Source organism: Archocentrus centrarchus, chromosome 18 (genome assembly GCF_007364275.1).
Source record: "Archocentrus centrarchus isolate MPI-CPG fArcCen1 chromosome 18, fArcCen1, whole genome shotgun sequence".
NCBI lineage: Eukaryota > Metazoa > Chordata > Actinopteri > Cichliformes > Cichlidae > Archocentrus > Archocentrus centrarchus.
Genome location: NC_044363.1, coordinates 1314047 through 1382735, shown reverse-complemented (window position 1 = coordinate 1382735; position 68689 = coordinate 1314047). Strand labels below are relative to the sequence as shown.

The window sequence follows — 68689 nt, the reverse complement described above, 5'->3', positions numbered from 1 at the left end:
ATGTAATGTCACATAGGCCAAAGGGCAAAGTGGTTTTACAAAGAGAAATACTCAACAATAGAGGCTGTCAATTTTTAGCAGTCCTCAAAACTTTTTGATTCAATAGTAAATTTGTAAAAATTCTTAAAAAAATGACAGTACAACCACATAAAAGAGATGCGATGGGTAAGCCACTATCAGTTTTTTTTCTGTAGAAAAGAAAATAGTTAATTTATTTCATTTATTTCATCATTCATATAACAAGTAAGTGCTGTGTGAATAGTCAATAAGAATAGAAAAGCCTTAAATAATTAACTAAAAACACACAAATGTTAAACATATTTGTATTGTTTTGAAGATTTTTTTTCTTGATAAAACTTTATGGATGGCACATTAAGATCCAACACTTTTGTTTGTATCACAAACAGAATGGCAAACACGACTACACATCCATCATTGTAAATTCTTAGTAAACTAGCTGTTATCAGCTTTATGAAAAGGTTTTGAAAGAAAAAATGTTACATTTTGAACCAATACCTACATTTAAGGAGCAACTGTAATGGCAAGATATGACCCATTATAAAAATGAGACTTAGATAAATATAGAATTTAGGTCATAGATACTGACATATGGACACAGGCATGATTATTATGTAGAAACAATACAGAATCTGTTTTGGTTTTGTATATTAAAAATGTGCAGGGTTTGATCATTATTTATTCAAATTTATTATTACCAACAGATCTCATATAAACTTTGCAAAGCTTGTTTCCAGCACACACACTAAAAACTCAAACTGTTTAGTATTTGGCCGAAAACTGAACCTCCAAGATAATACAGAGCTGTGAACATATGTATTCAATGCCTTTGAATGCTGAAGCATATGTATAAAATGTATTTAAAAAAGTATTACATCCACTAAAAGCACTAAAATAAGAAACACGTCCAGTTCTACAGCTTTACACTTGAGTACACACATTCAGTCTTGGTGTTGTTTCTCTGTCTTCGTGATCTGTCAGCCTTGTGGTGCCTTAAAGCTGCGTAATGGATGTTTCCTTCATTTTGTTCTACCTGATAATACAATATAAAATAAAAAATAACAATGAAGAAAAAACTTAAAAATAGGCTAACAACATTGCACCATATTAGAGTTTCAGTGCTAACACCAAAATTTACCTCTGCATTTGTTGAGGAAGGCAGTGAACATCTTGAATGTGACTCTGAAAAAGAACAAATAAAGTACTTTTACTATCATGCCGTGTTGGCTGAGTAGATACTGTCAGCTACTAACAAAAGCAGTTTCAGTACCTGTGAATTTGCTGCTGTTTCTCTTGTGGGTCACGTATAATAAGAAAGCCATTAAAAGACTCAGAAATGTGGTGAATGCCAAAGCTCCGCTCAACAAATACACTGAGACACAACAGTCCCCCTCAGCTGTGGAGAGTCAGACACCAGGAAACATTAGAGACCTTCTAGCTAGCTCCTCTGGAGGATTATAATATAAGACAACCAAGTTACTCACACTCAAAGTCCAGCTTGGTCCCGTTTCCAAACAGTATGTGTCCACATGAGGCAACAGCACAGTAGTAGGTCCCAGCATGAGACACATTCAGGCTCTTCATCGGCAAGTTGTGGACACAAGTGTGTGTTTGTGTGTTGGTTCTCCTCTCACACTGATCATTTCTGCCTCCATGGGTGTAAATGATTCTTGGGAAAGAGTCTCCTTTGTCTTTGAACCAGTGAACACTGTGTTCTCCATCACAGGTGCCAGTGTGTACTGTACAGTTCAGAGTCACAGAGCCTCCTGGCTGCATGGTCTCAGAGGCTGACTGCTGAACTGAAGCTTGGATGTTTAAACCTGAACCTTTTACTTCAATGATAGTACCCTCTCCAAACTCAAACTTGAAAGAGTAGCTGCTTGCACAATAGTAAGTAGCTGAGTCTGAAATGTGCACATTTGTGATCTTTAAGGAGATTTTTCCTTTCTCAGCTCCCACTGTGAACCGTGAATCACTCTTGAATCCATCATGAAATGTAACATTGGTGTCAAACTTGTAAAAAGTAGAGATGAGCTTTGGTTTCTGTCCCAAGTTCAGCTTATACCAGTAAAACCTCGCAGCAACATCCCCTTCATAGAAACAACGCAAAGTCACACTGTCCCCAGTGTTAACTGCTATCAAGCGTCGTTCTTGATGAACAGAGAAGGAGAATTTGAGGTCGTTCGTCTGAGCTGAAGTGAAAGGGGAAAAAAAAACACACATATTATGGACTCGTGAAAATATGGTCATACATTTCAAAAAGACTAATACTGCAGTATACAAAAAACACGCAAAAACTTACCCATTTTCCCCAAGAACAAACACATCAGACAGAGGAAAAATGGCGCAGATGTCATTGCATTCATATTGTTGTGCTCATTGAAAAGAGTATTGATTCTTTCATCTCTTTTAAGAGAGTAGACGGATTCTGATTGGCCACCCAGAAGTGACAGTATACCCTTTTTAGGAAATCTGATGACATGTCAACTGCCTACCACCTATAGAGTCAGGCTGAATGTCTGAGCAATTACACAACAGATGAATACACAAAAGACTTTGCTTTGTAGCTTTGGCTGAAATGTGTTAACTCTAAAATTCACCATCCATAGTAGTCCATAGAATCCTACTTTACAGTATTTAATGCACCAAAGTTCATCTATTTTTTTTGTAAACATTTGTGAGGTAAAACCTCATTAAATCATTAACTAATTTACTGAATATTTAAAAAGAGCAAAATTATCAAACAAAATTACAAATGGCTGGAACTGAATACAAAATGGGTGGGGCTGGACCAGTCTGTCCACCAGCCTGGGGTTAGGGGAGGAGTGGGTCAAGTCTTGCTTTTTTGCTCCAATTTAAGCATAGCTTGTAAACTGTACATAGCTGCCGCTATCTTGATGTGTGGGAAAGGAGGCTCTGATAGGGAACAATCAAACTTCTTTTTGCAGCCAGAGGAGTGATCCCCTGCTGGCAGTTAGAAAGAACACCGGTTAGCTCAATATTGGCTTCACTTTTGAGACCCAGAGGCTACGTTCATTCTACATACAGACTTTAGGTTTAGGGTTGGAGGAGGTTTGGCCAGATTAGAGCACCCTCTTATGACAGTGGCATTCATGTTGTGACTTTTTTTCTCAGAATTCTGATGTTAATCTCAGAATTCAGATTTTTTTTTCTCAGAATTCAGGCTACCCTGTTTTTTTTCAATGCCCCCCCAATTTTTTTTTTTTTTTGGTTTTTGATGCTGTAGTGGCCCTAATCCTCTTCTGTACATTCCTGGATGTCATTACTTAAAGTCTAATTTCTTGGTGCTATCCCAGGGATTATTATTTTTTTGTTTTTCTTTATTTACAGCCAGTTTCTCATCTCAGCCTGACAAATCACCTGCATGTACAAAAATGTTTTCCAGCTTCTTGCAAAACCTACGAGACGGTCTGCCACAACTTCCAATACAGTCAACCTCACCTTCAGGAAAAGGCGGCAGCCATTAAAAATTCTGCCTGGTGACGTGCAAGAAGGAAGCCGTTAAGACGTATTGAATTGTTTTGTTGTTCTGCTGTATTTGTGTTGTTACCTTAGAAATGCAGTTTTATTTTTGGAAAATATTACTTATTGTTTTTTTTAACTTTATATAAAATCTGGCTTCTTTTGAACAACCCAAAATGTATGTAAAAAGGTGATGCAGTGAAGGTGAAAATAATTAACATTGAATGTTTATAGTTTCAGCAGCTGTAACATTTTGGGACCTAAAAGATAAAAAGTGTATAATCAGTTTAAAGGTGCCTCAAGGGTTAATGACCAAAATCACTGAAGTACTTTTATCAGTGTTAAATTTTTTCAAAGTACTTGTTCATTTGTCTTTTATTCACAGGATGCCCAGGAGTTGGTACTTTGTCACATAACAATTACTTTTGATGACAAAGGGCTGATTAATTTTTTTCCCCTTTTTTTTTGCATTCAGGGTCTTATCTGCTATGTGTGCATTCAAAGTCAAGAGACTCAAACTTTCAGTGTAGTTTCCTGATTTTTCACAATATTTCATTTAGTTTCATAATGACTTAATGTGTGCTCTGTGTCAACAACTGCTGGAGGCGAGGGCGAGTGTCCTGGCAGCGGAGGAGGTTGCCTTCTGGGACGGTGTCACCACTGACCTCATGTTGGATGAGGAGGATGGCGTCTCAGAGGGCGTATCGGGCTGGATTAAGACCCCCAAGCTTCCCCAGCCAGGAGCTCAGTGACCTCTGAGCCAAACTGCAAGACAGACTAGAAACTCACCCTAAATACAACGCCGTGCTGTCAGGATTCTGGCTGGTGCAGGCAAGGCAGAGGACCCCAATGTAGGACTCGGACGAGGAGGTAACGATAACTTAATGCTTTAATCCAAAATACGAAAACATGGCATAAACATGAATGTGGCGTGAACATGAACGTGGCATAAAGAAGACCGTGGCATAAACATAGCATGAAACACACAGCAGGCACAAACAACTGACGAAAGACTGAAGTAAGACTGACGACGTGACGAGGCACTAAACAACAGAGAGACCTTAAATACACTGAGACAAAACAGAACAAAACCCCAACCAGGGCGGGAGGCGGGGGACCAGGACGGAGGGCTCGAGACGAAACAAGAGAACACCATAGTCTAAAAAACAAACCAAGAAAGGGAACATAAGACGGCAGCACAAGGCTGGAAAAAAGAGTCCAAAACATGAGTGACAAAGCACACCAAAGAGACCCAACCATTCAGGGGGCCTGGGAAACCACAAAGGCGGCAACACAGTTCAGGTGGCCGACCGCGCTTCCAGCGGCGACGAAGACGTGGACGAGCAGGAGGCCGACCGCGCTCCCACCGGCGGCGACGACAAAAAAAAAAGAGCAGGAGGCCGACCGCGCTCCCGGCGGCGACAACAAAGACGAAGAGCAGGAGGCCGACTGCACTCCCGGCGGCGACGACAAAGACGAAGAGCAGGAGGCCGACCGCGCTCCCGGCGGCGACGACAAAGACGAAGAGCAGGAGGCCGACCACGCTCCTGGCGGCAGCGGCAGCAAGGAGGACGTGGCATGGCAAGAGGGGCTGCTGCACTAGCTAAGGAGGCTAACATTAGAGGAAGTGAAGGGACCGAAGGCACTAAAGGGGCTGAAGGGACCTGAGCAGGGGGAGCCTGAGGGATTAAGGGGACCTGAGGGGCTAAAGCTAAAGGTGTAGGGACTAAAGCTGTGGGGACCGAAGCTAAACCTGAGGGGACTGAGGGACCTGGGGGGACCGAAGAAGCTGAGGAGGGACCAGAGGGGACTGACGGGAGTGAAACTAAAGGGACTGGGGCCGAGGGAGCAGAGGAGGGGCCTAAGGGGACTGAAGCTGAGACTGAGGGGACCAAAGGAGCAGGTGAGGGGACCGGAAAAACTGAGGGGACCTGAGCTGAGGAGGGAGCCAAGGGGACCTGAGGCACTAAAGCTGAAGGTGTAGGGACTAAAACTATGGGGACCGAAGCTGGAGCTGAGGGGACTGAGGGACCTGAGGGGACCGAAGACACAGAGGGGACCAAAGCGGCAGGACCATAAGGGATCAGAGCTGAGAAGGGACCAGAGGGGACTGAAGGGAGTGGGGCCGAGGGACCTGGGGGAGCTACAGGGCGGACTGAGGGAGCAGATGAAGGGCCTGGTAATACAGAGGGGACCAAGGCTAAGGAAGGGACCTGAGGGACCGAGACTAAGGGGACAGAGGGGACCAAAGGAGCTGAAGCTAAAAAGACTAACACAGAGGGGAGAAAAACTGAGGGGTCAGCTGGGGGGACCAAAGCTAAGGCAGAGGGAGCAGGAGCTGGAGCTAAAGCTGACTGAGGGCGAGGGAGAGCTACAGGAGCTGGGTGGACAGAGGGAGCAGAGGGAGCTGGGTGGACAGAGGGAGCAGAGGGAGCTGGGTGGACAGAGGGAGCAGAGGGAGCTGGGTGGACAGAGGGAGTAGGAGCTAAGGGAACTGCTAAGGCTGGCGTGGGTACAAGGGAACATGGTCGTGGCTTGGGAGCTGCTACTGCAGGCAGCTGTGACGGCTCATGAGGAGGCTCTAAAGCTGGTGGCTCTGGTTGCTGATGTGGGGCCGCAGCTGGCGTGGGGCCGCGGCTGGCATGGCGCCGCAGCTGGCTGGCGGCTGTGAAGGCTGAAGAGGAGGCTCTGAAGCTGGTGGCTCTGGATGCTGACGTGGGGCTGCTGCAGGCAGCTGACGTGGAGGCCTTGAGGCTGTTGGCTGTGGCTGCTCACGTGGAGGCCCTGAGGCGAGTGGCTGTGACTGCTGAACCAAAACTGCCCCCACCCGAGGAACATGAACGGGTGCAGAAACGGGCCTGTCCTTGGCCTCTTCCCCCCGCAGAAACAAAACGGGTGCAGGTGCAGAATGTCTCATAGGGACACTGCTCACAGTCAATTCACCGGCCAGTTCCTTGGAAATAGTGTCAGCCACAGTCTTTATGCCTTGAGTTTCACCAGAAGAAATAGGAGCATCCACTGACTGCATTAGGTCGGCAGCAAAGTCTTTGATCATAGCAGGCAAAGAGTCCAGGAGCCAGGGAAAACTACGAATTAGTCCCTTAAGACTGCGTGCAGCGGTCTCTTTATTCTTCCCACCGGGCTGAGTAAGCCATTCTTCACACAACTCACACACATACAGGGGTTTGACAATGAAACTGAAACACCTGTCATTTTAGTGTGGGAGGTTTCATGGCTAAATTGGACCAGCCTGGTGGCCAATCTTCATCAATTGCACATTGCACCAGTAAGAGCAGAGTGTGAAGGTCCAATTAGCAGAGTAAGAGCACAGGTTTGCTCAAAATATTGCAATGCACAGAACATTATGGGTGACATACCAGAGTTCAAAAGAGGACAGATTGTTCGTGTACGTCTTGCTGGCGCATCTGTGACCGAGACAGCAAGTCTTTGTGATGTATCAAGAGCCACGGTATCCAGGGTAATGTCAGCATACCAACAAGAAGGACGAACCACATCCAACAGGGATTAACTGTGGACGCAAGAGGAAGCTGTCTGAAGGGATGTTGTGGTCTAAAACCAGGTGTTTCAGTTTCATTGTTCAACCCCTGTAATCAGTAATGTCTTGCTTCATTTCCTTATCAACAAGGGTCTCAGGAGGGGCACACAAAGAGTCTTTATCTTTAGCTGGGACTGAAATAGAGAAAGTGAGACCAGCGTTTTCTGCCTGCTTGGAAAATTCATTTTCCTCTGAGGCCAGATTATTGGGAACAGTTGTTGTGAACACAGTCTTTGAATAAGGCAAAACAGCAACGGGAAAGTCCTGAGGCTGCACAGACCGAGCAGTGAAGCCAAGCTGGCCCTGTGCAGTGCTTTCTGGTGCGGCAGGCGAAGGCTGCCGTTTCCCTCGTCGATCACTGCGCTTCTTTCTCCCAGAAGCAGGCGGGGGCTGTGACTAGGTGATAGACGGCATAATCCGTGGTGGCGGCGAAGAGAAATAGCCACCCAACGTGATCGCCATCGGAACGGGCGGAGGGGTTGCAGCTGGCGGAGCGATCAGCTGCCGTGACGAGACTTGCTCTCGATGCTGAGGTGGAGCACAACGTCACTGGGACCTTTGCCAGCTAGCCAGTCCGCCTAGGGCCAGGCGAGTGCTGAAAAACTCTGACCTGCACTCCGGGGCGAGCCAAGGCTTCCACCTAATCCATTCATCCAGGTAATATTCCATTACCTCGTTGCGCTCCTGTAGTTCAAAGTCCGCGGGGTCCATTGCGTGGTCGCGTCGTACTGTCAGGATTCACCAGGCAAGGACTCGGACGAGGAGGTAACGATAACTTAATGCTTTAATCCAAAATACGAAAACATGGCATAAACATGAATGTAGCGTGAACATGACCATGGCATAGACATAGCATGAAGCACACAGCAGGCACAAACAACTGACGAAAGACTGAAGTAAGACTGACGACGCGACGAGGCACTAAACAACAGAGAGACCTTAAATACACAGAGACATAATGAAGGAAAAGAGAAACAGGTGACAACACAGGTGAACGAAATACACTAACGAGACCAGGGGAAGTAAAACTAAACAGAAAGCATAGGGAACACGAGACTGTCAAAATACAACAGGAACTGACTAAACATAACAGATGCAGACCTAACACTGAAAATTTGACAAAGGGAACATACACGACAAAACAACAAGTGAAACTAAACAGCATACTCAAACAATAATATAACTATAGACTATAAGAAACACTAAGAAACATAACCTGAAAAGTACAACAAAAGAAAGCTACACAAAAGAAACTCAAAACGCTGGGCCACCGGCCCAGGATCATCACATGTGCACCATAAGTGTTTGTATGCTGGACCATGCTCTGAGAGAAAGCCACCACCTCATGGCCCAGAAGTAGCAAAGCATTATATGTCATAATGTTTGTTTTCTTAAGCTATCAATAAATATGGTGTGTATGTGCATATTGCTTTATAAATAAAAAAAAAAATTAAATCAAACTTGTGCCTCACAATTTGTTTCTCTTAATTGAATTCCCTTTAGTTGAGGTTTGTAGCATGGTGTGAATACAACATAACATACAAGGTATTTCACAGAAATTGAAATAATTTAAAAATACCCAGGCCGGTCTTTGTAAAGGCCAATGGGGGACAGATCTACCAACTAATCACATGTGAGTGATGAATTGTGATGTCATTTTTTTCACCCAATTACTGAGAACCCAAGTTGGTCTGTTGCTGCTGCTTCGGCTTGCAGGCTGCTATTCATATGTAAAGTAGAGTCGTTAACACCACTAGCAGCGCTCGCGTCAGTATACGGGTCGAAAATCCCTCTTTTCGTGCAGTATCCATGTCATAAATCTGTTTTCTTGTTTATTGTACAGGTTTTTAGTCTTTTTTTTTTACATCAACTTGCCCATGCTTTCCTTTTTTAAAAACACACTTTAAAAAGCTGCACATTTTCTGGCTTCCTTTTCTGAAGCGGTGCAGGCTCTTACATCATCGCTTCTCTCTCCACTTCAGAGAAACCCATCTCCTTAACTAGAGAAATGGGGGTGTGGCTGTATACAAATAACGTGCAGATTGCAGGCAGTGAGTGCTCACCTGTGGATATGAATTTAGTATGATTCACTAACATATGCACCTCAGTAACACCTGAATTGGCTGGTGCACGTGTGTTATGACTCTGACTCCAATTTGGTATGTGAATTACTTTTTTGCGCAAAGTACATTTCCATTTACATATTAGTGAATCAGTTCCAATATCTGGGTAAAAATACAATGCAGTAGAAGGAAAAAAGTAACATTAATCAGAAATACAAAGTTCAAGTACATTAAAACTGTAAAGTGTTAAGGTACCACTGGTCTAATCCATGCTCTCATCCAATTGCATTGGTCATTGTAAGGTTACAACAGTAGAGTACTCTAGACCAGTGACCTTGGTTTCCTTTATATCCACCCAAAGCTCAAGCAAAAAAAAAAACCACACATCATTTTCTTTTTAATGAGTTCACCAACATTGATCACAAAACAGAAAAATGTTTTAACGATACAGGGGTACCAAAAACCAAAGCAAAAATATGTATCTATCTCTGTATTTGCTGATCACTTGGTCATATTTGTGGAGAACAGTGAAATATAAAACTAACACAGTTTTAAAATGACAGAAATCATGTTATTTCTATGTTGTATTCAAAAGCATACTGTTGCAGATTATTTTAATGAAAGGTCATATTGTACACTGTACACATTAAAAAATCCAGTAAGGTTTATATTTTCCACAATATGTGAAGTTATCTTCAAAAGAGTCATCATCTGTATCTGAAGACATTTTTTTTTTTATCTCACTGCCAGTGTAAAAATTTAACCTACTATTTGACGCTGGAGTAAACACATTCATTCTGTCTGCTCCTCTGTTTCTTTGACCTGTTGGGCAGGTTAATGTTTAAAGCAACATAGTGGAGGTTGTGTACGTCATGGTCAGCCTGGTAAAAACATATCAGAGTTGTATATCAATATATGGGCTGTGAGAAGAACATTTTGAAAAGTGCTGTGCACGGAAAATATGCTTATTTCAATTGCAATATAATCTGAACAGATGACACGTACCTCTGCAGAGGGAGCTGAAAACTTTGTTTGAGGCTCTGAATGTGAAATACAAAAACAGTAATCTTACCAAAAAGCCAAAATGAGTGAAGACAAGCTGACAAATGCAGAAACTTTTTCCTGTACCTGACTTGAAGCTGTTACATTTGCTCATCTTATAGAGTAGAAACGCCAGTAAAACAACCAGGGCGGAGGTGAAGGCCAGTGCTCCACTCAAGAAGTACATCAAGACAAGAGATTTGACCTCGTCTGTATGGAGCCAGACATCCAGAACACAGACTTCAGTATGTTTTCTGTTAATTTAGAGAATATCAGTGGCTGATTTAGCTGCTAGACTGTTACTTACCCTGAAAGTCCAGCGTGGTTCCTTCTCCAAACAGTATGTTTCCACATGCGGCAACAGCACAGTAGTAGGTCCCAGCATGGGACACATTCAGACTCCTCATTGTCAAGTTATAGAAACAGGTCTGTGTTTGTGTGTTGGGTTTCCTCTCACACTGATCATTCCTGCCTCCATGGGTGTAAATGAGTCCTGGATGAGGTTCTTCAGAGTCTTTGAACCAGTAAACACTGTGTTCTCCATCACAGGTGCCAGTGTGTACTGTACAGTTCAGAGTCACAGAGCCTCCTGGCTGCATGGTCTCAGATGCAGACTGCTCGACTAAAACTTTGATTTTCAAGTCTGAATCTTTAACACTGACTGTAATGCTCTCTGAAAATGTTGACGTATATAAATAGGAACTTATACAGAAGTAAGTTGCAGAGTCAGAAATGTGCAAATCTGAGATTATTAGGTGGTTTTGACCTGTTTCAGTATCCAGTGTGAAGCGCGGATCACTCTTGAATTCATCATAGAAAGTGGCATTTTTTTCATAGATATAGAAAGTAGAAATGAGCTTTGGTTTCTCTCCTAAAGTTTGCTTATACCAGTAAAACCGTGGCGCTCCTTCACTTTTACTGGAACAATGCAAAGTCACGCTGTCCCCACTTTTAACTGATAAAAAATGTCTGTCTTGGTGAACAGAAGAGGAGGATTTCAGGCTGCTCGTCTGAGCTGAAGTGAAATAAAAAGACAGAACAAATACAGATTATAGACCCATGAAAGCATAGAAAAATATTTAGACTGCAGTTTTAAAATCACAAACTCACCCATTTCCCCCAAGAACAAACACGTGAGATAGAAGAGAAACTTTGCAGATGTCATTGTCTTGAAATAATCGTGCTGAATGAAAAGAACCTGAAACCTTTCTTCACTCTTCTGAGAGAAGACTGTGTGTGATTGGCCAAACAGAGGTGACACAGTGTGTCTTTTTTTAGGAAACATGATCACATGTTCAGAGCCACCTATAGTGTTAGGCTTAGTGCCTGGAAATAAATGATAGAGAACACAGAACTCATCAATTTTGTATTATTTTTAACATCACTACAAAATATAAGAGCAAGACTTTACAGCTAATAGCACAGAAGCACTGCATGAATCTCAATTAGCATCTTTGCTCCATTAAGGGAATCATTTTCAGTCAAAAAAAACATGCTTTTTATCTTAGTAAATAGACCAGAGGTTTTCCCCCTCTGTCTGGTGGCATAGCATGGTTGTTGGTGTCTTAGGGTTGCCAGAGGTCAATGATCTAATGGAAAGACAACAGTAACTGAGCCTCAAACCATGAAGAAGATAAACTACAGCAACAATAGTCCACACAAGGTGCAGAAGAGTGATAACAAGTTGGACATAATAAGGTGGGGGGAAAGAAACACAGCAAACACAACGTAAGCCACAGAAAGCAACAGTTACCCAAATAAATCAAGAAAACAAGTGAATGGGAAACAAGGCTTTATTTGACATATAGGTGAACAGAAGGCCTTGGCAGTAGAACCAATTCAAGGACAAATACAGGCCGGGACGACAAGGAACACAGCAGAACTCGCTGGGAAAAACAAGACAAGGGAAGCAAAACTAAACAGTGAACATGAGACAGAAGAAACAAAACAAAATAAAACAGGAAGTAACTAAACATAGAATCACTAAGAGAAAAAAACACTAACCGAGGACACAGAAAGGATGAGAGACCAAACAGACAGGACTAAAGCAGACATGGAACCACAAGGGAAGCAGGAAAACATAGGGATTCAGGAAATACAATAGAAACTTAAACCATGAACAGAACTAAGAACCCCAAACCCCCTAGGAATATACAGTACCAGAATGGGTAAATGTGTCCAAACTTCTGACTGGTACTGTAAATAAAAGGAAACAATGAGGAAATACTGGTTGTTTCCCAGAGGTCACTACACATGGCCTTACAGCTGAGAAGTTTACAGCAACTGTGTATGCTGTCATGTCAATATGGACCAAAATCTGTAAGGAATGTTCCCAGCATACTGCTGAATCTAAGGCAGTGTTTTTCAACCTTTTTTGAGCCAAGGTACATTTTTTTCATTGAAAAAATCACGAGGCACACCACCAGCCAAAAATGTTAAAAAATCATACTCAATACGCCAATATTAACAATATAGTCATTCTTATCAAGTGTCTTGAATAGGAATCAAATAAACACAAAAAGATCTTTATCATATAATATATATCTTCTTTCAAATAAAAAGTGCACTTAACATGTCCACTTCAAAAACACAGCTTGAACATAACAAATGCCACAACAATGTGGTCTTATAGTAGAAAACCTCAGTGTTTTGCAAACTATAATTCTGTCCAAAAGCATTCTATTACCAGGAATAACACAAGAGAACAATACATGAGATAGAGGCAAGCTCACAGCTAATGACAGTTTAATATCATCATCATCCATAAGTCCCCATACAGTGTTTTAATGGATGAAGGTTATCATTGTTAACTATAACCCTATACCACCGAACATGTCATAATCGGCTCAGTGTACTTCAAAAGTGCCACCGTTCGCGGAGTTACGCAACAATTACCATAATAAAACTTTAATAATACCCTATGTTGGTTGTGAAGTGCAGTTTCTCAGCTTTCAGAAACTGTTTCAATGTTTCCGATAGGACAAACAGTCGCGTTATTACGGTAACTCAAAGTTCCTTTGATCAACCGCCTCAGGCTCTGTGCTGCCAACCAGCTGTTCGGCTAGTAGCGGCAATCGCCCGGCAGTTTAGGGTTATAAATGTGTATGTATGTATGCTGTGTGCGCGTTTCAGATGGCTCTCATGTTGCAGAACTACCGCTGCAAACTGTCGGTCTGTGCATTCAACCGGTGCTTTGCGTGCCTCCAGTTTCTTGTTGTGGGGTTTTAAAAATGATTGCGGTGAAGGAGTCGCTCTCATGCCTCCGCTAGAGACGACACTCCCTGGCCAATCAGTGGCATGCTGTCCTCCGCGTCACATTGTATCGCCTCGGACCGTTTAGAACCTCGGGTGAGTGAGTACGGAAAAAGGACCGGCAAAGTGTTCCTGATTCTAATGGAGATGCCGTCAAATCGCGGAGAGTCGTTCTGTATGGAAACGCGGCTCAATTCTCTTGTCTCTATGTACAATGCAATTCGCTACCTGCTGCTGTCTAGTCTAGTGATACGGAAACGTATTATGCTCCAGTCACTACAGCACAGACACTCGTGGCATATTACGTGAAACTGGATAATTTCCCACGGCACACCTGACGATCTCCCACGGCACACTAGTATGCCGCGGCACAGTGGTTGAAAAACACAGATCTAAGGGGTAGTCTAACCTGGGGCTAGCAAGTTGCCATGAAAAAGTATTTGCTCCCTTCCTGATTTCTTAGTTTTTCTTTATTTTTTCCACATATTTGTCATACTTACATGTTTCAGATCATCAAACAAACCTGGCCCTCTGTGAAAAAGTAATTCACCCCCTAAACCTAATAACTGATTGTGACACTCTTGACAGCAAGAACTACAGTCAAGCATTTGTACAGTCAGTGTTTGTTGTTGCCGTGGAGGCCTTTTGACTCACTCTCCTTTGCAGAATTGTTTTAATTCAAACACACTGGAGAGTTTATAAGCATGAATGGTTTGTTTAAAGTCATGCTAAACGATCTCAATTGGTTTTAAGCCCACACTCTGACTCGGCCACTCCAAAACTTTATTTATATATTAATTTTTTTGTGTTTTGGATTATTATCTTGCTGTTTAACCTGAATGTGCTTGATCCTCAGGGCACAAACTGATGGCCAGGCAAGATACAAGAGAAATGTTGCAGATGCCATCATGTTCAAACAGTTGTGCTGAATGAAAAAATGGTGACCCTTTCTTCACTGATACAGTATGTGAGAAACTTGATCACATGTCTACATTAGGTTAAGCTAGACTGACCATGTGTCAACACACTAAATATGGTGCAGAGAACATGTTTGTGTGGGTCAATGTGAGACACAGAGGATATAATTTTGATGTATTGAATGTCGTTGGGATCGGGTGCAGTGTATGCTGGGTGGTGGCCATGGGCAGAGGCCCTGGTAGACCGATCCCAGGCTATTGAGAGACACCGCTATATATAGTCGGGCTCACCTCAACGCATGGCCTGGGCTCTGGAACCAGTCTCCTGGAGAGGGGCTGGACTCTGTTCCGGTCTGGAGTTGCCCTCGGTGAGGTGGGTGTCCGTGTATCTCCCCTACCTTGCTGCCTGTACGCCGGAGTTTTAACCGGTAGATGAGAGGGTTGCTTCCCTGTGCCTCTGGGCCGGCGAACGGGTCCTGACTGTCAACTGATCACCACCTGGTGGTGAGTTGGATAAGGTGGCAGTAGAGGATGCTGGACAGACTCGGCGCACCTAAACATATTGTGAGGGGTGTGCTGGGAATGCCTGGCAGTAGCCCCAGTCCGTAAGAGCTTCAACTCCCACCTCCAATAGAACTTCGACAGGATTCCGAGGGAGGCTGAGGACATTGAGTCTCAGGGTCTTGTTCACAAGTGACAGGAAAAGGGAACAGGAGATTTACAGATGGATCGGGGCTGCGTCTGCAGTGATGCAGACTCTGCACCGGTCTGTCGTGGTGAAGAGGGAGCTGAGCATAAAAGCGAAGCTGTCGATTTACAGGTTGATCTGCGTCCCTACCTTCACCTATGGTCATGAGCTTTGGGTAGTGACCGAAAGAATAAGATTGCAAATACAAGCGGCAGAAATGAGCTTCTTCTGAAGGGTGGCTGGCCTCTAGAGATAGGGTGAGAAGTGCAGCCGTTTGTGAGGGGTTCAAAGTAGAGCCGCTGCTCCTCCACATCGAAAGGAACCAGTTGAGGTGGCTCGGGCATCTGATTAGGATGCGTCCTGTGCGCCTCTCGGGTGAGATGTTCCAGGAATGTCCAACCAGGAGGAGGTCCCAGGGCAGACAGGACACTCTGGAGAGATTATACCTCTCGGCTGGCCTGGGAACGTCTTGGGGTTCCTCCAGATGAGCTGTTGAGCTGTGTTTATTTTTTTCTATCATTTGATTCTTATTTTTGGGCGGTTGAGTTTTGGATTTTGATTTCGTATTCTATTGTAAGTTTGATCCTTGCAGTATTATTAGACTCCGTGTTTACTGTATTCTAGTGATAAAACTTGTGTTTGTGCTCATGTGTAATGGTACTGTGAGTAGGACGGTGGTGCCGTTGGTGTCTCTAGAGTTCCTGTTGATAATTACTTGAACCTGAACGAGCTTCCATCCATCCATCCATCCATCCATCCATCCATCCATCCATCCATCCATCCATCCATCCATTCTCTTCCGCTTATCCTTTTCAGGGTCACAGGGGGGACTGGAGCCTATCCCAGCTGTCATAGGGCAAGAGGCATGATACACCCTGTACAGGTCGCCAGCCTGTCGCAGGGCCAACACAGAGAGATAGACAGTGTCTGTGTATCTTCAATGCTATGTCCTGGGGTTTCTGTGGAACCCTATGAAGATTCTTGGATTTATGTTTTTTTTTCCCTGTTTTTATATTTATGTTTACAATTTAATAAAAGATTAGCTTTATTTTATTTAGTCTGCCTTGAGTTCTACATGTGGGTCATTAATTGAGTAATACTTCATAAGACGGCCCACAACTACGGCCATAAGGGATGTACCCTGTAGTTAAATTTAAGTTATACATAATTTCTGGGACTAAATGAATTAATAAACATACATCAACAATTACTTATGTAGATGTTGGTGGTTGTAAAACCAAAGCCATATATGTACAATATTATATTTAAGATGCTCAGAAAAACCTCCTTTTGGTATATAGTTCCAGACAATGAGAGCTGTGAAAGCCTTTGACAAATTTGAGTGTAACAGCATCATGGTATCATGCAACAACAATCACTCACAAAATATGTCGAGGCTAACTATTTGTCAGCGTGCACTCAATCAGTGTAGTGTTTTTGAGTTAGTTTTTTTTTGTTCTGTTGTAAGATCCTCGCCCTCAGGTGGTCAGAAGCATCACCCCTTGCAGGAAGAAGGCTGTTGGTTGGAATGCAATGGTTGGCCTTTTTTGGAATTTGCATGGTCTGTGTCGATGTGGGACTTGAGTGGATACTCTAAAGTCCTACATGAATATGTGTTTGAAATGTGACTTGTATTGTAGTATTGCAGTATTAGTAGTCAAACTACAAAGGTGCAATGAAAATGTCAGTCCAGTTGTTATCTAGTGATGGAAATGTTGATAGAACAATTTTATAGAAAAAAGTTAAAAACAGAAATGTTTACTGACATAAGATCGAGTACGGACAGTGAAGTTTGTACAGAACACATCAGAACAAAGCTTTAACAATACACTTCTGAATCATATCATGCTTAACATGGAATATTTACAAATCACAAAGTTCATTAAATACACAAAGTAACTCATATCTCCACAGCCCTTATTGTGGCAGAGTGGGGTCTGTACCCGACTGCCCCAGGAAAGAAAAAATATCCTTCAACATAATATTTAAACAAAATATAAAGAATTACTTTTGACAGCGCTTAGTTAAGGTGGGATCCTTCAAGTCGAAGATTTGGATTTACAAAAAGATGACCTTGAAAAGTCCTGCTTTGATCACAAAAACTATAAGAGAGAAAACCAGAATGTTGTATTCATAAACATGTAATTACCTCTCAAACAGATGCATTGTCATAAACGTAGACTTAAACAGGAAAAAATAGGAGCAGATTCCAGTTTGTGGAAGCTGCCATGTTGCCCTGTTGATCTTGTATATGGTGGCTGACATGGACATCACTGTTTACGTGTGTGGCTACAGATTGGCCACATACATAGTATACCTTACAAGTTATTTTTAATCTAAAGATGATAAATAGTTATTTTAAACCATATATGATCATTTAATATTTGTTCATGTACATTTTTATTTCAGACCAAAGACAAGATGAAAAACATATTTAGATATAAATCACAATAATCACTACAGCTGAAAAACTAAAACTCATCATTATACCATAAAACAGTCTATGTCTGGTGTGTGTGCTTTATACTGGAGTATACACATTCATCCTTGGTGTTGCTTCTCTGTCTTCTTGCTCCTTTCGTCATAGTTGTTCTAACAGCAGCATAATGAAGGTTGTCCTCTTGGGTGCTCTGGTGACCAATGAAAAAATAAATCAGTAAATAGTTAACCAACTAAAATTTCATTTCCTAAAAAAAAGAACATGAACTTCAACTATGTTTAACTCACCTCTAAATTTGTTGAATTGTTTGCTTTTGAGTCTAGAGAGGAACAAAAAGTAAATTATTTAAATTTAATGCCACTTTGTAAAATCAGAGCAGTAAAATATGAACAGAGTTTCTTACCTGTGGATTGGCAGCTGTTGTTTTTGTTCATTTTAAACACTAAAAATGTTGATAAAACACTGATGATCGTGGTGAGTGTTAATGCTGCGCTTAAGAAATACACCAGGACAGGAGAACCCTGCTCATCTGTAAATCCACAAGTTACAGAGATTTTCTTTGTTCATCAAATAGGATTTATTGTTATCACACTTAATCATACAATTTGAGTTGATATGAATAAAACAAAGAGACTTACCTTGAAAGTCTAGTTTGGTCCCATTTCCAAAAAGTAAGCGTCCACATAGGGCAACAGCACAGTAGTAGAGCCCAGCATGGGACTCATTCAGGCTCTCTATTGGCAAGTTGTAGACACAGGTGTGTGTTTGTGTGTTGGGATTCCTCTCACACTCATCATTCCTGCCTCCACGGGTGTAAATGAGTCCTGGATGAGAGTCTTCAGCATCTTTGAACCAGTAAACACGGTGGTCTCCATCACAAGGCCCACTGTGTACTGTACAGTTCAGAGTCACAGAGCCTCCTGGCTGGAGGGTCTCAGATGCTGACTGATGGACTAAAGCTTGTATGTTCAAATCTAAGTCATTGACATTGACAATAATGGTCTCTGAAAATGTTTGTGTATATAAATAAGACCTTATACAGTAGTAAGTTGCTGAGTCAGAAATGCTTAAGTCTGAGATGATCAAGTGATTGTTTCCTTTCCCGTTATCCAATCTAAAGCGTGAACTATTTTCAAATGCATCATGAAATCGAACAAAAATCTTTTCAGACTTATAGAAGGTAGAAATTAGCCTTGGTCTCTCTCCCAAAGTTTGCTTATACCAGTAAAACCGTGCAGCAGCATTCTCTACATCGTAGCAATGCAAAGTCACACTGCCGCCAGATTTAACTGATATGAAACGTGGTTCTTGATGAACAGAGGAAGATAATTTCAGGTAGTTTGTCTGAGCTGTAGTGAAAGACAAAGTAAATACACATTGTGGACACATGAAAAGAAAAGAGAAACCTGGAAATAGACTTTAAAAGAATCAGATAGTGGTTAAAACAAACTTACCTGTTGCACCCAAGAACAAACACATCAGACAGAAGACGATCTGTACAGATGCCATCGTGTTCAAACAGTCAAAAGCATGTCGACGCTTCCTTCACTTTTCTGAGTGAAGATTAGATTTGCTTGGCCAATCAGAAGTTACACAGTATATGGAAAACTTGGTCACATGTCCACTGACATCTGTCCTGTTGAGCTCAGTGGCTGTGCTCAGAAAAAACCCAACATAGTTTAGATTAGAGATTAAATATGTCAGATATCAACACTAAATGTGCTGCAGACAATAAATTTGTTTGGGCAGGGTGAGTTCATTTTGATTATAATATCTAATATAAAAATAAATAAATAACACATACAAAGTATGCATTTTGGAGTTTTTGAATGTTTAGTTACCTGGTTGGATTTGGAATTATGTTTAGATTTTTTAGTCATTTGAAGTTTTGATTCTTGTTTCCTTTTAGTTGAGTTCTGGACAACTGTTTTGATTTCCTATTTCATTGCAATTTTGAGCCTTATTATTATTATTATTATTATTATTAGACTTACTTAGCTGTGGTGTTTTCTTTTATTTATTTTTTAACTTTTAGTTGCACATCTGCACACCAACCTCTTGACGTTTATACTGGAAGTATGTTAACTCCTCTCCTGCACCCTCCTGGCAGGCCCAAGTGGAGATCCTTATAGTCATCCTGCTGCGTCAGCTGCAAATGTTGTTCCTGACTGTAGCGAAAAATATCACCCACTATACGAATTTGCTCTGCTGGAGCTCAGCCAGCAGATTTGTATAGGATGCATCTTGCATTGGATTATCTACAACAGTTTGATTACAGCGGATCAAACATCAGCAACAGGACATATCCACAGTATTCCTGACTTCGCGCCACTACCCATAATTCATAGCGGAAACCGGTTGTTTACTTCCGTTTCCGCTGTTCACGGTTACGTGCTTACACACTTGCCGTTCAGTTTAACATTTTGACACTGCAGTCTCTTTTACCTGGCCTAAAGGGTACCACATCGGAGGTGGAGACATTGCAAGGATGTTTTAAAAAGCGAGGTAACAGTGCCGCACCCATCACTTGTGTAAATGACATGAAATTATGGCCCAAAGTCAGCTACATCGACATTATCAGTTACCTTTTTTTTTTTCCGAAGGTGTTGATTGCGAGGAAATCGCGTAATTATAAGAGCACCAGATTACCCTCAAAGCAATAAAATCAATAAAATAATGCTTAACAAACAGGGCAACGTTGTTTTCCTTAAAGCAGCTGTAGAGCCGAGCCAGCGCATGGGCCAAGCTAAGCGCTTAGCATGGGTCATGCTAAGCGCTTAGCATGGGTCATGCTAAGGGAAAGTGGAGCGGTGGAGACAGTCTGCTGTACTTGTATCGCAGATTAGGGGAATCATGTAGTGATGCTGCAGCTATTCTGTGGAAGGTATATCACTGATCTGGATATCAGAGTGTTCAGATCACATTAACAGAAACACTGGACTGGCTGAAAGCTGTGATCGGGGAGACACGCAGCTGTCATCTTGCTAACTGCTACGTGTTTACATGAAGGCAGGCATTGTTTAAGCTTTGTGTAGGCTGTATGCTGTAGTGTCACACTATAAATAAAATAACATAAAAAAATAAGAGGCTGTACATTAAAGGAAAACTTAAAACATAAGGAGAAAATACAGTAACAGGATGTGCAACTGGGTAGTATAATTTGGGGGAAAAAGAACAAATATACAGAATAAAATAATTTGAAAAAATGTACAGACTGACAACCGAAAACAGCACAAGTTGAATCCGAGCTCATGTCCCAACTAATAAAGCCGCCTGTTACAGCACAAAGTAACCGAATTTTGTCATTAACTCTGCCTGTAACTTTGGGTAACCGGAAGTATAAAACTGAACAGCGGAAGTAGCAGTCTGTCATGGCAGCCTACGTGTGCTCTTCCAGAAACCCGTGGATAAAACAGACAAACAAATATATTTGATAGGCTGACTGACACAGACTGCCGCAGTGTAGTTAGTTACTTTCACCATTGTTCTTCACCTGTTTATCATCTCCAGTCACTTCTCAGTGTATCTGTCTTCTCTTTGTGTCTATGTATCTCTGGCACTTTGCATTGCAATGCGATATTATATCAACACAGGGACACCAAAAATCAATATTTTATTCAATAGATTAAAAAAATAATCTGGAAATACTCTGACCAAGAGGACTCATCTCATGCACCACCATCCTGAGGTAATGTTAGCTCAGCAAACTTACATTAAATCGGCTCAACCCAAAAAAACCCCCCATCAAACACTTGACACACTTAGCCTAATAAAGCTACCTCCTAATTCAGAGCAAGCTAATGGCTCAGTCATATAAGTTCAGTTCAATTCAATTCAATTTTATTTATATAGCGCCAAACCACAACAAACTGTCGCCTCAAGGCGCTTTGTATTGTGGGTAAAGACCCTACAATAATACAAAGGAAACCCAACAGTCCTTGGCAAAAGAGGAAAAACTCCCTTTCAACAGGAAGAAACCTCCAGCAGAACCAGGCTCAGGGAGGGGCAGTCATCTGCCATGATTGGGTAGGCTGAGGGGAGAGACAGGACAAAATACATGCTGTGGAAGAGAGCCAGTCATATAATAATAATAATTAATGATTAAATGCAGAGTGGAGTAGAAACAAAGTAAATATAGGTAAAAACAGCAACCTCCTTGCATTCACAAAATCTGTTTCTACAATTTTTTTTTTCTGCAATCGATTGCAACTTGTGGTGACTAAATTGTTGCCCAGAGTTTGAGGGTATTGCACACTCATGACCACTGTTGATCACAAGGCAATTGCACAAGTTGCCTGACAGGAGACTTGCAGACCGTAGTCACTTTCAGAGATTGTTGAAGGGTTGTAAATAATTGTCTAATGTATAAATGCAGAGCTGGTGCCAACATGTTGCCATCAGCCTGAATGCATCTTTGTCAATGAGCACAACTTGAGTTGACTCGATTTAGCTGACTGGCAGCTTGTTGTAAATAATAGCTAAATGTTAATTTATGTCTATGTGAACATTAACAGATGTAATTTTCAACAATTTATTGCAGTTAGTTGCTGTATTTTCAGAAACAGTCTTCTATCAGTCTGTGATTGAATGTTGTCAATTTGCCAGTTACACGCTATCTAACTCCTCCTTATGGCAATGTTTACAGGCAACATTTTATAACACATATTGACAAGGTTTAACTTTGATGACATAATTTTCAGTTGATAAATGCTGATATACATAGCATTGCAATACTCAACATACTCACATTGTTAAAAAGTGCAATAATACAGTAATCCCTCGCTACTTCGCGGTTCGCTTTTTGCGGACTCACTGTTTCGCGGGTTTTCAGTCAATATTAGTGTAAAATATTTACCGCGTTATTTTTGCTGTTTTGCTGGTTTTTGCAGTACTCTTTCTTCACATGCGTAGCACGTGTTGTACAGTAATGTATATATTTGGTGTATAAGTGTGTGGGGAGGGTTTATAAAAACCTAAAATAGTGTATAACTACTAAAATAATGTATAAGTATTAAAAATAAATATAGCATCCCTACTTCGCGGATTTTCACTTATCGCGGGTGGTCCTGGAATGTAACACCCGCAATAAGTGAGGGATTACTGTATCATATTGTGCATGAAATCAGCACAACTTGGGAAATTACCATCTCCAAATCTGATTATATTACACGATGAGGTGAGAATTTTATTCCTCACTTGAAATGTGAAAACCATGGAACCACAAGACATTGAAAATGCTATAGTTTCCATGCCAGGCCACAAGTTGGTGGTGTGGTTGTAGGAGTTGCAAGGATCGTGCGCATGTGTTAGTACCTCCTGTTTTCAAAAAGTGGCATTTTCGCTGTTTACACAGAGAGAGTTTCAAAAACGCTCCACTCTAGAACCTGTTTTCAGGGATTCAAAATGCTGTCATGTAAAAGACAGGCCAAGTTTTATCAGTTTCACTTGAAAATGTTCTTGTGTGAATGGGACCTTAGTGAGACTGCAGAGGTGGCTTGTGGGCAGAGACCTATGGCTCAATTGAATGGTTGAGGGGGAGGCAGAGAGACCCAGAGAGACAAGAAACAAGGAGCTTCTGAACAGATGGTGTTGTGGCAGGTTCTCCTGGGGGAAAAGCAGACTGCGAACTAAATGTGGACTCTAACCAGTTATCTTATTTAGAAACCAATCAATTATTTGCTTATGAATTTTTAACAAGGGGGGCCCAGAAGTAGTGGTGTGGTAGAGTGCACAGACTGATGTACTCACTGTGATTCCTGAGAGAATTAGAGACATTTGAAAAGTGTGGTGTGTTATGTTAGTAAAACCCATTTAAAGCTGTGACCTGAAGAGTTCCTGGCCAGGGTTCCAAAGGGATGCCAAGTTGGTTAGTGACTCACATGTCCAGGAAACTGTGCTCTGCCCCAGAGTCGACTAATGTTTGGAGAGACATTGAACTTATTTCATGACAGATTTTAGCTGGGATCATTTATTGCAGTAGAGATTAATCACAAGATATTTTGCCTTGTGGGATTTGTAGGCCTTAACGTGGTGGTGGTCATGAATGTGGTCACCCATTATCATACATATAGATTCAAGTGAGTCAAGAGAAACAAGCTTTATTGTGTCCACAATATGTGAAGTTATCTTCAAAATAGTCATCATCTGTATCTGAAGACATTTTTTTTTATCTCGCTGCCAGTGTAAAACTTTAACCTACTATTTGACGCTGGAGTAAACACATTCATTCTGTCTGCTCCTCTGTCTCTTTGACCTGTTGGGCAGGTTAATGCTTAAAGCAGCATAGTGGAGATTGTCTGCATCATGGTTACCCTGGTAAAAACAAATCAGAGATGTAGACATAAATATGTGTTGTTTCAAAAACCATAAAAATCTGAACAGATGACACGTACCTCTGCAGAGGGAGCTGAAAATCTTGTTTGAGGCTCTGAATGTGAAATACAAAAACAACAATCTTATTGAAAAGTCCAAATGAGTGAAGACAAGCTGACAAATGCAGAAACTTTGGCCTGTACCTGACTTGAAGCTGTTATGTTTGCTCATCTTATAAAGTAGAAACGCCAGTAAAACAACCAGGGCGGAGGTGAAAGCCAGTGCTCCACTCAAGAAGTACATCAAGACGAGAGAGTTTACCTCATCTGTAGGGAGCCAGACATCCAGAACACAGACTTCAGTATGTTTTCTGTTAATTTGGAGAATATCAGTGGCTGATTTAGCTGCTAGACTGTGACTTACCCTTGAAATCCAGCTTGATCCCATTTCCAAACAGTATGTGTCCACATGAGGCAACAGCACAGTAGTAGGTCCCAGCATGGGACACATTCAGACTCCTCATTGTCAAGTTATAGAAACAGGTCTGTGTTTGTGTGTTGGGTTTCCTCTCACACTGATCATTCCTGCCTCCATGGGTGTAAATGAGTCCTGGATGAGGTTCTTCAGAGTCTTTGAACCAGTAAACACTGTGTTCTCCATCACAGGTGCCAGTGTGTACTGTACAGTTCAGAGTCACAGAGCCTCCTGGCTGCATGGTCTCAGATGCAGACTGCTCGACTAAAACTTTGATTTTCAAGTCTGAATCTTTAACACTGACAGTAATGCTCTCTGAAAATGTTGATGTGTGTAAATAGGAACATATACAGAAGTAAGTTGCAGAGTCAGAAATGTGCAAATCTGAGATTATTAGGTGGTTTTGACCTGTTTCAGTATCCAGTGTGAAGCGCGGATCACTCTTGAATTCATTGTGAAATGTATTTTTTTCATATTTATAGAAGGTAGAAATGAGCTTTGGCTTCTCTCCTAAAGTTTGCTTATACCAGTAAAACCGTGGCACTCCTTCACTTTTACTGGAACAATGCAAAGTCACGCTGTCCCCACTTTTAACTGATAAAAAATGTCTGTCTTGGTGAACAGAAGAGGAGGATTTCAGGCTGCTCGTCTGAGCTGAAGTGAAACAAAAGACAGAACAAATACAGATTATAGACCCATGAAAGCATAGAAAAATATTTAGACTGCAGTTTAAAAACACAAACTCACCCATTTCTCCCAAGAACAAACATGTGAGATAGAAGAGAAACGTTGCAGATGTCATCGTCTTGAAATAATCGTGCTGAATGGAAAGAACTTCAAACCTTTCTTCAATCTTCTGAGAGAAGACTGTGCATGATTGGCCAAACAGAGGTGACACAGTGTGTCTTTTTTTAGGAAACATGGTCACATGTTCAGAGCCACCTATAGTGTTAGGCTTAGTGCCTGAAAAAAATGATAGACAACACAGAACTCACCAATTTTGTATTATTTTTAACATCACTGAAAAATATATGAGCATATTATTACAGTTGGTACTTGTTGACTGTACAGCTAATAGCACAGAAGCACAGAACAGATCAACTCAAACCTCACTGACTACATGAATATCAAATTAGAACTTTTGCTCCATGAAAGGAATAATTTCAAAGTCTAAAAATTTGCTGTTTATCTCAATACATAGACCAGAGGTTTCCCCCTCTTTCTGGTGGCATAGCGTGGTGGTTGGTGTCTTAGGGTTGCCAGAGTTCAGGGGCAGAGCTTCTGGGGGGGCTGGGAGGATGGCACGCCCCCGGTCCGAGCCTAGAAGAGACCGGGATGAGAGAGAGGATAAGATTTCAGGTAGCCAGACCTCTATCGCTTCTGAGGAGAGCTGGAGAAGGGGGGTCCTCTCCTTAGAGTATCCAGATGAGCACGGTGTATGGCCTATTGAACAGCCTACTTTACATCATCCATGATACACTGTTTTACGCGGGGGTTTTAAAGGTTGCCACAGTCAGCACTGAGTCACGGTCGCTAAAACCTTTACAAGACCGACTGACTTTAGTGATGTAGTAGGTGTAAAATACTAAATAAGATGTTGTTGTGCTGCATGACTGGCTTTATTTTCACTCTTACATTTAACTTTAAGACACGCAAACTTTCAAGTGGATCGCCGATTTTTTCTCCAAGTGTATTTTGGGTAAAACTCATCACCAACCTCCACCAACGTCATCATCAGTCACTTGGCAATAGATTGTAAAACTATATGGAGCATTTTTACAGACTAAGCTAACACGAGAAGGACTTCATAACACACATTCTGTTGCGGGCATGTGTATGTTGTAAAATGGTGACATGGTGAGCTTTATTATTTGGGAATAAATGGCGCGGTCATTTGCCCCGCCCCCGGCCCGGTTCCGATTTGTTCCGGTAGGCCCAGAGGTCAATAAGCTAATAGAAAGGCAACGTTAACTGAACCCCAGGGATAACTGGTGGGACATCATAGGGTGGGGGAAATCAGGAAAACAAGTGAACAGGAAACAATTTGACATAGAGGTGAACAGAAGGCCTAGGCAGGAGAACCAATGCAAGGACAAATACAGGCTGGGACAATAGGGAACAGCAGAAGTACATAGGGATTCAGGAAATACATTAGAAACTGAAACCATGAACAGAAGTAGGTAAGAACCCCAAACCTGGGAGTATACTGTACCAGAGGGGTAAGTGTGTCCAAACTTTTGATTGGTACTGTAAATAAAAGGACACAATCAGGAAATACTGTAAAAAGATACAAAACCATTCTCTGGGTCAGGGACCATTACACACGGACTTACAGCTGAGGACTTTACAGCTTTAAAGTCTGTGTGCTGTCATACTAATATGGACCAAAATCTGTGAGAAATGTTACCAGTACATTGCTGAATCTAAGCCATTTAGAGGTTGGAAGAAAAAACAGGGTTCAACCTGGGGACTAGCAAGGTATGTAATGCCATGAAAAAGTATTTCCTCCCTTCTTGATTTCTTAGGTTTTTTTTGTTTGTTTTGTTTTTTTGATTTTTTTCTGCTTATTTGTCACAGTTAGATGTTTCAGATCATCAAACAAACCTGGTCCTATGTGAAAAAGTAATTGCACCCTAAACCTAATAACTGGTTTTGACACCCTTGACAGCAAGAGCTAAGTATTTGTGATAACAGTGGCTCTTTGACATTGCGCTGGAGGAATCATGACTCACTCTTCTTTTTCAGAGTTGTTTTAATTCCACCTCATTGGAGAGTTTATAAGCATGAATGACTTGTTTAAGGTCATGACACAATCTTGGTTGGATTTAAGTCCACACTTTGACTAGGCCTCTTGAAAACCTTTATTTATTTGTGTTTTGGATCATTGTCCTGCTGTTTAAGCTTGATCCTCAGGGCACAAACTCAAGAGAAATGCTGCAAATGCCGTCATGTTCAAACAGTTGTGCTGAATGAAAAGAATGCTGACCCGTTCTTCACTTACAGTACACAGTATGTGGGAAATTTAATCACATATATTTTCATACGCGATATAAGATGAGACAATATCGTTTATATCGATATAGTCTACTTCGCGTTACAATCATACTTGTAGATCCACCAGTTCATCTTTCTCTTCTCCCAGTTTCTCTGCACAGCTTCACACTGCCCTGCCTCTCTCCGCTTCACCCGTTAATCATGCAGGAAGTGACCACACGGCAGTTTTCCCAACTTAGAGACTTTGTTGCTAGATTTAACAACTTTTCAGACCCCATTGGCGACCCCCCACCAAAAGCAACTAGCGACAAATTTAACGACTTTTTCCGGTGAGGTCGGAGAGTTTTGGAAACCTGAAATCTTCCGCTGTCCCTGTGTTTTGTGTATAGACAGAAAGCGTCCGTTCATAGGCTTTGGCATCGCCCGGACTCCCAAGAGTCCCTGGTTGCAGGTAAGAGAGCGCCCCCATACGCAGCAGAAGTTGGTTTGTACTGTAAGTCACGTGACCTTAATAGCGGAAGTGGGTCTTTTTTGTGTGCTTGCACCACATTGCGCGGGTGAGCCTGTTGCGATGATACGTCAGCGCACATGTCTATGCCTTTACTGAGCTGGCAAAAATCCTGCAGATGGAATTTTGTTCATTCAGTCTGTCACAGTATAGGATGTACAGGAGTCCACACAGGAGGAAGCACTTTCCAGTGAAGCAGACTTCACCAGACTGGCTTTTTAAAGAATAAGTCAGCCTTTTGCTATTTTTTTTTGCTACTTTTCTATTTGCATTTTCATATCACAGCTGTGAGTCTTTTTATAGAGGAAAAAAAGCATTAATTTATTTGGGGAGCCTTATTATTTAAATATACCAATAGTTTATTTTTGAATAATTTTTCATGTACATCTACAGCTGAATGTTAATAAAAATGTCTGTGTGACATTCGGGACATGTAGCTTTGACTCAGTAGTACCTTTTTTCTTATATACCTTTTCAGAAGAAAAAATATCGAGATATACAGTACACTGTATATCACCATTCAGCTAAAAAATATGGAAATATTACTTTGGGTCCATATCACACAGCCCTAGTGCAGAGAACATGTTTGTGTGGGCCAATGTGAGACACAGAGACTATAAATTTAATATACTGAATGTAAAAATTTTTTATTTGATGTATTTTTGGAGTTTATTCTATTCTTAGTTGTGTTTGTGTTTTTCTATCACTTGAAGATTTGATTCTTATTGTTGGGAGGTTGAGTTTTGGATTTTCATTTCCTATTTTATTGAAAGTTTGATCCTTGCAGTATTATTGGGCCCCATATTTACTTTATTCTAGTGATGAGACTTGTATGTGTGGGCTCATGTATAATGGTGCTGTGAGTAGTAATCTCTCTGGTGTTCCTTTTAATAATTACTTTGAGCTGACTTATGTTTACAACTCAAAAGATTAGCTTTATGTTATTTAGTCTGTCTTGAGTCGTACATTTGGGTCATTAATTCAGTAACACGTCAGAATACGGCCCACAACTAACAGCATAAGGGATGTACCCTGTAAGTAAATTTAAGTTCTGCGTAATTTCCGGTTAATTTTGTTAATGGCGTGTTATAAATATATATAACCAGTGTTAAGTAGCAAGTAGTTACATGGCTTTGAATAGTACTAAAATGCAGTTAACAGTATTGCAAAACATTTACAAATGAATGAATATATATATATATATATATATATATATATATATATATATATATATAAATAATTACAATTACTAATGTAAATTGTTGGTGATAGTAAAACCAAAGCCGTATATGTATAATATTACATTTAAGATGCTCAGAAAAACTTTTGGTATATTTCCAGACAATGAGGGCTGTGAAAGCCTTTTGAGTGTAACAACATCATGGGGTCATCCAACAAAACTCAACCACAAACTATATCTGGACTAGCTATTTGTCAGCGTGCACTCAAATTTGGAGCAATGATTTTAATTTTGTTTTGTTTTTTCTTTTATAAGTTTCTCGGCCTCAGTTGGTCAGAACTGTCATTCCTCACAGCAAAAAGGCTGTCAGTTGGTCTTTGTTTTGAGTCTGCATGGTTTGTGTCTATGTGGGACTTCCAGCCACACGGTAGATACATTTCTTGAGTGCATACACAAACATATCTAGTGATGGAAATGTAGAAGAAATAATTTTACGGAAAAAAATGTTGACAACAGAAATGTTTACTGACATGAGCTTAACTAAGTTTGTACAGAACACATCAGCACAATGTTATAAAAATACACTTCTGAATCTTATGCTTAATATGGAATATTTACAAATGACAAAGTTTATCAAATACACAAACGCTTACTTACAATGCTATCGTTCAAGGCCAAGATTTGGATTTACATAAATTTGACCTTTCACATGTCCTGCTTCCATCACAATAAAGAAAAAAAAAACTTTAAAAAGACTTTAAACGTACATTAAGTAATTTTTTGCGGTTATTTAATAGATTAAAAAGAATGCAGTGTTCATAAACATCTTCCAACAAATCGATGGATTCTCATGAACGTAGACATAATCCATCGAGTTTGTGGAAGTTGCCATGTTGCCCTGTTAATCTTGAATACAGTGGCTGAGATGGACATCACCTTTTGACTTTTTATGTGTGTGGCTACAGATTGGCCACATACATAGTATGTCTTATAAATTATTTTAATCTAAAGATCATAAATAGCTATTTCAAACTATATATGATCATTAAACATTCATTCATGTACATTTTTATTTCAGACCAAAGAGAAGATGAAAAACAATATTTAGACATAAATCTTTGTCAAAATTATCACTAAAGCAGAAAAACTAAAACTCATCATTATACCATGAAACAGTCTATGTCTGGTGTGTGTGCTTTATACTGGAGTATACACATTCATCCTTGGTGTTGCTTCTCTGTCTTCTTGCTCCTTTCGTCATAGTTGTTCTAACAGCAGCATAATGAAGGTTGTCCTTTTGGGTGCTCTGGTGACCAATGAATAAATAAATAAATAAATCAGTAAATAGTTAACCAACTAAAATTTAATTTCCTAAAAAAAGAACATGAACTTCAACTATGTTTAACTCACCTCTAAATTTATTGAGTCATTTGCTTTTGAGTCTAGAGAGGAACAAAAATTAAATTATTTAAATTTAATGCCACTTTGTAAAATCCGAGCAGTAAAATATGAACAGAGTTTCTTACCTGTGGATTGGCAGCTGTTGTTTTTGTTCATTTTAAACACTAAAAATGTTGATAAAACACTGATGATCGTGGTGAGTGTTAATGCTGCGCTTAAGAAATACACCAGGACAGAAGAACTCTGCTCATCTGTAAATCCACAAGTTACAGAGATTTTCTTTGTTCATCAAATAGGATTTATTGTTATCACACTTAATCATACAATTTGAGTTGATATGAATAAAACAAAGAGACTTACCTTGAAAGTCTAGTTTAGTCCCATTTCCAAAAAGTAAGCGTCCACATAGGGCAACAGCACAGTAGTAGAGCCCAGCATCGGACTCATTCGGGCTCTCTATTGGCAAGTTGTAGACACAGGTGTGTGTTTGTGTGTTGGGTTTCCTCACACACTCATCATTCCTGCCTCCACGGGTGTAAATGAGTCCTGGATGAGAGTCTTCAGCATCTTTGAACCAGTAAACACGGTGGTCTCCATCACAAGGCCCACTGTGTACTGTACAGTTCAGAGTCACAGAGCCTCCTGGCTGGAGGGTCTCAGATGCTGACTGATGGACTAAAGCTTGTATGTTTAAATCTAAGTCATTGACATTGACAATAATGGTCTCTGAAAATGTTTGTGTATATAAATAAGACCTTATACAGTAGTAAGTTGCTGAGTCAGAAATGCTTAAGTCTGAGATGATCAAGTGGTTTTTTCCTTTCCCGTTATCCAATCTAAAGCGTGAACTATTGTTGAATTCATCATCAAATTGTAAAAAAATCTTTTCGGTCTTATAGAAGGTAGAAATTAGCCTCGGCTTCTCCCCCAAAGTTTGCTTATACCAGTAAAACCGTGCAGCAGCATTCTCTACATCGTAGCAATGCAAAGTCACACTGCCGCCAGATTTAGCTGATATGAAACGTGGTCCCTGATGAACAGAGGAAGATAATTTCAGGTAGTTTGTCTGAGCTGTAGTGAAATGAGAGACAAAGTAAATAAACATTGTGTACACATGAAAAGAAAAGAGAAACCTGGAAATAGACTTTAAAAGAATCAGATAGTGGTTAAAACAAACTTACCTGTTGCACCCAAGAACAAACACATCAGACAGAAGACGATCTGTACAGATGCCATCGTGTTCAAACAGTCAAAAGCATGTCGACGCTTCCTTTTCTGAGTGAAGATTAGATTTGCTTGGCCAATCAGAAGTTACACAGTATATGGAAAACTTGGTCACATGTCCACTGACTCTGTAGTGTTACACTCAGTAGCTGAGCTGAGAAGGAAAAACCCGACATAGTTTACAGTAGATAGAGATTAAATATGTCAAAGACAAAATATGGGCTGCAGACAAGTGTGAGACTGATAGTTTATCATTTTGATTATAATGTTTAATATAATAAAAGAAAATAACATATACAAAGTATACAATAAAGTTCTGGACAATTGTTCTAACTTCCTATTTCATTGTAATTTTGAGCCTTATTATTATTATTATTATTATTATTATTATTATTATTATTATTATTATTATATCATTAGGCTTACTTAGTTTTGACATTATTTTGTGTTTGGGCTCACATTGGAGATCACAGTTGCAGATGGAGAACAAAAATCAGCCAGGTAGGTTTTCTCTGGAGGTTCTTCAAGAGATGAAGATGGGGCAGAGGAGCTGCACTCACACATGCATACATAGATAAGGAAGAGAGTGCGAGAGAAAACAAGGAGTGAAAATGACAGGTCAACTCAGCAGGACCAGGAGACCATGACAGAGAGGGAATCCAGAAGAGAGAAAAAAGGAGAGTATAGAAAGACAATGACAGGATATAAACTTTGGGAAAAAGAACACAGAAGTTAATGAAATGCAGTAACAGCAACTGCACATCCAGAATCAGGAGAAACTACGGAGCTTTTTTTGCTTTTCTTCCTCAGTGTTCATCAAATATGATCTGTTGCTGTCATAGTTTATCATACAGTGTGAGTCACCTCAGCTTTAAGAAGAAAGTAACACAATACAGAAATATATACAGTACAAGTCCATCAAAACTATGCACCTGTAAAGCAGTTAATGTGTTACATTACCGCTGGTTATTTTCATATTCTCATCGAGTGGCATCGGCCATTGTAAGGTTAACATTACTCTAGTCCAGTTAAACTGGCTTCCAATATATTCATCTAAAACTCAAGTAGAGCACTACAACCACTCATCATTGTCTTTTAATGAGTTTTGCAATAATGATCACAGAATAAATAAAGATTAGAACAATATATTTTATCTGCAAACCACAGGGGTACAAAAAATACCTTTATCTGTGTTGATCACTTGGTCATATTTGTTGAGATTAGTAAAATTGAAATAATATCATACAAAAATGTAATGCATCGCTACTATGTAGTATTCACATGCACATAGCTCGTTCATGGGTTGTTGTAATGACAGATCATATTGTATGGTGTTATAGACTGAAAAATACAATAAGTTTTATTGTGTCCACAACATGTGACGTTATCTTCAAAATTTCATCTGTATCCAAAGAATGTACAAATTTTTATCTCGCTGCCAGTGTAAAAATTTAATCTACTGCTTGACGCTGGAGTAAACACATTCATTCTGTCTGCTCCTCTGTCTCTTTGACCTGTTGGGCAGGTTAATGCTTAAAGCAGCATAGTGGAGATTGTCTGCATCATGGTTACCCTGGTAAAAACAAATCAGAGATGTAGACATAAATATGTGTTTTTTCAAAAACCATAAAAATCTGAACAGATGACACATACCTCTGCAGAGGGAGCTGAAAATCTTGTTTGAGGCTCTGAATGTGAAATACAAAAACAGTAATCTTACTGAAAAGCCCAAATGAGTAAAGACAAGCTGACAAATGCAGAAACTTTGGCCTGTACCTGACTTGAAGCTGTTATGTTTGCTCATCTTGTAGAGTAGAAACGCCAGTAAAACAACCAGGGCGGAGGTGAAAGCCAGTGCTCCACTCAAGAAGTACATCAAGACAAGAGAGTTTACCTCATCTGTAGGGAGCCAGAGATCCAGAAAACAGACTTCAGTATGTTTTCTGTTAATTTGGAGAATATCAGTGGCTGATTTAGCTGCTAGACTGTGACTTACCCTTGAAATCCAGCTTGCTCCCATTTCCAAACAGTATGTGTCCACATGCGGCAACAGCACAGTAGTAGGTCCCAGCATGGGACACATTCAGACTCCTCATTGTCAAGTTATAGAAACAGGTCTGTGTTTGTGTGTTGGGTTTCCTCTCACACTCATCATTCCTGCCTCCATGGGTGTAAATGAGTCCTGGATGAGGTTCTTGAGAGTCTTTGAACCAGTAAACACTGTGTTCTCCATCACAGGTGCCAGTGTGTACTGTACAGTTCAGAGTCACAGAGCCTCCTGGCTGCATGGTCTCAGATGCAGACTGCTCGACTAAAACTTTGATTTTCAAGTCTGAATCTTTAACACTGACAGTAATGCTCTCTGAAAATGTTGATGTGTGTAAATAGGAACATATACAGAAGTAAGTTGCAGAATCAGAAATATGCAAATCTGAGATTATTAGGTGGTTTTGACCTGTTTCAGTATCCAGTGTGAAGCGCGGATCACTCTTGAATTCATTGTGAAATGTGGCATTTTTTTCATAAACATAGAAGGTAGAAATGAGCCTTGGTTTCTCGATCAAAGTTTGCTTATACCAGTAAAACCGTGGCGTTACACCATCTTTACTGGAACAATTCAAAGTCACGCTGCCCCCACTTTTAACTGATGTGAACTGTCTTTCTTGGTGAACAGAAGAGGAGGATTCCAGGTTATTCACCTGAGCTGAAGTGAAATAAAAAACAGAATAAATACACATTATTGAAAGCATAGAAAAATATTCAGACTGCAGTTTCAAAAACACAAACTCACCCATTTTTCCCAAGAACAAACATGTGAGATAGAAGAGAAACATTGCAGATGTCATCGTTATGAAATAATCGTGCTGAATGTAATGAATCTTGAACTGCTCTTCACTCTTCTGAGAGAAGACTGTGGTTGGCCAAGCAGAAGTGACACGGTATTTCTTTTTTTAGGAAACATGGTCACATGTTCAGGGCCACCTATAGTGTTTGGCCTAGGGCCTGAAAAAAAAAAAAAAAACTACCTACACAGTGAATGATACAAATATCATTGTTCCATTAGCTCTCTGTACACATTTTTCTGTTGAAGTCTAAAATCCTGTTTTCATTTTAGTGTTTTCACCAACAGTTTCCCTCTTCTCTATCTGGTGACTTTCAGGTGTGTAGTAAAAATAACTCCTCCACAGGAAAACAGCAAAAAAAAATCATAAGAATGGAGAAGAAATGTGACTTAAGTCCTGAAACCTTTACCTTAACTTATTCCCACAGAGTCATTTTGTTAACAGTTACATCCTTACATCATTTTGGGGGTGACTGTAGCTCAGGAGGTAGAGCAGGTAACCTACTAATTGAAAGATACTAATTGGGCAAGATACTGAACCCCTAGTTGCTCTCCAACGCAAGCGCTGGAGTATGAATGCCTCTGAATGTTAGACAATAAAAGCACTTAGCTTAGTTACACATTGAGGTGCTTGTATGAATGGGTTTGAATTGGTGAATGCAAATGTGTTGTATAAGTGCTTTGAGTGCTCAGTTTGAGTAGAAAAGCGCTATATAAGAACTAGTCCATTTACTAATGGCATACAGCTGTGGCTCCTCCAATAAAAGAAAGCCTCAGCTCAGAGGTGTTTGACTCCTTGGTATAACTCACAAAGATGCTCTTTAAAGCAGATAACCCATAAGATGAAGAGGAAATACTGTTTCACTGAGTTAGAAGACCTTCGTTTGGCTTGCTGCTCTATAAAAACAGCTTCTTCATTCTCTTAATGAGACATAGGGACATAAACCAAATGCAATTACAAGGGACAAATAAACTATTAAAATAAAACAGGAGGTGAGTAACCACAACAAAAAACGGGGAAACTCAGACACAATAAAAGTTTTGATATTGAGGAAAATATCAAAGGAAACACAAGATGAAAATGTATAAAAATACAGCACATTTCCTTTTATGTAATGGTGTATTCAAATCTTTGTAGTAAAATGTGAACACTGAGCTGAAGGAACAAAAAGGCACGCCCTTTGTCTGATGTCATGAAGACGTCCTTTGTAACCTTCAGTAGTGCTGTTTCAGCACTATCATGAACTCAAAAAAATAAAATGAACAGTCCTGGCAGGCAGAATCCAGGTGCTGAGGGTGGTAAGAAGGTAAGTTTTTTTTTTCAGGTAAGTCCATAATTCAGAAATGCTTGTTGAGTTGATTGAAACAACTTGGAGCAGGTGTGAGAAGGACGGCTCAGTAGGATGAATCTTTATAGTTGCTGGGAGCTGAAGACAGACAACAAATGCATTAATGACTTTGTTCTATCTCACAGGGACCAGTGAACGTGGTGGACTGTTTCTAGAGCAAAGCTAAATCTTTTGATCAGAGGTATGATCAAAAAATGGTGCTGGTGTCCTCTTGTGGTTTTGGAAGGTTTCTTCCAGCTAAAAGGGAGTTTTTCCTTCCCACTGTCACCAAGCGCTTGCTCATAGGGCAGGGATCCTCAAATCCAGGCCTCGAGGTCTGGTGTCCTGCAGATTTTAGATGTTTTCCTGATTCAACGCACCTGAATCAAATGGCTGAATTACCTCCTCAGTATGCAGTCAAGTTCTCCAGAGTCCTGCTAATGACTTCTGTATTTGACTCAGGTGTGTTGAAGCAGAGACACACCTGAAAGGTGCAGGACACCGGACCTCGAGGCCTGGATTTGAGGATCCCTGTCTTAGGGGGTCGTTTTGATTCTAGGATATTATTTTAGGGTCTTTACCTACAATATAAAATACTTTGAAGTGACCGTTTGTTGTTATTTGGAGCTATATGAATAAAATGGAATCGAATTGAAGTGACTACAACTGCTGCTACTGCTACTATTAGTACTACTAATAATTATTATCATTGCCTTTTGGGTATTATTTAATGCACTGTGATTCTGTGTATCACCGTGTATTGCAATTTATTACAGATAATTCTTTTCATACTCACCACTGTAACTCTATGAAAAAGTGGGAAGCAGCATTGTGTAATGTTTATTTATTTATGCAAAGATTGCCTGCTTACCTCTGCTCCGTAACTGAACTTAACACAGTACTCACAATGTCAGGTTGCAGGACATTTTAACATTAGCTGTGTCTCTTGTTCACACTGATCTTGGGAAAAATGGATTCAAATACTTTGGTTTCTACAAATGGAACGAGCTGCAGAAACCTATGAAACTGCATTCTTAGATTTCATTGAATCATTTTAAAAGGTTGTATTTGTCTATATGTAACTACTCTTGTATATGTTTTTACTAATTAGTGTGTACAATTAATGTAGTGTAATGTCATGTGTACATTATAAAATGTTTAATGTTCCCTTTATTATGTTTTGTACACAGATCTCTCTTGGAAACGAGAACTTGATCTCAATGAGACTACCTGTTTAAGGATTTAATAATAATTAATAATAATTTACAGGTTTCCAACACACCATAAGCCACAACTTACTCAGAAGTACAATTTTAAAATGCATGAAAAGAAAAAAAATATATATGTGTTGGCTTTAACCTTTTTTAATATAAACATATTCCAGTATCTCTTATCTCATGTTAAATGAGCTTATCTTTCATTAAAAATGACTTCTCTCATTGATGGATGTCATCACTTACAGTATCACTTTTTGGTATTGCAGTGAGTGTCTCATCTCGGGCTGACAGATCATGTGCTCCTTGTCTTCTACCTGTTTTCATCTTTTTCTTGTCTGTTTTGTAATTGACTGTGATTTATTTATTTGTTTATTTAACAGTCGTCACTCCCATGAAAAGTTCGATCTCTTGTGGCATCCTTCTTGGGCCAAAGCAATACCATAATGTGCAGAGCCAAGTTTGGCAAAAACCAAACACAGTAAATCAGCACAAACACCAAACCAAAGTATTCTAGAGTCAAGTATGTAACAGGACAGTGATCACAGCAGCAGATCTTCAACAGAGTGGCAGAAAAAGAAAATCAGTGTGTTGCAGTGAGCCGCTCAAAGCCCAGACCTCAACCAGACTGCGATGCTGTGGCGTGACTTTAAGAGAGCAGTGCATAAACGAATACCCACAAACCTCAGTGAAGGAAGGTTGTGAAAAAGAGTGGGCCACAAATTCCTCCACACAACGATGCGAGACTGATGAAGTCACACGGACAGCAATTGATTAGTTACTGTGTCATGATTGCATCAGGGATGAGACTCAACAGCAGACTGAAGAAGACAAACAGATTTATTTGCAGGTAATAATAAAGGGTTATTCAGGTAGCTGCCTCTTGAGCGGGACAACTGATCCCCAAAGTGCACTTCTTTCCACCGTTAAGCCGCACGCTCAGCACTCTGTACAGAGAGGAGAAAATAAATCATCAGTGGGAAAGGCTGTTAGAGTAGGCACACACAGAGAGGCACAACACTAACTGGATGTAGTGACTGTACTGTAGGCCTGTCTTCTCCTTACGAAGGGATCAGAGAATTGGCTGATGGAGTGCAGGTGAGTACCACAGCTGGCAGGAGCTGGAGTGGGTCCCACCCCTGAAGCACAAGGTGTGGTTAACAGGAGCCATGACATACTGCATCCAAAAGAAGGTTCTACAACAGGGGTGGGCAACTCCAGGCCTCGAGGGCCGGTGTCCTGCATGTTTTAGATGTGTTCCTGATCCAACACACCTGAATCACATATAGAAGTCATTAGCAGGACTCTGGAGAATTTGACTGCACACTGAGGAGGTAATTCAGCCATTTGATTCAGGTGTGTTGGATGAGGGACACATCTAAAACCTGCAGGACACCGGCCCTCGAGGCCTGGAATTGCCCACCCCCGTTCTAACAAGCTCCTAAAATCTCATGCATTTTGGCTTTGTTGTTGTAAACTAGATAATGATTTGGTTTGATATGTGATGTGTTGTATTTTACAACCAACTACATTTCTCCTCTTTAAAAAAAATGCAATCCATTACTAACAGGATTTACCTGTAAAACACATATTTTACAATATAATACTGTGTTAAATACTGTGATTATTTTTGGACCCAGCTAACATTGCAATATCAAGGGATCAGTCAAAAACCTAATATAAAATTTAATGTAGAAGTAGAAGATATTTTTAAAACACTGCTAAAAGGATATTAAAACAATGTGGGAAGTTTTCCAGTAGTATTTCATGTTAGTAGCAATATTACTTTCAGTACATGTTCCTGCTAAAGGGCTTCAGTGTTTAGAAATGTTTTGTCTTGTTTTGACAGTATATGAGTGCACTCATTCACTTATTACCACAGAGCTCACTGCACTAAAATAGCTACAAATCAAGAAGCCAGGTGAGCCAAGCCAGCCTTCAGGGTTACTGTAACCATATTATTATGTTGAACCTCTGCTTCATTCTTTTTCTAACGTAAATGCAAACTCAGAATAGTTTGACCTTTCCCAACAGCTGTCTCAGCTCACCAAGCTCAGATAAATAATTTAAACAATGAGTGTCAATCAAAAGCATAGAATAGGACATACGTTATCCAGTGAACACAAAAACCACTACAGCAACAAAATCAAATGTACCACTATCATAAATTTTAAAAAGCACATAACATTGTGCAAATCTTCAAAAAATAGCCCTGTTTCAACTTTATTATCTCACAAACCATAAACACAAAAATTCACAATTCACACAGCATTACAGTTGGTTTGAAAAAAAAAAAACAGAACAGTGAAGTATAAAGCTAAACAAACTTTTAAATAAAAGGTAATTAGAAAAACACACACAGCAGACAAACAGTAAGTGTCACTGATTGGTATTTCATAGTTATTGTATGGACCGTTCAATGACAGGTAAATTGTGCACTGTTGTAGATAGAAAACACAGTTATCATGAGGGTTTCATCATATCCAGAACAGTTGAAGTCTTCTTCAGTCTTATTACTTTCTTTGTCTCCAAAAAGATCCATCTTACTGAACTGAATTGTAACCAAGTCCTACTGCTTCACGCTGGAGTAAACACATTCACTCTTGCTGTTCCTCTGTGTCTTTGACCTGCTGGGTTTGTTAACATTTATGGAAGCATAGTGGAGGTTGTTTGCATCATGGACATGCTGGTACAAAAAAAAAAAAAAAAACAAGAAAGGTTTATCAAACATGGCAATTACTTAAAAAGTGATGTGCACTAAAAATGTTCATTCATGTTATTTTAATTCAGATGAGACGTACCTCTGCAGAGGGAGCAGAAACGTTTGCTTGAGGCTCTGAATGTGAAACACATGAAACAGGAATCTTACTGAAAAACCTACATCAGTGAATGAAAGCTGTCAGAAATAAATAGTATCTATGGCCCATACCTGACTGGAAGCTTTTTCTTTTACTCATCTTGAAGAGAAGAAAAATCAGAAAAGCAATGATGGTGGAAAAGAAAGCCAGTGCTCCAATCAAGATATACACCACAAAATGAGATTGAATCTCTTCTGTAAAGAGCCAGAATTCCAGTTTTCAAATGTTTTCTACATTCTTTTACGCTTGATGAGAAGAATATTAAGTGCATTAGCTGCAATAAAGTTCCTTACCCCTGAATTTCAGAGTTGTTCCTTCTCCGAACAGTATGAGTCCACATGAGGCAACAGCGCAGTAGTAGGTCCCAGCATGAGATACGTTCATTGGCAAGTTGTAGGTGCAGTTGTATGATTGTTTGTTAGGTTTTCTCTCACACTGATCATTCCAACCTCCATGGGTGTAAATGAGTCCTGGGAAAGATTCTTCAGAGTCTTTAAACCAGTAAACACTGTGTTCTCCATCACAGGTCCCAGTGTGTACTGTACAGTCCAGAGTCACAGAGGCTCCTGGCTGGATGGTGTCAGATGCAGACTGATGGACTAAAGCTTTGATGTTTAAAACTGAACCTTTTACACTGACTGTAGTACCTTCTGCAAATTCCAGGATTAACGAAACCCGTCTTGCACAGTAGTAATTACCTGCATCTGAGATTTGCAAGTCTGTTATATGCAAGTGGTTTGTCCCTGTTTTTGAATCCAGGCTGAAGCGTGGATTATTCTTGAATTCACCATGAAAAGTGCCATTTTCTTTAAATACATACTGAGTAGAGATGAGCTGTGGTTTCTGTCCCAGACTTTGCTTGTACCAGTAGAACCTCGTTGCATCGTTGGCTTCATAGAAACATTGTAAAGTCACACTCTCACCAACATTAGCTGATACAAAATGTCTCTCTTGCTGATGAGATGCAGAGAAATTCTGATTACTCAACCGAACTGACGGGAATGAGACAAAGCAAACACAGCATTAATTTAAAGGGAAACAGTTCATTAACAAATGTATGTAATAAGTAGTCATTACTAATGTTGGAACAAAAAAAAAATCATAACTCACCTATATTTGCCAAGGTCAGATATGCCAGACACAAAACAAACCTGGGAGGTGTCATCGTGCTCAGACCTCTGTGTTAAATGAAAAGAACCTTGACTTTTTTCCACTCTTTAGAGACAAGACTGTTTTTGATTGGCCATTGTAAAGTCATGTGATCTGCCCCCTGTATGAAATGTGTCTTCCCTGACATTTTACACAGAGGTTTGTTTCCGTGAACAGAATCACATAGTGACAGGTCAATAATGGTTGTGTCATGCATGTCTCACATTTTCAGTCTGAAACTGATCATTATATAGAGTTTACACACAAGGGAGGACATACAGTGGAGCTCATTCCTGCTCATCATTAACAGACTCAGCAGCTGTCACAAACAGACACAGTAAGGTAACAGCCACTTGCTAGATGTGGATATGATGCTGATCCTTGTGTGTTAGTATAACTGACACACTCATGCTGTCCAGAGCACGCAGACAGTAATTAGGTCTGCATGCACTTTTTTGGTGCTGTGAAAATCACAAATGAATGTCCACTCACTTTGATTGTAGAAGTGAGTTAAAGCAAAGGTTATATGGTTACTTTGGGCAGGCCTTTGAACTTTCAGTACCCTCATTCTTTATGTTAAAATGTTTTATTAGCTATCTACTTTAGAATTGCTTGTATTGGCTTGTATTTCTCTCACGTAGCATGTACTGTATTTGTGGCCAGTTTAACACCCAAACATCCTCCCAAAAACCACGACCTACTGTTTAAAGAGGAAGAAAGAAAAGAGCAAACCATAGAGCTGGGTATGTCTAAGTAATGATTGAAAGGCTGACAGTAACAGCAGGGCTAGCAGTGCCTCATGCATCATGAATGAGCTAACCCAAGGTCAAGGCCCAACCTTTGGGCACTTCTGGTTACAGTATAATTTCAGTCAAAGATCAAAGCTACATTTAACAGTGATTTAAAAGTGGTTTCATGATTGCCTTTTGTTAAATGCATTCCTTATTTTGTTCTCCATATGGCCAGCCAGAATCTGATCAAACACAATTGGTCATTAAAAATGGTCAACAATAGCTGTGGTCAAAAGAAAATTTTAAGTCTGGTTTACCATTAATAAAAAAAAATGTATATATTTGCATTCAAAAAGAAGTTGCTGGTTCTTATCTGACCACTAAATTTCTCGTGGCCTGGCATCAAGTGCCAAAATATGGTACCGCTCTGGTGGGCTAAACCCAACATGTCCAACATTGTTTTTTGCAGGCCCTGAAATACGAACTCTATCTATGTTTCCAAAATTAGCGCTCCTACCTGTGGCTTTCTGTGTTACATGGTCGTGTCTGTGGCTACTGTTGTTATAGCCCAGTTGGTAGACCAGTAATTTATTAATCAGAAGGTTGATGGTTCAATCCTAGGATATTCCACTCGACATGCCAAAGTAGCCAAGGGCAAAATACTGAAGTGCTTGTATGAATGAGGAATGTTGCATGAAGCTCTTTGAGCACTTAAGTACTCAAGGGAAGCATTATATTAGAAAAACTATTTTATTTATTTATTGTTTTAACTTTTCAGTCTGTGAATCACCACCTTATCATGGTGGAGGGGTCCGTGTGTCCCACTGCTGTCAGGAACTATGTCTGGGGTCTTGTCCCCCTGCTAGGGTCTCCCATGGCAAATTGGTCCTGGGTGAGGGGCCAGACAAAGAGTGATTCAGAAGACCCCTATGGAAGCATCACCAAGGCAACTGTTTACCCTGCCTGGGATACGGGTTACTGGGGCCTCCAAGGTAAGCTCTATGCCAGGGTGGAAAGGCAGGTTCGTCCATTCGGATTCAAGAGGAACAATGCGGTTTTCGTCCTGTTTGCAGAACATCAGACAAGATTTTCATCCTCTAAAGTGTATTTAAATAAATAAATAGTTCTTATATACTGCTTTTCAACTCTAATTGAGTACTCAATAACATGTTTGCATTCACCCATTCTTTCAAGAACTTCCATATGAATCTGAGCTAAATGCGTTTTATTGTCTAACATTCACACGCATTCATACTCCAACGCTTGAGTCAGAGAGCAACTTGGGGTACGGTATTTTGCCCAAGGATACTTTGGACTTGGATAAGGCATTTGATCGCATCCCTCAGGGTATCCTGTGGGAGGTGCTACAGGAGTATAGGGTCTTTGGCCCAATGTTGTGGGCTTTAAGTGTCCTCTACAACCACAGCAAGAGCTTGGCAGTAAGTCGAACTCGTTTCTTGTGGGTGTTGAAATTTGCCAGGGTTGGGCGCCTGGGTGGCATAGTGGTGAAGCCGGCGACCATATACATATGCCGCATTGTGGTGCGGGCGGCGTGGGTTTGCATCCCGGCACATTGCCAGTTTGCCTGCGTGTCTTCCCCTGTATCTTTCGCCCATTTCCTGTCTCTCTCTAATGTCAATAAAAGCCGCTGTGGCCAAAAATGCAAATAAAAAAAAAAAAGAAAGAAATTTGCCAGGGCTGCCCTCTGTCACCGATTCTGTTCATAATTTTTATGGACAGAATTTCTAGGCGTAGCCAAGTGGAGGAAGACTTCAGCCTTGCTTGTCTCAGAATCTCAAATCTGCTTTTTGCAGGTGATGCAGTCCTGTTGTCTGTGAAACGGTTCACAGCTGAGTGTGAAGCGGCTGGCATGAGCATTACCACCTCTAAGTCTGAGGCCATGGTCCTCAGACAGAAAAAGGTGGAGTGCCCATTCTGGGCCAGGGATGAGTGCTGCCCCAGGTGGAAGAGTTCAAGTATCTCGGGGTCTTGTTCACGAGTGGCAGGAGAAGCGAATGGGACAGACAGCTTGGGGCTGCGTCTGATGTGGACGCTGCACTGGTCTATCATGGTAAAGAGGGAGCTGAGCGTGAAAGCAAAGCTGTTGATTTACTGGTCGAGCTACGTCCCTACCATCACCTATACATAGTGACCGAAAGAATGAGACTGCGAATACAAGCGGCAGATATGAGCTTCCTCTGAAGGGTGGCTGGCCTCTCCCTTAGACATAGGGTGAGGAGCACAGCCATTTGGGAGGGGCTCAAAAGTAGTTCTGCTTTACATCAGAAGGAGCCAGTTGAGGTGGTTCGGGCATCTGATTGGCACACTTGTCATAGATGGCGGCTCATCAGGGAGACTATGTAAGACTGATGATGCTCCTCAGTTGCTGCCAGCTCATTGTATCCGTAAGGTGCAGTACTCAGGCTCCAGCGCTGTGATCAAATCCTTGTGCTATTCCTTGCTCTAATCCTTGTCCCCAGAAGATGTTTGTACTAGGAAGTGTGTGTGTGTGTGTGTGTGTGTGTGTGTGCGCGCCCATAATAAAAACTGTTTTTCTCAACTCAGTATCCCATGAGCAAGTCCTTCTCTGCCCAATTCATGACACACTGTTTCAAAAAGGCTGTTTTTTATCTTGTTAATATTATCAGAGTTTTCTTACATTGCTATTCAATGCAAGAGTCAACATCGTCAATCAGTTATTACACATTTAATATAATCAGCATGAAAATTTGACATCATGACCCTGATGGACTCATGCAAGAGTGGATCCTTAAGCTGGCCTTTATTGGATCTTTTGAGGATCTCTTGCATTACATAAGTTTTAGTCTGAATTTCAACTGAGTTATGCTAAATGTAATGTTTTTCTTACTGTTATTATTTACTGTTATTTGTAGATAGATGAGGTGAGGTGCATTTGTTCTGAAGCCTTTGACCTATTTCAAGCAGGCAACAGACTAAACACCCCCACCACCACCAAAACTGATCTATTTAAGCTGAAGAGTTTCCATTCCTCCTCTGACATGTCTGTGCCGCTGTTGCATCACTGTTTGTAGTTTCAATACTGCCACTATCTTAGTATCCACCTGTAGGCTCTGGTGACATGCTTACTCACCATTCTGCAATTTCAAGTATATCATATTTGTGGGGAGTGATGGATATGCAGCCTCTGACTGTATTCTGCTGCTGTAACAAATCAATCAGTTAAAATGTGAGTTGTGTGGCTGAAATAGATTCATTTGATTATTAATAAATATGCCCCTAATTATGTAGAAATCGTTATGATATAAACAAGCCCCACTCTTCAAAGAAAAGCCAGTGTGAAATGTAAAAGTCAGATCAGAAGTCAAATGTGGCTTCTGACTTCTATTTGAATGCAGATTATAATGTGATGTTTAGATTCCTCATATACTAGTATCATTTCCTAATTATTGCCAATATGAGCAAAAAATCTTTTGTTTTACCTAATCAACGTTTGACCTTTTTGATCTCGAAGAAGAGGCCAGAAGTCCAAAGTAACGTGATATTTAGAATACCCATATAATATTCCCTATATGTTGTCAATACAAAAAAATAGCAGTAACAAACAAAATTCTTAATATTTTATATGGCATTATAATCACTTTAACCTTCAAATAAATCTATTGACCTTGAAGGAGAGGTCAGCGGCCAAATGTGACATGAATGTATTTAGCACACTTGTAATAATCATTGTTTCTAAATTTTAAGACTTGTCAATTTTTGACAAATAATTAGGGTCACGTTGATGTGTGTAAGACAAATTTTAATGGGTTGTTAATGGCCCACTAGTGAATAAAGTTTTTTCAGAATTCATTCAAAACTTTTCAAGCCATTGTGTTTACATACAGAACAACACACACGCCTGCAGCCAAAAGTGAAGCAGAAGTTCCTAAATGTGTATCATTAAAATCTTACCCAGAGAAATAAAAAGTTTCTGTAAAGAGATAGCATTAGAAGACACAAACGGAAAGAAATGACCACGTCATTTGCAAATGTCCGTCTTTATTTATTTACACCTGAGTAAACACATTCATTTTCTGTGTTGTTCCTCTGTGTTCTTGATCTCTTGGGGATGTTGACACTTAAAGCTGCATAATGAAGGCTGTCAGCATCCTGGTAACCCTGTCAGTGTGTACAAAGTAGATCAGAATATGATCTTAGATTCAACCAAAACCTCAAGATAACTGTAAAAAGTTTGGTGAACAGCAATTTGAGAGTTAATAGAAAAATTTTTACCTGTGATCTTGTTGCTGTGGGGCCTGAAAATCTTACTTGAGATTCTGTTTGTAAAACAAGGAAGTTTATTTAGTTGAAAAGCCAAATGTTGCTGACACCAGTCCAGCGGTTATCTAAAGGATACAGGTTACCTGTAGATTGGTATCTGTTTCTCCTGTTTATCTTGTACAGTAAGTAACCCAGTAAAACACTCAGGATAGTGCTGAAGGTCAGAGCTCCACTCAAGAAACAGACCAAGCCCAGACAATCAACCACGCCTGCAAATCCAGACACCAGAAACAGCACTTTTAGCTTTTTTCTACATATTTAACTGCTGATTAAATGAGCAAATTGTACAAACTCACCTTTAAAGTCCAGTTTGGTCCCGTTTCCAAACAGTATGTGTCCACATGAGGCAACAGCACAGTAGTAGGTCCCAGCATGAGAAACATTCAGGTTATTCATCGGCAGGTTGTAGACACAGGTGTTTGTTTGTGTGCCAGGTTTCCTCTCACACTGATCATTCCTGCCTGCATGGGTGTAAATGAGTCCTGGATGGGATTCGCTGGAGCGTTTGAACCAGTAAACACTGTGTTCTCCATCACAGGTCCCAGTGTGAACTGTACAGTTCAGAGTCACTGAGCCTCCTGGCTGGAGGGTCTCAGATGTGGGCTGCTCAACCACAGTTTTGATGTTCACACCTGAACCTTTTACACTGATGATGATGTTCTCTAAAAATGTTAATGTGTATAAATACTGAATACAGTAATAAGTAGCTGAGTCTGAAATACGCAAATCTCTGATTGTCAAATGATTTTTGCCATTTTCTGTATCCAGCGTGAAGCGTGGATTGTTCCTGAACTCATCATCAAAAGAGTTGTTCGAATTATATTTGAAGAATAAAGAGACTGACTTTGGTTTCTGTCCCAGTGTGTGCTTATACCAGAAAACTCTTGCAGTAATATGAGCATGATGGAAACATTTTAATGTCACCTTTCCACCAACTTCAGCTGATATGAAACGTGTCTCTTGAGGAACAGACGAGAACATTTGTGAATCTGTTCTCTGAGCTGTAGTGGAATTGAAGAAAAAGCAAATGTAGATTCAATACATTGTAATAATCTGACAATACACTGGAAAAGAGTAAAAAGAGAATTCATGGTAATGGAACTTACCCATTTCTCCCAAGAAGACGCACAAAATGCAGAAAGACAGTGAAGACACCATTGTGGTCAGATTCTCGTGTTAAATGAAGGTTACTGATAGCTGCTCCACTTTTTGAGACACAAGAATGTGTTTGATTGGCCAGCCAGAGGTGACACAGAATCTACTGTATGGAAAACATGATCACATGTTCACTGCAGCCTGTAGCGGAAAATGCAATATGATATGCATGGTCAGATATGTATATTGGAATCAGATCTAAAACTATTGAAAACGGAGTTAGGTCTACACTAAACGTGACAAATAAAGTGCATCAAACTCAAAGCCGAGTCCTTTTATCATCAATATTTTGATAAGTTTTGAGTTTTCATTGTAAAATTTGATTCTCATTTACAGAATATTTAGTGCTAAATTAAAAATAATGTCTAGAATATTAATGTGACCATGTAGAATATTGACTCTGGCAGTGAGCCCAGTGTTGAGGATAAAAAGTTAAACCAGAAAACAGCAGCATGCAGGTCCAGATAATGGGTTTTATCTGCATGGATGCATGCATGTAGGATTTTGGTGTTTAACATTCAGGATCCATATAACAGTGCAGATCTTATGTTGCATAAATGAAATGTTACATTTTTTATTTGTAATTGTTTTTACCCAGTTTTCAGTATCTTTGTCAGGTTATATTCCTCGGTACTCTACTGCTGTTTCAATAATCACTGTGAAATATTGTCTTCAATAATTGTTTTGCATTCCAGATCAAAGGAGTATTCTGAGATGAATAAACATGACCTGCTGAAAACTACGCATTTACAGCGAGTGGTCCGTAGATTGTGAGGTATGTGTGAGCACACATCCTGCTGAAAACCACAGAGGCCGTTGCACTGACTCGTCTAAACAGAAAGGTGATAAAAGGCATTGTGTTTGACAGAGTGCATACACTGTGACCCTGTCATAACTGTTTGTTCCTGTACAACAAGGGCAGGAATAATGCTGCCATCAGACTTTTTTCACAAGTCTCTGTGACCTGTTGTCATTTTTGTTTGCAGTTTGAGTGTTCTTCTTAAACCTGCATGTCCCACCCTGTGAACCAATTAAGAAGATGGATGGATGATTTTATGATTTCATATGTATATCATATTTTATATCTCTCAACAGATGTATCGTGTTCTCAGTATTTTTGCAATGTGATGTACTTGCAAGGGTATACAGTAGCAGTTTTCTAGTCTTTCTGACAAATCTTTAACTACAAGTCAAATTATTGGAAGCATTTTTACTGGATATTTGGCTGCTACCTCTTACTTTACATCATTTCTGCTTTATCATGCTGTCGAACTCAAAGCTGACATCATTGCTCCTGTCCAATCATCTTTCTGCTCGCCTTCTTCAAGTCAGTCTCCAGGCTGCATACTTTAAAGCTCACTACTTATTTATCAGTCTTCCTTGCAGATTCATTTGTGCAACCCACCTTCTCCCCATCTTGGATGCCACTGAATGTGCCATCCAAGCCTCCATCTATATCTTCACCACCACCGGTGTCTAGACTCTGGGTAGTCCTGCCCTTACTCCTATCATCACTGGGATTCAGTTATGCTTCAATGGGCCATCGAAGTCTAATCACCAAACGGCTTAATTGAATTATGTATATCGACAAATCGTATTCAACTCTTCCTAATGATATCTCCTTATTGAAAATACAACACTTTTATCAATGGCTAAACACTTTCAAATGTTTGACCACACACTCTCTATTTGGATGGATGCATTGGAGGCAACTCTAGGTTTAGTATCTTTAGTGTCACAGCAGCTCAAGTATGGGGCAGCATGCAAGACGCTTCTGTGCAACAAATATCCCTGGTAATCTTGGTAATCTTAGCTACTTCTAAAATTAAGTAAACAGTAAAGTAACTAAGTTACTTTTAAAAGGTGTAATCAGTAATCAGATTACTTTTTTAAGGTATCTATGCCATCACTGCGCACAGATCATCTGTCTCACACAACACCACTGCGACACGGTGACAGTTTTAGCAAATATGTAAAAACCAGATTTTTTTTGTAAAAGTTACATACTGCAGCTTTAATCTGTATAAGAGAGAAACTTGTGGCTTTAGTTCTTACTGTTGATGATCGTTTGCCATTTTTTCAGTTTTACACTTTTAGGTATGTGGTTTTGAAATAGCACCAATTTTTACAAAGATTGTTGTTGGTTTAAAAACAACATAATGTTATGTATTGTTTATGAAAGGCAGAGAAAAGTAAAAACTATTGTGATGAACTGGGAATAATTGTTTTACATTCTGTGATAAATGATGGAAGTCATCCAGGAGTATTAAATAAAGATGGTTACATTTATTTCAGCTCTGAGTGTTTAATATCTCTGATTTTATGGGAATGTGGATCTTTCAGATCAACTTGAGAAGTTATTTTCATCATGTTTCACTTTTATTGAGTCATGTACTGGGTACTGGTCTCGCCCTCCCTCGTACTTGGTCTCAAACCCTAAAAGTCTTGGTCTTGTCTTGGTCTTGATATACTCTGGTCTTGGGCTTGACTTGGTCTCAGGTTAGGTGGTCTTGACTACAACACTGATATATATTTATTAGGGGTGGGACTTTTAACGCGTTAATTTCGATTAATTAATTACAGGGAAAATAACGAATTAAAATTTTTAACGCATTTTAATCACACTTTGCACTCTGGAACGTTTCTCAGTGCACGAGTTCCAGGCATACAGATTATATCGACACACAATGTCCAAATTCAGGGGCCGCATCGTTCGAAGCATAGACATATATACTATGTCTGTATATACTATGTATATATGTCTATGGTTCGAAGGACCCAGCCCACGTAGACCGGGTCCTTCACAGTCCACGAAGACCACAAAGGCCGGAAGTGAGCATGGCTAGCATTCATATCAGTATCGCCTGCCCTCACCTCTGCAAAGCTCATGTTGCCCAGCAAAGTGAATGCAAAGCACAGCTGTGGAAAAGCAGCTGGTTAAACGGAGAACGAACATTTGCTCCTTTTTGTGGTTTAATTTTAATTATTTTTTTCTAAATAAGCTGTTAAAACAAGCATGACACATTTCTACATCAAGGAATACAGCTGAGCGAATGATTAATTTCCAGCTATATTAAGTGAGACATTAATGTTGACTAAAACTATCCAGTTATGATGCTTAGCTTTAATTTCAGGAGGTTGCTTATCACAGGAGCACTTCCACCCTTCATTGGTCTGTGTAGTAGACTGGTGGGAAAATAAACAAAATTTTGAAGTTTAAGCTTATGTATATTGATTCATTTATCAACCAAACTTAAATTAATATTTATCATGTTAAATATTTAAATGTGATTAAAATGCGATTAATTTCGATTAATTAATTACAAAGCTTGTAATTAATTCGATTAATTTTTTTAATCGAGTCCCACCCCTAATATATATATATATATATATATATATATATATATATATATATATATATATATATATATATATATATATAAAATCCCAGCTCACCCCTACGGGCAGTCTTTATTTCCTCCAAGCTCGGGTCCTCTACCAGAGGCCTGGGAGCTTGAGGGTCCTGCGCAGTATCTTAGCTGTTCCCAGTATTGCGCTCTTCTGGACAGAGATCTCAGATGTTGTTCCAGGAATCTACTGGAGCCACTCTCCCAATTTGGGGGTCACTGCCCTGAGTGTTCCGATTACCACAGGGACCACTGTTACCTTCATCTTTCACATCTTGTCCAGCTCCTCTCGGAGCCCTTGGTATTTGTCAAGCTTCTCGTGTTCCTTCTTCTTGATGTTGTCGTCACTTGGTATTGCAACGTCTATCACCACGACCTTCTTCTTTTGTTTGTCCACCACTATGGTGTCCGGTTGGTTAGCCATCACATGTTTATCTGTCTGTATCTGGAAGTCCCACAGGATCTTAGCTTGGTCATTCTCAACCACCCTTGGGGACGTATCCCATTTTGGCATTGGGACTTCCAGGTCATACTCGGCACAGATGTTACCGTATACTATGCCAGCCACTTGGTTATGGTGTTCCATGTATGCCTTGCCTGCTAGCATCTTGCACCCTGCTGTTATGTGCTGGATTGTCTCACGGGCATCTCTGCACAGCCTGCACCTGGGGTTTTGCCTGGTGTGGTACGCCCGAGCCTCTATCGATCTTGTGCTTAGAGCTTGTTCCTGTGCTGCCATGATTAGTGCCTCTGTGCTGTCTGTCAGTCCAGCTTTGTCCAGCCATTGGTAGGATTTTTCTATGTCAGCCACTTCTTCTATCGGCCAGTGGTACATTGTGCAGAGGCCTGTCCTTCCATGATGGTTTCTGTTCTTCGTCCTCTTCTTTCTCGGGTTTCTGCTGCCTGAGGTACTCACTAAGCACATGATCCTTTGTGGCCATCTTCCTGATGTATTCATGGATCTTCGCTGTTTTGTCTAGGACAGGGTTATAATAGTTTTGGATTTTACATTATAGTTTAGTTTTAGTTAGTTTTTACTTTTTTTTCTTTAATTCAGTTAGTTTTAATTAGTTTTCAGAGTGGATTTTCTCGTTTTTATTAGTTTTTATTTTTGGTTTCATGCTTAGTTTTAGTTAGTTTCAGTTAGTTTCAGTATTAGTTTTAGTATTTTCATACCTAATCAGGTGCAAGATTCAAGGCGCAAAAGTGACTGTTGTGTAATGAAAACTTGACAAAAGATACAGTTTAAAGAAATATATTCAACAACCAACTGTTCACAAGACATGCTAAATGTGTGTAATATTAAGGACACACATGAACATCAACAGGGAGAAACAAAGAAAAACATGAACTCCCAAACTCAATAAATTCTACAATAAACTCCACAATAAAGTTCAGCATCAGTGCAGCAGATTAACAACAGCTACATGTGGTGTTTGACAAAAACAAACTCTTTGAAGGAGTCAAAGCTCAAATCCAGCTGCATCCTGATGTTCTCACCACCTGAAGCTGCTTCTGTTTTGGAGCTAGCTTGGTTAGATGCTGCTAATTAAACCTGCAGGGTCTTTGCAGCCTCTGTACACAACCTACAGAAGTGTCCGACCTCATGTCCACATTTATGCTTGTGTAGCTGGATTGTGTGTGTTAATTACCTTGTGGTCGTGTGCAGGTGTTTGTACTCAAAGAACCTCCATACGGGACTCTGCCGCTTTCTCGGCAGACCGCAGCCATTACTTTGCGGACCAGCGCGGTGAGCGCACGCACATGCGCACTCACACACACAGCTGTCCTGTGGCGCTCCCAGCTTAAACTCGGAGAGCGGAAAAAATGATTTCATATCAATCCACAAGGCTTAAAAAAAAAACAAAACAAGTAAATGAAAGTCAGCTTATCGATAATTTCAGTTAGTTTTAGTTAGTTTTGTAAACTCACAATTCAGTTTTAATTAGTTATCGTTTTTTCCTTTTAATTATAGTTTTTATTTATTTCAGTTAACGACAATGTTTTTTCAATTTCAGTTTTCGTTATTTCGTTCGTTTTCGTTAACTATAATAACCCTGGTCTAGGATAATGGTTCTGACACTCATTAGTCCTCGACCTCCTTCCTTTTGCTTAGCGCACAGTCTCAGGGTGCTGGATTTAGGGTGAAATCCTCCATGCATGGTAAGAAGCTTTCTTGTCTTGGCTTCTATCTCCTCCTTATGCCAGCTTATTATCCCAGCAGGGTATCTAACAACTGGTAGGGCGTAGGTGTTCATTGCCTGGATCTTGTTCTTCCCATTTGTCATGAACTGGCTCAGCGTAAGTGACAAAGAGGGAGTCCACACAAGAGTTTTAGTTAAATAAAAAGGTTATTTATTAACCCTAGACAAGCAGTGCCCAATACGTCGATCGTGATCTACTGGTCAATCGCAAGAGGAGTTCAGGTAGATCGCACGGAACTCCCAGTGAAGTTGGGAAAAAAATGTAGATCACACGGCATTAAAAGAAGTAGAAGATGGACGATAAACTATCATCCATCTCTTTCGTTACCACCCTATGCATGTGCATTTAACCATGCTAGCTTTGCTTTAACCACTTTAGCAAACTGCCGTGTCTCAAAGCTAGTCTCCAGTTTGTTTTAAACAAAACTGAAAAAGGAAAGGAAAGGGTATAAAAATGAGTTCCGTAGCCGGTCCAAATAAGAAACCCAAAACTTACCACTTCCATACGGAATGGGAGGAGGATTTTTTTTTCACAGTGTCATATTCGAAGTGCATTTGCCTCATCTGTCAGAGCACCATTGCTATTCCAAAGAAAGGAAAGATAGAGCGTCATTTTTGGACTGTCCACAAAAACTATGACATTGACTTTCCTCATTGGAGTAAGGTAAGAAAAATGAATGTACACAGTTGAATTGTGCAATGTGGGTTAATGCACTTATGCAAGACAAACTAACATGTGTTATAGATGAAATTTAAATTCAATGAAAATATACTTTATCCCAAAAGCATATAATATGCAATAATAATGATTTAAATAATATAAAATAAATGTGCGTTTTGCATTTTTATTGTGGGTAGATCCTTTTGGCTTGGTCATCTTTTAAGTAGCTCGCAAGCTGAAAAAGTGTGGGCACCTCTGCCCTAGACCAAAAAGAGAGAAACATAGGCAGGGTTGACGCAAGATGAAGTGGAAGCCCGTGAGCAGCTCAACTGGGCCAACTTTCATAGTCTGGAAGACAGGTGAGCTGCATTAACTAACGATCCTCCCATGCCAGCCAATTATCAAAGAAGTCTAGGCCAGACCTCTGATAGTGGGAGGACCGTCACACATTCAGCTGACTCCTTAGGCCTTACTCTCTGTAGGTACTTGGAGGTTGCAGCTTTCCTAACGGCCTCTTCATGGTTCTCATTTGCCTGTGAGAGTCCAAGGTACTTGTAGCTGTTTTCAGTGTCTGCAATGTTGCCTTCTCATAGTGTAATCCCCTCAGTTCTGACTACTTTTCCTCTCTTAGTTACCATCTGACTACACTTCTCCTGTCCCAATGACATTCCGATATCATTGCTGTAGATCCTAGTGGTGTGGATCAGTGAATCATATCTCGTTCACTCCTGGCATACAGCTTGATGTCATCCATGTAGAGGAGGTGGCTGATATTCTCTCCATTTCGTAGTCAGTATCCGTAGCCAGTCTTGTCAATAATCTGGCTGAGGAGATTCAGGCCTATTCAGAACAGCAGTGGGGACAGAGCAGCTCCTTGGTAAATCCCGCACGCGATGTTGACTTGTGCGATTGGCTAGACGTTGGCCTCTAGTGTGTTTCTCTACATTCCCATTGAGTTGTTGATGAAGGCTCTGAGGGTCCTGTTGATCTTATATAGTTCTAGGCATTCCAGGATTCATGTGTGTGGCATAGAGTCATAGGCTTTCTTGTAGTCAATCTAGGCAGTGCACAGGTTGGGCAGTCTGGTCTTACTGTCTCGAATCACTGCTCTATCTACCAGTAGCTGGTATTTTGCTCCCCTGGTATCTCTGCCTATTCCTTTATGGGCACTGCTCATGTATTGTGCCACATGCCTACTCATTTTAGCTACTATGATGCCAGACAGGAGTTTCCATGTTGTACTGAGGCAGGTTATGGGCCAGTATTTGGATGGGACTGGTCACTTCTGGGGTCCTTGGGGATCAGGACCGTCCGACCTTCAGTCAGCCATTCTCAGTGTCTCTTAGCCTCTAGCAGCTGGTTCATTTATGCTGCAAGGTGCTCATGGAGTGAAGTTAGCTATTTGGCCAGTAGGCGTGTATCATGTCAGGGCCTGGTGCTGTTCATATCTGAGACTCTTTACTGGATGTCTGCCACTGTGATGGTTACTGGAGCCTGCTCAGGGAGGTTGCTGTGGTCTGCTCTTAGATCTGCTAACCCCTGAGCTGAGGTGTTGTGTGTTGCATCCTTCTCCCACATGCTCTTCCAGTATTGTCTCCAGCCTTGGTGGGGGTGCTGTTCTCATATTGTTCCCCTGCCACTGAGAGTATACCTTAGATGGTTTGGTGGAGAACATACGGTTTATTCTCCTGACTTCTATTTCGCTGGTATACCTCTTCAGACAGTTAGCCAAGGCTGTGAGTTTTTGCTTGGCAGTCTTTAAGGCCTCAGGTATGAACAGTCTGTTGTACTTCTTAGGCACGGCTTTCTTCACTGCACCTTTCTGCAACTCGGAGAGCTGGCTAACGTCCCTCCGTGCTGCCTTGATCTTAGCCTCTAGTTGTTGTTTCCATGGAGGGTACTGCTCCTTATTGCTGTTCATCTTATAGCCAAGCATTTCAAGGATCACTGTTGCCATGGTATACATCAACTGATTGGTTTCAATGATAGTCGTGGTAGGAATTGTCCGTAATACTGCATTTGCATCCTCTAGTAGAGAATGCGAATATAGCTAAGAGGGTACTTCAAGTAGTCTTGGTAGTCCTAGCTATGATCTTATCTTTCAGGTCAGCTGCTCTGATATTCAGCATACTGAATGTTATTACTGGGGGTTGGTACCCAATCTCTAAATAACCATAAATAACTGTTCTCAAAGAACAAGTGCACACTGCATCCACTAGTAGTGAATGTATAAGATGTACAAAGTGACACGTGGATACAAATTGAAAAAAGCATAAACAGATTTACCAGATAAATACTTATGAGTATCCTACGTTTGGTTGCAACATTATGCAGCCTATATGTGAACGTATAATGGTGGTGTAATATAATAGCAATAATTAACAATATTAATGTAGTTATGATAATAATAACAATGATAAACAATTGTGAGAATAATAACCAGTTGCAATAATTAACATGTCATTGGGGAATTTTTTTTTTTTTTTTTTGCATATACTTAACTACATGGAGTCTGTGTAATGGAACCCAAAGATGCTTCGGTATGTGGACCAGAAGAGTCAGGAATTAATCCACCAGATTAACCACACTACCACCTGAGCAGATTACCTACAGTATCTGAGCCACAGCCACCCCTAGTAGCATGTGCAGTGTGTTATTCTTTGGATTATTGTGTTTGTGCATTCATGCTAATTGCACTGACAGAATTTGACACATGCATGTTGCTGTATTGTTGCTTATTGGCCAGGTCTCTCTTGAAAAAGATCATTTTAATCTTCATGCCACCTGTTTAAATAAAGCATTATGGTTAATGGACTAGTTTTTATATAGCACTTTTCTACTCTATCTGAGCACTCCAAGCACTTATACATGTTTATATTCACCCATTCATACAAGCACTTCCATGTATAACTACTGTAAGCTAAGTGGTCTTATTGTCTAACATTCACACACATTCATACTTGCTTGCATCAGAGAACAACTTGGGGTTCAGTATCTTGCCCAAGGATACTTCGGCACGCAGCCCGGAGCAACCAGAAATTGAACCACCAACCTTCCGATTAGTAGGTGACCTGCTCTACCTCCTGAGCTACAGCCACCCCTATACAAAGCTGTTATAAAGCTGTGTTTTCTTTATATCTACCTGTGTGGTCTGATGTTACATATGGTAGTCTATGACTGTTAGGCTTTCTGCCATGTGTTAGCGCTGCACTGAAGCTGCACACAGATATAGTCTCAAGCTTGAAGATATTTACATTTTTATTCTGTTATTTGATCTTCAATAACCAGATTTACAAAAAAACCCCAAAACAAAACTACAGACTGTTGAGAGACAGTGAGGACAAAAGAGGAAGTAAACAGGAATGTTTGTCTTGAAAGCTGATCCATGATTCGTGCATCATTTCATCTTCACCTTTTAAACCGCACTGAAGCTATAAACTCATTTACTAACAAAAAAAAAGAAATGAAAAATTACATTCCACAAAAAAATCTCAAGAGTGCATGTATTATAATATGCTTTATAATAAGATTTAAATGTTCCAAGTATGTTTTGCTGCACACCACAAATAATCTAAAGAAAAAAAAATGACATTTCAATCTTGCATTTAATTCTACACCTCAAGAGAAGAACATCCAGTTTTAATAACAAATGAAACATGTCCATTTCTACTGCTGTGTGTTGTCCTACTGCTTTACACTGTAGTACACACATTGACTCCAGGTGTGATCCATCTGACTTCTTGATCTGTTGCTTGATCTGATGCTGACATGTGAAGCATCAGAAAAGAGCTTTACTGCTTCTTGGCAACCCTGGCAACACAAAATATATTAATAAAAATATCTAAACAGACTTATTTTTATAAACTGAACTGTAATAAGTCACCTTTGCATCTGCTTTGAGGGGACTGGCTTCAGACTCTGCAACATAAAAAATAAAAGCTTTTGGATTCAAAAATCAAAATTATGGAATAAGCTGTAAACTAATGACAAGACACCAGTTACCTGAAGATTTGAAGACGCATTTCTTGCCCATCATACACACAGAGAAAGCCAGCAATAGACTCAGGATGGAGGTGAAAGCAAAGGCGCTGATCCAGAAAGGAGAGAAAGAGGCTCCAACATTGTCTGCATGAAGTCACATATCAGAATTGGACTTTTCATCACATTTTCTGGTTTTAGAATTTTGAGTGGGAACTACTTTTAGTGAGCTCAGTCATGATGTTACTCACATTTTAAGTCCAGTTTGGTCCCGTTTCCAAACAGTATGTGTCCACATGAAGCAACAGCACAGTAGTAGGTCCCAGCATGAGACATGTTCGGGCTCATTATTGGCAAGTTGTAGGTGCAGTTGTATGATTGTTTGTTAGGTTTTCTCTCACATTGATCATTCAGACCTCCATGGGTGTAAATGAGTCCTGGGAAAGATTCTTCAGAGTCTTTAAACCAGTAAACACTGTGTTTTCCATCACAGGTCCCAGTGTGTACTGTACAGTTCAGAGTCACAGAGGCTCCTGGCTGGATGGTGTCAGATGCAGACTGATGGACTAAAGCTTTGATGTTTAAAACTGAACCTTTTACACTGACTGTAGTACCTTCTGCAAATTCCAGGATTAACGAAACCCGTCTTGCACAGTAGTAATTACCTGCATCTGAGATTTGCAAGTCTGTTATATGCAAGTGGTTTGTCCCTGTTTTTGAATCCAGGCTGAAGCGTGGATTATTCTTGAATTCACCATGAAAAGTGCCATTTTCTTTAAATACATACTGAGTAGAGATGAGCTGTGGTTTCTGTCCCAGACTTTGCTTGTACCAGTAGAACCTCGTTGCATCGTTGGCTTCATAGAAACATTGTAAAGTCACACTCTCACCAACATTAGCTGATACAAAATGTCTCTCTTGCTGATGAGATGCAGAGAAATTCTGATTACTCAACCAAACTGACGGGAATGAGACAAAGCAAACACAGCATTAATTTAAAGGGAAACAGTTCATTAACAAATGTGGATAATGAACAGTCATTTTCAATGTTGGAATAAAAAAATCTCACCTATATTTGCCAAGATCAGATATTTCAGACACAAAACAAACTTGGGAGGTGTCATCGTGCTCAGACCTCTGTGTTAAATAAAAAGAACCTTGACTTTTTTCCACTCTTTAGAGACAAGACTGCTTTTGATTGGCCATTGTAAAGTCATGTGACCTGCCCCCTGTATGAAATGTGTCTTCTCTGTACACAGAGGTTTGTTTCCGTGAACAGAATGTGACAGGTTCATAATGGTTGTGTCCTTGTGTGTTAGTATAACTGACACGCTCATGCTGTCCAGAGAAGGCAGAGTGTAATTAGGTCTGTATGAACTTTTCTGATGCTTGAAAACCACAAACAATGTCCACTCACTTTAATTGTTGAAGTGAGTTAAAACAAATTGCAACTTTGGACAGGGTTTTGAATTCCAGTGTGGTACTGTGATAGGACGCCACCTGTACGTAAGTGCAGCCATGAAATTTCCTCACTGCTGAATATTTCAGAGCCAGCTGTTAGTGGTATTATAACAAAGAGGAAGTGATTGGGAAAGACAGGAATGTCTCATTGACATTTACAGAGACCAAAACGAGCTGCTCTAAGATGCGCCTCAGAACAGGTAAACGAGGGATCTGTGGAGCTACAATAACAAGGATTTCAGACCAAAGCATTGCAGTACTACTTTATATATAGAAGTGTATGATTTACATATGAAAAGGAAGGATTTAAAAGCATGATATGTCCCCTTTAAGTCTGGTTTACCATTAATAAAAACAGAAATTGTTGGTTCTTATTCATCCCATAACTTTCTCATGTGCCAAACCATGGTACGCCACTTCAGCTGGTGGGCTAAACCACATGAGAGGGTGGTGTTTTCACTGCACGACTGGATGGACAACTTAGTTTTTATGCAACCAATGGCCAATGGCCTCCATTTGCTGTTACTTCTGGCTCAAAAAATAAATAAATAAATAAACTAATATGGCCAAAACTTTACAATACTTACATCACATGAACAGCGCGGAGCAGTCTGAGAGTGCTTACCTCCAGTCAGTATTTACTAGAAGTATTCATTTTAATAATCTTGTATTTTGTAGATATTCTTTTTTTTTTCTTTGTTCTTTTTAAAGGTACTTTAAGAAGTTTGTAGTCCAGTAAAAATCAGATAAGGGTAGCATGACGGTTGTTTACTTTGGTGACACAGGCATTATGTAGGAGCAGATAATGGATAAAAGGTGATATTTTGTAAATTACTACATTTGAATAATTTAAGGTTATTATATAATATCCTGGATGAAGTATATTTAAAGTATATTTCTTACAAAGTAGTATATTATCTTTCTCTTGACAATATCTTCTTTAAAGATGCAACACATTTTGACCATGAAAGACTAGCAGATGTAAAATGTAAAAATGAGATCAGAAGTCAAATGTATCATAATAATTGGATGCAAACTATAACTAAACATTAAGAATCCTCCTTATATTATTCTCTATATGACTGTATGTTGTCAATATAATCAATGGCTGACAGAAACATACTCTTAATAATAATGTTTGATATAGCATTATTATCACTTTGACCTTCAGATCAATCTAATAACCTCGAACGAGAGCTCAGAGGTCAAATGTGACACAGTATTTTAAATCTTCATATCGTCACCTTTTTAAAATAACAGCCTAAGTCATTTTTTTGATGAAAGTTTTATTTTTTGTTGAGTTTTTTGTCTTTTCTGAAAACCCCAAAAAATGACTTAGGCCATTATTTTAACAAGGTGACGATATGGTACTTTCTATATGTTGATAATATATAGCAAGACACACACAATAAGAATCATATTTTCTAAGTTATAAGACTTTTTCTCAATTTTTGATCAGTAAATCATTAGGGGGACCTTAATGGATGTAAGGCAAATTTAATGGATTGTTAACATGGCCCCACTTGGCTACAAAGTTTCATTAGAATTCATTCAAAACTTTTAAAGGTGTTGTGTTTACATACACAATGACGCACACATGTGCTATCAAAAGAATAACCTCCTTAGCAGTGGTAACAAAGCAAGGCAGAAGTTCCTAAATGTGTATCATTAAAATTTTACACAGAGAAATAAAAAGTCTCTATAAACAGATACCATTATACGACATCACAAACGGAAAAAAATGACCACATCATTTGCAAATGTCCATCTTTATGGATTTACACCTGAGTAAACACATTCATTTTCTGTGTTGTTCCTCTGTGTTCTTGATCTCTTGGGGATGTTGACACTTAAAGCTGCATAATGAAGGCTGTCAGCATCCTGGTAACCCTGTCAGTGTGTACAAAGTAGATCAGAATATGATCTTAGATTCAACCAAAACCTCAAGATAACTGTAAAAAGTCAGTTGAAAAGCAATTTGACAGTTAATTAAAAAAAATACCTCTGATCTTGTTGCTGTGGGGCCTGAAAATCTTACTTGAGGTTCTATTTATGAAACACAAAGAAATTGATTTAAGTGAAAGCCAAATGTTGCTGACACCAGTCCAGCAGTTATCTAAAGGATACAGGTTACCTGTAGATTGGTATCTGTTTCTCCTGTTTATCTTGTACAGTAAGTAACCCAGTAAAACACTCAGGATGGTGCTGAAGGTCAGAGCTCCACTCAAGAAACAGACCAAGCCCAGACAATCAACCACGCCTGCAAATCCAGACACCAGAAAAAGCACTTTTAGCTTTTTTCTACATATTTAACTGCTGATTAAATGAGCAAACTGTACAAACTCACCTTTAAAGTCCAGTTTGGTCCCGTTTCCAAACAGTATGTGTCCACATGAGGCAACAGCACAGTAGTAGGTCCCAGCATGAGAAACATTCAGGTTATTCATCGGCAGGTTGTAGACACAGGTGTTTGTTTGTGTGCCAGGTTTCTTATCACACTGATCATTTATGCCTGCATGGGTGTAAATGAGTCCTGGATGGGATTCGCTGGAGCGTTTGAACCAGTAAACACTGTGTTCTCCATCACAGGTCCCAGTGTGAACTGTACAGTTCAGAGTCACTGAGCCTCCTGGCTGGAGGGTCTCAGATGTGGGCTGCTCAACCACAGTTTTGATGTTCATACCTGAACCTTTTACACTGATGATGATGTTCTCTAAAAATGTTAATGTGTATAAATACTGAATACAGTAGTAAGTAGCTGAGTCTGAAATACGCAAATCTCTAATTGTCAGATCATTTTTGCCGTTTTCTGTATCCAGCGTGAAACGTGGATTGTTCCTGAACTCTTCATCAAAAGAGTTGTTCGAATTATATTTGAAGAATAAAGAGACTGACTTTGGTTTCTGTCCCAGTGTGTGCTTATACCAGAAAACTCTTGCAGAAACGTCAGCATCATGGAAACATTTTAATGTCACCTTTCCACCAACTTCAGCTGATATGAAACGTGTCTCTTGAGGAACAGACGAGAACATTTGTGAATCTGTTCTCTGAGCTGTAGTGGAATTGAAGAAAAAGCAAATGTAGATTCAATACATTGTAATAATCTGACAATAGACTGGAAAAGAGTAAAAAGAGAATTCATGGTAATGGAACTTACCCATTTCTCCCAAGAAGACGCACAAAAGACAGAAAGACGGTGAAGACACCATTGTGGTCAGATTCTCGTGTTAAATGAAGGTTACTGATAGCTGCTCCACTTTTTGAGACACAAGAATGTGTTTGATTGGCCAGCCAGAGGTGACACAGAATCTACTGTATGGAAAACATGATCACGTGCTCACTGCAGCCTGTAGCGGAAAATGCAATATGATATCTGAGAACAATCGCATGGTCAGATATCGCCTATATCTGAATATTACGAATTGTAATTATATCTAAAATTATTGAAGATAGAGTTAGGTGTACACAAAATGTGATATATACAGTGCACCAAAGTCAAAGCTGAGCCTTTTTAACATCAATATTTTGAGAAGTTTTGAGTTTTCATTGTTAATGTTCAGCAGCATTTTCCATGAAAACACATTTCATTAAAAATAATGTCTACCATATTAATGTGAGTGTGTAGAACACTGACTCTGGCAGTGAGCCCAGTGTAGGTGATAAACAGTTAAACCAGAAAACAGCAGCATGTAGGTCCAGAAACAGATAATTAGTAATATCTGCATGAATGAATGCATCTATGCTTTTGGTGTTTAACATTCAGGATCCATATAACAGTGTAGATCTTCTTTTGCATAAATGCAATGTTGCATTTTCCATTTGTAATTGTTTTTATCCAGTTTTCAGTATCTGTGTCAGGTTCTTTTACTGTGTACTCTACTGCTGTTTCAGTAATCACTGTTAAATATTGTCTTCAATAATTGTTTTGCATTCCAGATCAAAGGAGTATTCTGAGTTGCAGGAAAAAGTATGACCCGCTGAAAACTGCAGTATTCAGGTGTTTACAGCGAGTGGTCCGTAAATCATGAGCTACGTGTGAGCGTAAGCGAACATCCTGCTGAAAACCACAGAGGCCGTTACACCAATGCATCTAAACAGAAAGGTGATAAAACACATTGTGTCTGACAGAGTGCATACACTGTGACCTTTCTGTACCTGTGTGTCCCTGTACAACAAAGGCAGCATTAATGCTGCCAGCAGAGTTTTTTTCATATTTGAAAATGCTAGCAATACTTTATGAGGTGTTTTAAATTTGTTAAAGCTTTCTGCCAAAGATGTTTTGCTAAAATAACATAAACCCCTGTGTCTCTGTCACTTGTCATTTCCTTATTATCCCTGCCTTTATTATGTTAGCTCTGTCATGGCGTTTGCTGGTGTGTAAGGGTTTGGGGTGGGTTGGGTTGTTCAGAGTCTTATTCCTTGCTGTCACTCCTGGATCCCATTGGCTAATCAAGGATCTGGTAGTTGAGGATAAGTGGTGACCTTGACTCCTACCTTCTCGTGGCTTGGATTACTCCATTTGCCCACCCCCCTCTCTTACCCCCCTCCTGGAACTGTGGAATCTCGTCAGCTTCCCAACCTGTTAACCCTCCTGGACCAGAATCCCACATAACGTCAAGTAAGGTGTCCATTGTATCCTCCGCCATTAGTTAATCCCCGTGTTTCGATTCTCCCATTGATTCACTTCTCCTTCTCCTCAGGATTCCCCCAGGACCTCCTTTATGCAAGTGTCTAGTGGTTACATGGATGACCGGCTCCGTAAATCACAAAACCCTGCCAGAAGACTTTTGTTCAGCCCCTTTCGAGTCACTGTTGTTTATTTGTGGTTTGTTCCAATAAACATTGTTGAACCTCGTTTTGGGTATCACACTTAAGTCCTCTTTTACGGGGTATGGCACGTGTCACGTAACAAGCTCTACTTGTTCTGTGTTTCCAGACTCTGTTTTGTAGTACTCTTTTTTTGTCAGGCCACCTACCTGAACATGGGTCAGCTCCACAGTTCTGCCGTGTTGTTCGCACACCAGGATCCAGAATTTTCCCAATTTTGACCTGTCAGTCTGAGACATTTTAGCTAACATTAGCTCAACATCTGAGACCTGTCAAAAGGATCCATGTAGATGAAAACTAATAACTTCATCTGTATTGTTACCAGTGGCAGACACATACGGTCCCCCCAGTACCGCTTCCATTTTTGAGTGTGATGAGTAATGAATAAGTAATTTTTGTTAATTTATTACAGCAATTTACTTATTATCACTAACTGTGAGCTGTGGTATGGTGTATATTTTTAGATGCAGATATTTTATTCAGCCTCAAATTTGAATTGCCTTTTCTTTTAAAGTTTGGCATTTAAATGTTCTTCTTGAACCTGCATGCGTGAAACAATTAAGGAGATGGATAGATGATTTTATGATTTCATATGCACATTTTATTTTGTAACTCTCAAAAGGTGTATCATGTTCACAGTATTGTTTTTTTTTTTTTTCTTTGTGACCTCATTCTGTGTGACCCCTCCAGAAAAGGTTTTCTGTAATGTAATATATTTGCATTGGTAGTGTATAGCACTTTTCTAGTCTTTCTGACAAATCAAGCCACTTTAGACTACAAGTCAAACTACTGGAAGTATTTGACCCTTCTTTATGCAAACCTAGCTCTAACTACACAAGAAATGGTCCTAAATGGACTGGTAGTCATACACTGTTTTTCTCTCAAAGTGCCTTCACTAAAAGTCTTCTTTACCCCCCCTCCCCAAAAGATTTTAAATCAATACTGAAGTCATCCAGAATATGAAGGAACACAAAAGGAATCATGTAGTAAAATTAAAAGTGTTAAACAAACCAAAATATATTTTTGATATTAGATTCTTTGAAGTCGGCACCTTTTGCTTTGATTACATCTTTGCACACTCTTGGCAGGTGCTGAGCACTTGTTGGCTGCTTTGCCTTCACTCTGCGGTCCAACTCATCCCAAACCATCTCAGTTGGGTTTAGATCAGATTGTGGAGTCCAGGTCATCTGATGTAACACTCCATCACCCTCTGTCTTGGTAAGATAGCCTTTACATACCCTGGAGGTGTGTTTGGGGTCATTGTCCTGTTGAAAAACAAACGATGGTCCCACTAAGCACAAACCAGATGGGATGGTGTGTCAATGCAGAATGTTGTAGAAGCCATATTGGTTAAGTCTGCCTTGGATTTTGAATAAATTGCCAACAGTGTCACCAGCAAAACACCCCATACCGTCACACTTCCTCCTCCATACTTCACGGTGGGAACTTTTTGTTTCTTGAAGACGTTTCACCTCTAATCCGAAAGGCTTCTTCAGTTCTCAAACCAAAAGGTAGAGAAACCCAGGTATTTGAACCCCAGTGGGCATAGTCCCCTGGAGGTGGTTGTGACCCTCCACTGTTCAAGTGGATAATCACATGCACCAAGGTGTGAAAGGAGGCGTGGGTCATTATGATCAGTGGTTTCAGGTGAAACCAATTTGGGACTTTGCTCCTTTGTATCAAGGAACCATGGTTTGAGGCATGGCTGCAGGGGAGAGGTGGGACATTGGGTTCAGGGAGGGGCATCAGGGGAGGATGGGGAGCGCAGGTGCTTGACATGCGTGCTGATGACGTGTGTCCTGTGTTTTTATGCAGTAGCTGGCAGGGAGAGGGAAGGAGAGAGCCGAGGTGAAGCCTGCTGCAAAGACAACCATGTCTATGCTTACTGAGCAATAAAATGATCTTGGTGAGAAAGCTGGTGTGCTCTCTGTGTGTTCGTGTATTGGGACATAACAGAGGCATTCATGCCACAAGGATACTTTCAAAGTTCTTGAAATTTTTTGGATTGACTGACCTTCATTTCTTAAAGCAATGATGGACTGTAATTTTTCTTTACTTAGTTGAGTAGTTCTTGTCATAATGTGGATAAGAACATTACTCAAATAGGGCTATCCACTGTATACCGACTCTACCTCTTCACAACACAACTGATGGCCTCAAACACATTAAGAGTGTCATGGCGTGTGTGTGGCAGGCAGAATTGGACCCCAGGATGCAGACTCACAAAACAGGATTTATTGGAAAATAACAGAATACAAAACAAACCTGTACTGGGAAGAAGCTAAACCAAAATCTGAGGAGGAGCAGGGAGACACACAGCGAGGGAATACTGAAGACGACGCGACCAGAAACAGATGAACACTGAGGGCTTAAATACACAGCAGGTAATCAGGGCAAGAGGAAACAGCAGGGAGCAACAGGTGAAGCAAATGAAACTAATAACAGGGGTTAGCAAAACTAGACACAAAGCACAGGGAACACAAGACTGTCAAAATAATACAGGAAGTGACTAACCAAGGTGCACGCAGACTACATACGGGGAACTGGCACACAGACACGGGGCAGAGACGCAGACTAGTCACAACACTAGGAATAACAACATGAAAACACAGGAGGTCAGGGACAAGACATCAGGACAAAACAGACAAGACCATGGAGCAGGGGAGACAGAGACAAAGGGAACAAGATCATCAAAACACACTGGGAATTAAACACTCAGGGAAAATATACTAAAAAACACAAAACGCTGGGCAGACGGCCCAGGACCATGACAAAGAGGACAAGAAATTAACACTTGTCAAGGCACAGCTGTTAACTGAAAGCCATTCCAGGTGACTACCTCGTGAAGCTGACTGAGAAAATGCCGAGATGTGCAAAACTGTCATCTACACAAGAGTTGCCTACTTTGAATAATCTAAAATAATGATCATGTCAGTTATAATTATGATATAGGGCATGTGGACCAGAGGAGTCAGGAATTAATCGACCAGATGACCCGCCCTAGCACCTGACTGGGTCACCTACCTGAGCCACAGCCACCCCTAGTAGCATGTACAGTGTGTTATTCTTTGGCTTATGGTGTTTGTGCATTCATGCTAACAACACTGAGAGTATTTTTCACATGCATGTTGTTGTATAGTTGCTTATTGGCCAGGTCTCTCTTGGAAAGAGAATTTTAATGTCATGTGGCCCGTTTAAATAAAGATTATACAAAGCTGATATAAAGCTGTGTTTTCATTTTATCCACCTGTGTGGTCTGATATTACATGCAGTCTATGACTGTTAGGCTTTCTGCCATGCGTGGGCTGTGACTTTGTTTCCAGTCAGTGTTTTACATATTCAGCTCTTTGCCAATGCATTGAACCATTCTCCCTCTTTCACAGACGCCTGACATGATAATACTTCATGTACACAGAGGCATCATTACTAGCTGTTCTTATTGATGATAAAGTCATTAGTCCGGTCACAGGACAACCACAACAGATGTATAAGCACTTGGATTTCAGTCTGAAAACTAGTGGTTGGATCATGACAGTTGGGGCCCAAATGACCTCAACATCAGAATCATTTTCATGGCGTAACAAAGAAATTCACCTCATTTATGTTAGCATGGTGACTAGCAAAATCTTCCACATGACCGCATGAGTTCAGCTTCATTTTATAATTTCCACAATACTAACAGTCACTCAGGCCTGTGTTAGCATTGCATTGAAGTTGTGCACAGAAATAGTCTCAAACATGAAGGTCTTTACATTTTTATTATGTTATTTGATCTTCAGTAATCAAAGATTTCCAAACAAAAAAACTTACAGAAGATTCTGTTGAGAGAGAATGAGGACAAGTAAAGTAAACAGTGATGTTTGTCTTGAAAGCCTTTCCATGATCCCTACATCATTTCATCTTCACCTTCAAACCACACCACAAGTTACAAAACTCATTTACTAGCAAAAAAAAAAGATTGTGAACATGACGCCACAAAAATAATAAATCCTAAAACACACACTTTATAACGAAATTCAAATTTTCCATGCCATGTTTCACTGAACACCACAATCTACAAAAAATCCAAAAAAATATTTTAATCTTGCATTTAATTCTACAGCTGACCTCAAGATAAGAACATCCTGTCTTAATAACAAATGAAACACGTCCACTTCTACTGCTTTACACTGTAGTACACACATTCACTCCAGGTGTGATCCCGCTGACTTCTTGATCTGTTGCTCAAGTTGACATGTGAGGCATCAGAAAAGAGCTTTACTCCCTTTTCAAAACCCTGGCAACAAAATATTTATTAATAAAAATATGTAAACAGATTGATTATTATAAACTAAACAGTAATAAGTCACCTTTGCATCTGCTTTGAGGGGACTCCCTTCAGACTCTGCAACATGGGAAGAAAAATCTCTTGTTTAACATTCAAAATTATGGAATAAGCTGTGAGCTGCTAACAAAACACCAGTCACCTGAAGATTTACAGCTGCACTTCTGGCCCATCATACACACTGAGAAAGCCAGCAATAGACTCAGGATGGAGGTGAATGCAAAGGCACTGCTCCAGAAAGGTGAGAAAGAGGCTCCAACATTGTCTGCATGAAGTCACATATCAGAATCAGACATTTCATCACATTTTCTGGTTTTAGAATTTTGAGTGGGAACTACTTTTAGTGAGCTCAGTCATGATGTTACTCACCTTCAAAGTCCAGTTTGGTCCCGTTTCCAAACAGTATGTGTCCACATGAGGCAACAGCACAGTAGTAGGTCCCAGCATGAGAAACATTCAGGTTATTCATCGGCAGGTTGTAGACACAGGTGTTTGTTTGTGTGCCAGGTTTCCTCTCACACTGATCATTCCTGCCTGCATGGGTGTAAATGAGTCCTGGATGGGATTCGCTGGAGCGTTTGAACCAGTAAACACTGTGTTCTCCATCACAGGTCCCAGTGTGAACTGTACAGTTCAGAGTCACTGAGCCTCCTGGCTGGAGGGTCTCAGATGTGGGCTGCTCAACCACAGTTTTGAT

At 40.2% G+C, this 68689-nt stretch overlaps 10 protein-coding genes across 10 annotated transcripts in view; all 10 read right to left on the bottom strand.

Moving 5' to 3' along the window:
• Positions 1-931: 931 nt before the first annotated feature.
• Positions 932-2375, bottom strand: LOC115797348 (immunoglobulin kappa light chain-like). The gene is made up of 5 exons (XM_030753908.1): positions 2321-2375; positions 1503-2210; positions 1289-1414; positions 1157-1200; positions 932-1051 (listed from the first exon to the last, which is right to left on the bottom strand). Exons 1-5 carry the CDS (start codon positions 2373-2375, stop codon positions 932-934), a joined length of 1053 nt encoding a protein of 350 aa, XP_030609768.1.
• A 7325-nt stretch (positions 2376-9700) lies between these two features.
• LOC115797364 (uncharacterized) lies at positions 9701-11326 on the bottom strand. The gene is made up of 5 exons (XM_030753929.1): positions 11272-11326; positions 10469-11176; positions 10249-10371; positions 10126-10160; positions 9701-10001 (listed from the first exon to the last, which is right to left on the bottom strand). Exons 1-5 carry the CDS (start codon positions 11324-11326, stop codon positions 9888-9890), a joined length of 1035 nt encoding a protein of 344 aa, XP_030609789.1. The 3' UTR covers positions 9701-9887.
• Positions 11327-17152: 5826 nt separating this feature from the next.
• Positions 17153-18967, bottom strand: LOC115797594 (uncharacterized). Its single transcript, XM_030754193.1, has 5 exons — positions 18913-18967; positions 18097-18807; positions 17862-17987; positions 17746-17768; positions 17153-17648 (listed from the first exon to the last, which is right to left on the bottom strand). The coding sequence occupies exons 1-5, from the start codon at positions 18965-18967 to the stop codon at positions 17520-17522; spliced, it is 1044 nt and encodes a 347-aa protein (XP_030610053.1). The 3' UTR covers positions 17153-17519.
• Positions 18968-23656: 4689 nt separating this feature from the next.
• LOC115797353 (uncharacterized) lies at positions 23657-25046 on the bottom strand. Its single transcript, XM_030753913.1, has 5 exons — positions 24992-25046; positions 24194-24898; positions 23974-24096; positions 23851-23885; positions 23657-23770 (listed from the first exon to the last, which is right to left on the bottom strand). Exons 1-5 carry the CDS (start codon positions 25044-25046, stop codon positions 23657-23659), a joined length of 1032 nt encoding a protein of 343 aa, XP_030609773.1.
• A 5057-nt stretch (positions 25047-30103) lies between these two features.
• Positions 30104-31563, bottom strand: LOC115797593 (uncharacterized). Its single transcript, XM_030754192.1, has 4 exons — positions 31509-31563; positions 30688-31398; positions 30420-30578; positions 30104-30240 (listed from the first exon to the last, which is right to left on the bottom strand). The coding sequence occupies exons 1-4, from the start codon at positions 31561-31563 to the stop codon at positions 30104-30106; spliced, it is 1062 nt and encodes a 353-aa protein (XP_030610052.1).
• Positions 31564-33007: 1444 nt separating this feature from the next.
• LOC115797340 (uncharacterized) lies at positions 33008-34397 on the bottom strand. The gene is made up of 5 exons (XM_030753900.1): positions 34343-34397; positions 33548-34255; positions 33328-33450; positions 33205-33239; positions 33008-33124 (listed from the first exon to the last, which is right to left on the bottom strand). The coding sequence occupies exons 1-5, from the start codon at positions 34395-34397 to the stop codon at positions 33008-33010; spliced, it is 1038 nt and encodes a 345-aa protein (XP_030609760.1).
• A 5107-nt stretch (positions 34398-39504) lies between these two features.
• On the bottom strand, positions 39505-40958 carry LOC115797592 (uncharacterized). The gene is made up of 5 exons (XM_030754191.1): positions 40904-40958; positions 40087-40785; positions 39865-39987; positions 39737-39771; positions 39505-39621 (listed from the first exon to the last, which is right to left on the bottom strand). Exons 1-5 carry the CDS (start codon positions 40956-40958, stop codon positions 39505-39507), a joined length of 1029 nt encoding a protein of 342 aa, XP_030610051.1.
• Positions 40959-45693: 4735 nt separating this feature from the next.
• On the bottom strand, positions 45694-47133 carry LOC115797377 (uncharacterized). Its single transcript, XM_030753943.1, has 5 exons — positions 47082-47133; positions 46272-46976; positions 46059-46184; positions 45928-45971; positions 45694-45813 (listed from the first exon to the last, which is right to left on the bottom strand). Exons 1-5 carry the CDS (start codon positions 47131-47133, stop codon positions 45694-45696), a joined length of 1047 nt encoding a protein of 348 aa, XP_030609803.1.
• A 10047-nt stretch (positions 47134-57180) lies between these two features.
• LOC115797591 (uncharacterized) lies at positions 57181-58513 on the bottom strand. Its single transcript, XM_030754190.1, has 4 exons — positions 58450-58513; positions 57632-58339; positions 57405-57527; positions 57181-57212 (listed from the first exon to the last, which is right to left on the bottom strand). The coding sequence occupies exons 1-4, from the start codon at positions 58502-58504 to the stop codon at positions 57181-57183; spliced, it is 918 nt and encodes a 305-aa protein (XP_030610050.1). The 5' UTR covers positions 58505-58513.
• A 9311-nt stretch (positions 58514-67824) lies between these two features.
• LOC115797375 (uncharacterized) overlaps positions 67825-68689 on the bottom strand; it is a 1399-nt gene continuing 534 nt past the window's right edge. Inside the window, exons 2-4 of the mRNA XM_030753940.1 lie at positions 68362-68689; positions 68135-68257; positions 67825-67946 (exon numbers count right to left, since the gene is read on the bottom strand). The exon at positions 68362-68689 is cut by the window's right edge and continues 377 nt beyond it. Coding sequence (XP_030609800.1) covers positions 67825-67946; positions 68135-68257; positions 68362-68689 — 573 coding nt within the window. The remainder of the gene's footprint in view (positions 67947-68134; positions 68258-68361) is intronic.

Excerpts from the sequence above, each read along its gene's own strand:
- LOC115797591 (XM_030754190.1), bottom strand. The coding sequence starts at position 58,504 with ATGACACCTCCCAAGTTTGTTTTGTGTCTGAAATATCTGATCTTGGCA. Across the intron at positions 58,340-58,449 it reads TCTGATCTTGGCAAATATAG|TTTGGTTGAGTAATCAGAAT; the intron begins GTGAGATTTTTT and ends CATTCCCGTCAG. Across the intron at positions 57,528-57,631 it reads GACCAAACTGGACTTAAAAT|ACAATGTTGGAGCCTCTTTC; the intron begins GTGAGTAACATC and ends GACTTCATGCAG.
- LOC115797364 (XM_030753929.1), bottom strand. The coding sequence starts at position 11,326 with ATGACATCTGCAAAGTTTCTCTTCTATCTCACGTGTTTGTTCTTGGGG. Across the intron at positions 11,177-11,271 it reads TTTGTTCTTGGGGGAAATGG|CTCAGACGAGCAGCCTGAAA; the intron begins GTGAGTTTGTGA and ends ATTTCACTTCAG. Across the intron at positions 10,372-10,468 it reads AACCACGCTGGACTTTCAGG|ACGAGGTCAAATCTCTTGTC; the intron begins GTAAGTAACAGT and ends GGCTCCATACAG.
- LOC115797340 (XM_030753900.1), bottom strand. The coding sequence starts at position 34,397 with ATGACATCTGCAATGTTTCTCTTCTATCTCACATGTTTGTTCTTGGGA. Across the intron at positions 34,256-34,342 it reads TTTGTTCTTGGGAAAAATGG|CTCAGGTGAATAACCTGGAA; the intron begins GTGAGTTTGTGT and ends ATTTCACTTCAG. Across the intron at positions 33,125-33,204 it reads TTTCAGCTCCCTCTGCAGAG|GGTAACCATGATGCAGACAA; the intron begins GTATGTGTCATC and ends TGTTTTTACCAG.
- LOC115797377 (XM_030753943.1), bottom strand. The coding sequence starts at position 47,133 with ATGGTGTCTTCACTGTCTTTCTGCATTTTGTGCGTCTTCTTGGGAGAA. Across the intron at positions 46,977-47,081 it reads CGTCTTCTTGGGAGAAATGG|CTCAGAGAACAGATTCACAA; the intron begins GTAAGTTCCATT and ends ATTCCACTACAG. Across the intron at positions 45,814-45,927 it reads CCACAGCAACAAGATCACAG|GGTTACCAGGATGCTGACAG; the intron begins GTAAAAATTTTT and ends ACACACTGACAG.
- LOC115797348 (XM_030753908.1), bottom strand. The coding sequence starts at position 2,375 with ATGACATCTGCGCCATTTTTCCTCTGTCTGATGTGTTTGTTCTTGGGG. Across the intron at positions 2,211-2,320 it reads TTTGTTCTTGGGGAAAATGG|CTCAGACGAACGACCTCAAA; the intron begins GTAAGTTTTTGC and ends CTTTCACTTCAG. Across the intron at positions 1,201-1,288 it reads AAACAGCAGCAAATTCACAG|AGTCACATTCAAGATGTTCA; the intron begins GTACTGAAACTG and ends GTTCTTTTTCAG.
- LOC115797593 (XM_030754192.1), bottom strand. The coding sequence starts at position 31,563 with ATGGCATCTGTACAGATCGTCTTCTGTCTGATGTGTTTGTTCTTGGGT. Across the intron at positions 31,399-31,508 it reads TTTGTTCTTGGGTGCAACAG|CTCAGACAAACTACCTGAAA; the intron begins GTAAGTTTGTTT and ends ATTTCACTACAG. Across the intron at positions 30,579-30,687 it reads GACTAAACTAGACTTTCAAG|ATGAGCAGAGTTCTTCTGTC; the intron begins GTAAGTCTCTTT and ends GTGGATTTACAG.
- LOC115797592 (XM_030754191.1), bottom strand. The coding sequence starts at position 40,958 with ATGACACCTCCCAGGTTTGTTTTGTGTCTGGCATATCTGACCTTGGCA. Across the intron at positions 39,988-40,086 it reads AACAACTCTGAAATTCAGGG|AAGAGATTCAATCTCATTTT; the intron begins GTAAGGAACTTT and ends GGCTCTTTACAG. Across the intron at positions 39,772-39,864 it reads AAGAAAAAGCTTCCAGTCAG|AGCCTCAAGCAAACGTTTCT; the intron begins GTATGGGCCATA and ends TTTCACATTCAG.
- LOC115797594 (XM_030754193.1), bottom strand. The coding sequence starts at position 18,967 with ATGGCATCTGTACAGATCGTCTTCTGTCTGATGTGTTTGTTCTTGGGT. Across the intron at positions 17,988-18,096 it reads GACCAAACTAGACTTTCAAG|ATGAGCAGGGTTCTCCTGTC; the intron begins GTAAGTCTCTTT and ends GTGGATTTACAG. Across the intron at positions 17,649-17,745 it reads ACAATTCAACAAATTTAGAG|AGCACCCAAGAGGACAACCT; the intron begins GTGAGTTAAACA and ends ATTGGTCACCAG.
- LOC115797353 (XM_030753913.1), bottom strand. The coding sequence starts at position 25,046 with ATGACATCTGCAACGTTTCTCTTCTATCTCACATGTTTGTTCTTGGGA. Across the intron at positions 24,097-24,193 it reads GATCAAGCTGGATTTCAAGG|ATGAGGTAAACTCTCTCGTC; the intron begins GTAAGTCACAGT and ends GGCTCCCTACAG. Across the intron at positions 23,771-23,850 it reads TTTCAGCTCCCTCTGCAGAG|GGTAACCATGATGCAGACAA; the intron begins GTACGTGTCATC and ends TGTTTTTACCAG.